General features: G+C 64.9%; 5 protein-coding genes, 1 long non-coding RNA gene and 1 pseudogene across 7 annotated transcripts; 6 read left to right on the forward strand and 1 right to left on the reverse strand.

The window, feature by feature from the left end:
• Nucleotides 1-1,304: 1,304 nt before the first annotated feature.
• Nucleotides 1,305-12,182, reverse strand: LOC118659615. The gene is made up of 3 exons (XR_004968645.1): nt 11,663-12,182; nt 8,084-8,278; nt 1,305-1,426 (listed from the first exon to the last, which is right to left on the reverse strand). It is a non-coding gene; the product is annotated as an uncharacterized LOC118659615 (long non-coding RNA).
• TH (tyrosine hydroxylase) lies at nt 10,771-17,426 on the forward strand. Its single transcript, XM_036315844.1, has 13 exons — nt 10,771-10,926; nt 12,189-12,401; nt 13,211-13,385; nt 13,619-13,707; nt 13,894-13,961; nt 14,260-14,310; nt 14,668-14,813; nt 15,073-15,208; nt 15,321-15,390; nt 15,723-15,779; nt 15,973-16,068; nt 16,198-16,331; nt 17,024-17,426. Exons 1-13 carry the CDS (start codon nt 10,837-10,839, stop codon nt 17,181-17,183), a joined length of 1,485 nt encoding a protein of 494 aa, XP_036171737.1. The 5' UTR covers nt 10,771-10,836; the 3' UTR covers nt 17,184-17,426.
• A 7,923-nt stretch (nt 17,427-25,349) lies between these two features.
• Nucleotides 25,350-26,083, forward strand: LOC118659612 (insulin-like). Its single transcript, XM_036315841.1, has 2 exons — nt 25,350-25,536; nt 25,950-26,083. The coding sequence occupies exons 1-2, from the start codon at nt 25,350-25,352 to the stop codon at nt 26,081-26,083; spliced, it is 321 nt and encodes a 106-aa protein (XP_036171734.1).
• A 2,674-nt stretch (nt 26,084-28,757) lies between these two features.
• LOC118659595 lies at nt 28,758-29,490 on the forward strand (annotated as a pseudogene).
• Nucleotides 29,491-32,184: 2,694 nt separating this feature from the next.
• On the forward strand, nt 32,185-32,876 carry LOC118659596 (insulin-like). Its single transcript, XM_036315813.1, has 2 exons — nt 32,185-32,356; nt 32,767-32,876. The coding sequence occupies exons 1-2, from the start codon at nt 32,185-32,187 to the stop codon at nt 32,874-32,876; spliced, it is 282 nt and encodes a 93-aa protein (XP_036171706.1).
• A 2,948-nt stretch (nt 32,877-35,824) lies between these two features.
• On the forward strand, nt 35,825-36,526 carry LOC118659608 (insulin-like). Its single transcript, XM_036315836.1, has 2 exons — nt 35,825-36,012; nt 36,400-36,526. The coding sequence occupies exons 1-2, from the start codon at nt 35,825-35,827 to the stop codon at nt 36,524-36,526; spliced, it is 315 nt and encodes a 104-aa protein (XP_036171729.1).
• An 18,056-nt stretch (nt 36,527-54,582) lies between these two features.
• On the forward strand, nt 54,583-60,580 carry IGF2 (insulin like growth factor 2). Of its 2 annotated transcripts, none has more exons than XM_036315842.1 (4): nt 54,583-54,934; nt 57,240-57,401; nt 58,683-58,840; nt 59,054-60,580. In XM_036315842.1, exons 2-4 carry the CDS (start codon nt 57,245-57,247, stop codon nt 59,291-59,293), a joined length of 555 nt encoding a protein of 184 aa, XP_036171735.1. In that variant the 5' UTR covers nt 54,583-54,934; nt 57,240-57,244; the 3' UTR covers nt 59,294-60,580. The 2 variants fall into 2 exon arrangements, with proteins under 2 accessions (XP_036171735.1, XP_036171736.1); XM_036315843.1 differs by lacking the exon at nt 54,583-54,934 and adding an exon at nt 55,837-55,932.
• The last annotated feature ends 5,737 nt before the right edge of the window (nt 60,581-66,317 follow it).

The raw sequence follows: 66,317 nt of genomic DNA on the forward strand, positions 1-66,317 counted from the left end.
CGTCCCTGCAGCGGACGGAGGAAGAGGACTGCCCGCCCCCCCCCCCCCCGGGCCCCTGCACCCCCTGCAGAGTCGTCTGCCCTGTGGGGGCCCCAGGGATGCTCCCCTGAAGGAAACTGCCCAGGTCCCCGAGGCTGCCAGGACACCCCTCCCACCCCACTCTGCGGCCAGTGGGGGTGACCCAGGCCTCCTGGGCAGGGCACCCCTCACCCCCTGCCATCCCCTGCGAGCACATGCTCACTGGGCTGGGCAGCTGCTCTGCTGACCGCTGGCCAGAGTGCCCTGGGCTGCAGCCACCGCCCTCTCCTCCCAGAGATGCAAACCACCTCCTCTGGGTGGGGAATGGGGGCCGGTGGCGGGCACCCTGGCCTGGGCTGGGCCGCGTGCTGCTGGGCCGTGGAGAACGGGGTCGGGTCCCTCCCCGGACAGGGTGGCCCGAGGGGTGCAGGTCCTATGCACCCTGACACATCACACCGCACCCACAAGAGGCCCTCTGTGGTTGGGGTGGTCACGGGCGTGCGGTGGGTGCTGGTGGCGTGGCCGTCTCTGGGAGCCAGACGCCCACACGTCCAGGCCCCAAACACGTCTGCTTGGCCCCGTCCCCACACAGCCGCCGCCTGGAGCCTGGCCCCGCCCCCTGGAGGGCTTCCTCCGCCCGGTACTCTGCCTCCACGGGCATCCGTACGGGCGTCCGTATGGGCATCGTGTGTCTGGGCCCTGCCACGTGGGTGGCGGTTAGAGGTGTGAGAGGGGACTTAGCTTCTCCTCCACGTGTTTCTGTAACGTTCCCGTTTTGCTATCGAGCAGGGATGACTGTTATGATCAGGAAACACTGTGTGTATTTTTTTCAGCTAAAACGGGTTCTTGCCCGGGCGGCGTGGCCAGGGGTTGAGTGTCGGCCTAGAAACCTGGAAGGCCACGGTTCGATTCCCGGTCGGGGCACAGGCCCGGGTTGCAGGCTCGATCCCTAGGGTGGGGCGTGCAGGGGCAGCGGGTCCAAGATGCTCTCTCATCAGTGATGTTTCTCTCTCACTCTCCCTTCCTCTCTGAAGTCAGTAAAAACCTAGGTGTTTAAAACAAGACAAAACAGTGGTCCTTTAATAACGAATATGAAGCCACAAACATGGCCCCTCCTTCAGAGTGCGGTGTGCCCGCCGAGTGTCCACAGGACTAGGGGACACGGCGTCAGCTCCTCCTGCTGTGGCCTGGCCCCTGGGCGCCGTTCCAGAAACAGTGCAGTCAGGCAGGTCCCTCCCCGGCCCCCCCGCCCGTCCCCCTCCTCCAACCCAGCCCCCAGAGCGCACTGCACCGGCCCCCAGGCCCCCCACCGCTGGCCTCCATGGGGTTCAGGGCTCCACGTTCCTGCGATTCCTCCCGTGCGTGCGAGACGTCAGCGTGCTGGCTGCGCAGGCCCCCGCGGCCGTGACTGTGGACAGACAAGGGGAGGTCAGGCTTCCCGGCCCATTAGCTGCAGCTGCTTCTGCAGATACGGGATCGTGGGGAGACCGGCGCCTCCCCTCCCGGCCAGCTCACCCTGCGCCTCCTGTGCCGGCCTCTCTCCCTTCCTTCCTTTAAATATGTTTTTACTGGTTTTATTTATTTTTTTTTAATTCTAAGCAGACTATTTTTGATTTTATCGATTTCAGAGAGGAAAGGAGAGAAAGAGAGAGAGAGAGAGAGAGAGAGAGAGATCGGCTGCCTCCTGCACGCCCCCCCCCCCCCCCCCACCAGGGATGAAGCCCAAAACCCGGGCATGTGCCCCGACAGGGAATCGAACCGTGACCTCTTGGTTCATAGGTCGATGCTCAGCCCCTGAGCCCCGCCGGCCGGGCCCTGGGCCCTTAATGGCGGGTGAGTTATGGGCACATGGCGAGCGGGAGAAACGGGAGCCGCCTGGAGCGTGTGCCTTGCTGACGGGGAGGGTGACGGGGAGGGTGACGGGGAGGGTGACGGGGCGGCCCCGACGCCCGTGCTGGCGGCCGCGTGGGAGCGGGCCAGCGCCTCTGCTTCCGTCTCGTCCACTTTGCTGCCGAATGGGAGACAGCGCGTCGGAACCAAACAGCCCGTGCGGCCGGTGCTGCTGATGGAGCGGGAACACACAGGCAGGAGCGGCCGTCTGCAGGGCCCGCCAGCGCCGTCTGCCCGCCCGGCCCGGGCTGTGCACCGTGGACGTGTAATCGGGTCAGTGGCGCTGTGTTCCGGAGGGTGGCAGCCCGCCCGTCCTCGGTGCCGGCTCCGTCCCTGAGCCTGGGTGGCGCGTCCTCCCCGCCCTGCCCCCACCTGGGCCCCAGGGAGCCCGAGCCATAGGGACCCCCACCTGGGCCCCCGGGGGCGGGTGGGGACAGGATGGTCACCGTCGGGCACAGGAACAGGCCCAGGTGGACAGTGGGCCCAGCCCTCCGGGGGTCAGGAGGCCAGAGGGGCTGGAGCCAAAGGAAAGAGATCCTCTTAGAGGGGTTCCTGCCCCCAGAACCCCAAACCCTGTCTTGCTGCCCCCTCGCAGGTCCTGGCCTGCTAGGCTCTCCAGGCCCCGCCCCTCCAGCCCTGACCTCCCGCTCAGGGGGGTGATGGCAGAGGGTTGAGTTTCCTGGGGACCGTGCTGGGAACCCGCTCTGACATCCTCAGGGAGCCCCGCTGGCCCCCCAGGCAGACCAGCCCCCCAACAGCTGGAGCTGCTCCCCAGTCCCGCTGACCCAGGCCTCGAGATGCCGCGGGCACAGGCACAGCTGACCCTCCACAGAAGGCGGTCACAAGCCCCCCCACTGCTTCTCGGGGGCACCTGGGGCCTCGCCACATGTGACCTGGCAGCGTCCTCCGTCTTTGTGGCCCCTGACCCTCCTGACAAATATCAAAACCTCAGCATCGCCCGGGAGGTCGCGGCCCTGCCCCAGGGGGTCCGCCCAGCCCTGCAGAGCCTGCAGTTCACGGGAGAAAGACAGGCTGCCCTGCGTGGTTCCATGAATTCGGGACCCTGGCCCCGCGCTGCCGGGAAGGGGCTGCACCCCACCCCCACTTCACCTCCCCCAAATCAGGGCACCACGGAAGGAGCCCATAGTGTGGACGGAGATCGGGGGCCCCCAGCCTGCAGACCCCGGCCGCCAAGGCCGGCCCATCTGCACACTCACCACCGCCACTCTGGGTCCAGCCCCCTCGCTCCCAGCCTGATTAGACGGGGTGAGGGGACCCCGTTTTTTTCTGGTTCTTGGGTGGTTAGGGTGCCTCCCCAGCCGCGGTCTCCCTGGGGCCACGGGTGGAACAGCAGGATCCTGGCTGCTTTTCCTCCCCAGGGAAGCAGCCGGACAGAGAGAGGAAGGCGGGACCGGGGCAGGGGGAGGTGGGGAGCACAGGGCTCCCCTGGCTCCAAAGCCGGGGACCTTGCAAGAATTCGGAACCCTCTCCCAGTAGCCTTGGGGTGCGGGAGGAGCACCCAGAGTGCCGTCCTCGCCCTCCTGCCGTCCCTGCACCCCAGGCTCCTGATGCGGGACTCGGCCTGGGGCTGGGCCCGGCGCCTCCGGGGGCCCCTCCATGAGTTTCCCCCACCAGGTACCAGACCCTCGAGGACCTGGCCCTGTCGCTTCCCGCGGGCGTCCTGGCCAATGGACGAAGGAGGGAAGCATCGGTGAGTGCGTGGAGCGGCCTCTCCTGACTCCACGGAGCCCTTCCCTGGGGGCCCTGGGTGATGAGAAGGAGCCACAGCCCAGCTCTCGGGGTCCCCGTGGGACCAGGCCCTGGTGTGGGAGCCCAGGGGAACCTGGGCTTAGCTTCGGGCTGGCCCGGGGTTGGGGGGGGGGTCTGGGGGCGGCTGGAGGGAGCGGCTCAGCCAGGACGAGTTTATTAAAAACCAGCTCAGGATCCGGCTGTCAGCTGCACTCTTTCCAGCCCCTAGTCATCTAACGTCATGCGGATGAGCCCTGTCTAAATGTCACGGCTCCGGGTGGCAGGCGCAGCCTGGAAATGTCAGCCCCTTCGGAGCCGGGGATTAGCTGCCAGCACCTGCAAGGATGCGCCCGCGCCCCTGCCCATGCGGCCCCCCCCTGCCCACTCGGCCCCCCCTGCCCGAGGCCCCCCCTGCCGGAGGCCGGGCAGCACCTGGGCTGAGGCTCTGAGCTTCCAGCTGGGGTTCGCGGGCTCCGGGGAAGGGCACCAGCTGCAGGGAGGCTGGTGGGGGGGTGGGGAGGGGAGGGGGTGCACACACCAGGGTCCAGACCAGGCGCCGGGGCGGGGGGCAGGCAGCCCTGGGGGGAGTTGCCCACAGAAGACCCGCAGGGAGGGGTTGCCATTTGGGGACCACAGGCTCCTCTCACATGATGGGGCACATCCGGTTCCTCTCGGCCTCCGTTTCCCACACGGGCACCACGGCCCGGCCCTGCAGGCGGTGTGAGCCCCGGGTCACCCCTCTCCGCCCTCACCTTCTCCCCAGGGGTCCCACTCCAGCCCTGGGGCTCCCGTGTCAGCGCTGGGCTTACAGAGCGGGCGGACAGACAGCAGGAGGAGACACTGACGGACACGCTGTCGGCCACTCGTCACCCGCAGGATCAGGGCGCTTCCTGGGGCCCCCTGTTCTGACTGGAAGGGAGTCAGCACCTCCGTGTTGTCCTGAAGACGTCGTGTGGGGCCGAGGTGGGACCCAGAGCAGCTCCCAGGCCCCACCGAGCCAGCAGCCCTGCCCCAGGAGGAAAGAGGGTGAGGGGCCAGGAGGGAACAGGACCCAGGGGGCGGGCGTCCCAGCCGGTGTGGGTGAGCGCCACGGAGGCTGTGCGTGGGCCCAGGGCCCAGGAGCCCAGAGAGGTGCTGGCCGCCCGGGACCGCAATGTGCAGCACAGCCTGGGGCCCCGAGGAACCCGCACTGGCCGCCGCGTGCTCCGTTGGCGTGGTCTGGCCCGCACTGTGCAGAGCAAGGCTGTGCCCTCCCGTATTCTGGCCACCAGACCTCTGCTAATGCAGCCCAGGGCCATGGAGTCCCACAGAGAGGGGGCTGGTCTGGTGCAGGAGGCGGGGCCCTGTAGGAAGGGAGTCTAGGGGTGCAGGGCACGGCAGCCCCTCACCACCAAGAGCCCCGGAGCCCAGGGCAGCAGGGTGCGGCATCGGGCAGGGAGGGCTCTGGTCCTGCAATTAGACCTGACGGCTGTCAGAACACAGCGGCCGTCGCCCGTGCGAGTGACTAATGGGAACTGAATGTCGTTTGCTGCTCTTCTCCCGGCTAATTTGTCAGACACGAGCGAGCCGGGAGGAGGTGCGGGGGGTGGGGGTGGGGGGGTCAGGCTGAGTCACTGCACCTGGGCGAGGGGGGTCTGGAGAGGGACCCCAGGAACCGAAAGCACCTGGCAGGAGCCGTGGCCGTGACCGTGACATTGTGCGAGGGAGAGAGGGGAAGCCGGAGGCCAGGCCCGCTACGCCCCTGCTGCGGACCACAGGCACGCACACGAACACGGACACACACACACACATGCACGGGCTCAAACACATTCATATGCACAAACATTCATGCACACACACACTCGCACACATGTCCACATGCTCACACGCACACACACTCATGTGCACGCACACGTCCACACGCGTGCACATTCGCACACAGAGAGACAGCAGTAACACCGCAGGGGGGCTCCCAGGCCAGCTGCACAGCCGGGGGTGGGCCTGGCCATCCGGCATCTCCAGCGGCTGCAGCCCACGTCCAGGTGGGGCCTCCAGGTGGGGATGGGCCTCCCTGAGCCTCCGCCCCCTTGGCCTGGTGAGAGGTCGGCACCCTGCCCCCCACAGGCGGGTGAGCAGTAAAGGAGGTGCAGTGAGCTTGGGGTGCTCTGAGGGTCTGCCCTTCCTCCCGGGTGAGTGGCTGGTGGTCAGGGGCTACGAGACCGCTCGCTGTCCAGGGGTCTGACCTGAGGCCCCGTATCCTGCCCTCCGTCCCGCCCCCTCCTGGGCCTCCCCAGCCCCTCCCTGTCGGGTCCCACGGGACCTCTGGCCACCTGGCTTCCCTCACCTGGAAAGGACAGCCTGACGGGTCCCCTTGGCCGTTTTGGAACCCGAAGACACGCCCCCTGCACAAAGGCAGCCGTCCTTGCAGCCTGGCCCGCCCGCCCTCCCATCGGGGCAGCAGAGCCCGGGAGGGGTGCCCGTGCCTCGTGCTGGGCAGGACAGACCCCCCTGAAAGGACCCAGGGTGGGGGCCCTTGAGGGGGTGCAGAGAGCTTCTCCAGAGGCCCGAGGGCGCCAACCCCTGGTGCCTGGAACCCCGGCGCCCCCACTCTGTGGATGGAAAAACTGAGTCTGGACACAAGGCGCTGCCCCCAAAGGCGGGGCTCCAGCACCGAGCAGGAGCCCGCCCCCCCCAAGGGCTGGCCCTGCCAGAGGGTTGGGTGCTGGCGGAAGGGAGACCAGGGAGGAGGAAAAAGGGGTGCAGCCTTCCTGGGGGTGGTCTTGGATTTGTCGGGGGAGGGAGCCAGGAGGCCCGTGTGAGGTGGGGTGGGTGCCCTCGGAGACGCGGCCTGCTCCTCGCACACGCCCTGCTGCCGGCCTGGCTTCCGACCGCCCCGTGATTGCTAAATGCACCCCATCGACCGCAGGCGGCCCAGGTCCGACTCGTCGATATTCTCGCCGCTGCTCTCTCCTCCGACGCCTCCGCGAGCTAATTGCCCTGACATTTCCACAGACAGCGCCTGTCGGGGGATCTCGGCCCTGTCCCTGCCGGGGGAGGCGGGCCATCCTCCTCTGCGCCCCCTCCACACTTGGGGGCCCCCAGACTGGGCGAGGGGGGAGGCGGGCAGCGTAGGCAAGGCCTGTGCCCCTAACCCTGCTCCCCAGCCTGGGGTGGGGGGGTGGGGGGGTGGGGGGTGCTCTCTGCAGATGCCCACACAGCTGGCCCAGGCTGGGAGGGGGTGGGGCAGGCCTCACCGTCCCTGGCATCGGCCAGAACCCCCAGGGCTCAGGGACAGCCCGGCCGGCATGATGCCCGAGTGCCCAGGTGTGTCCGTGTCCGGCAGGCCTGTCCCCTGTGAGCAGGGACACTGGTCCCAGGACTCAAGGGATGCCCACAGCGACCCCAAAGCCTCTGCCCCTCACACCCGGGAAGTGACCTTTGACCCCAGGTCACGGAGCGCACCTTTGCTGGTTCCCACTGGTTTTCTCTCTTTTTGTGTCACCCTCACCCAAGGACACGTTTCCATTGATTTTTGGAGAGAGCGGAAGAGAGAGGGAGGGACGGAGAGAGAGACACATCGACTGGCTGCGTCCCGCACGCCCTGACCAGGGCCGGGAGCCTGCCACCGAGGTACGTGGCCTTGACCGGAATCGAACCCGGGACCCTTCAGTCTGCGGGCTGACGCTCTATCCACTGGGCCGCACCGGCCAGGGCCCATGGGGTGTTCGGTGGGGGGGTCCCGCAGAGGCACGGGCTGGAGCCCCAGCGCTGCGCCCTCCGCCGCTCCCCTCTGCGGCTGTCTCTGCCCCCCCGCCCCCTCCCCCCACCCAGGGGGCCTGGACTATGGAAGGAGCGGGGGAGGGCGGGGGTTGCAGCTGGGGGTGGAGGGGAGCAGCCCCCAGGCCTGGGAAAGAGCCCCGAGGCCACAAAGCCCAGCAGCCACTGCTGGCCCTGCCCCTGCCCATGTAGGCGCCCCTCGCCCTCCCTCGTCGGGGGGGGGGGGCCCCGCTGTCATTATGGGCCATTAAGTCCCCGGGAGGCCGTCACCGGAAGAGGCTGTTGAGCTCAGCGCCTCCAGATTGCAGGCAGGAGCTGTGATTACTCAGCACAGCTGGGGCGGGGGCTGGGGGTGGACAGGGAGGTAGGGGCTGAGTAAGTGAGGGGACGGCTGCCGGAGCCCCGCCACGGCGACATCCGTCATCATCCCACCTCCTCCTCCTGCCCCCAAAGCCTACCCCTGGGCCTCAGTCCCGCCCTTCTCCTCTTCCTGCAAAGAGCACCTTCCAGCCCTGGGGTCCCTTTCGGGGTCTCTGCTCACCCAGGGGTGCTGGCAGCATCAGCCTGTTAGGCCATGCCCAGCCCCTGGGCACAGACACCACGGGGCCCTTGAAGAGGCCAAGGCAGGGAGCTGGGGACACTGGCTGCCTGACCCAGGGGGCTCACTCACCTCCGTCATCCCGGCTGCAGAATGGGTGCGTGCGAGGTGGACCGGTCAGTCGTGCGGATGTTTCTCAGTAGGTGGAGTTACACACATGTCGGTCTATATGCCACGTGACACGGGTGCTGTTTTATTGTGCTGCTCCCTCGGATGACCACGTGCTCCGATCGACGGCACCGCACTCTCTGAGCGGCGCTTCAACGCCTACGAAGACGTGGAAAATGGGGTCTCTGAATGGTCTCCTCAAAACAAGAAAAGTTCTATTGGGACGGCCTCCACAAACCACCTGAAAGATGGGGGATGTGTAATAGGCGACGGACGTTACTTTGAAAAAAGCACTTTCGATGTTTCTCTTGAAATTATCGTGTTTCCTTTGATTACAAAATCCGCACTATTAACCAGTAAAGGGTCAATCTGCATTTTTAACCAGTATCCGCGTTTCTAACCAGTAAAGGGTTAATTTGTATTTTTAACTGGTTAATAATTAATCCGCATCATTAACCGGTTAATAATTAATCCGCATCATTAACCGGTTAATAGTTAATCCGCATTATTAACTGGTTAATAGCTAATCCATATTATTAACCGGTTAATAGTTAATCTGCACTATTAAGTGGTTAATAATTAATCCGCATTATTAACCGGTTAATGGCTAATCCGCATTTTTAACCATAATAATGCGGATTTTGTAATCAAAGAAAACACGATAATTTCAAGAGGAACGTCCGAAGTGCTTTGTTCAAAGTGCTGTCCCATCACTAGCTACGCGTTCCCCCATCTCCCAGGCGGTTTGTGGATCCGTCCCAGTAGGACCTTCCAGGTGAAGGCCGTGGACGCTGATGCTGCCGTGCACCCTCCCAGGCGCCGGGACGGAGGCGGCCCTGAGGGTGGAAGGGGAGGCGAGAGGGGAGCCAGGGGAGGGGGCTGGAGGTGGCGCGGTGCCCTGGCCGCCGGGGTGGAGCCAGAGGACCGGGGAGCGCCTCTGAGCAGCCGCCTGAGCGTGTGGGAAAGGCTCCCCACGACCCAGGGGACACACGGACGGAGGGAGGGGACCGTGCCCCTTGCAGGGAGGCTGTGGCCCTGCCTCGGCCCTGGCTGGGTCACTGGGCCCAGGGGAGAATCGAGAAAGCTTAGCCCGGCCCAGCTCCCCGCCGGCGCAGGCAGACAGGAATTAAGAAACAATGTTTGTGTTGGCAGCAGACATTTGCCGAAAGGTTAAGTCCACGCCGGCAGGGCCGGCCCTTCTGCATGCTTGGCGGGTCGGTCGCCCGGCCCTGCACCCACGCTGAGCAAACAGGTGGGGCTGGCCCCGCGTCACTAGGGGTCCCCAGCAGCCCTCCTGGAGGGGGCACGCGAAAGCCTCGGGGTCCCAGGGCTGCCACCGGCCCGGAGGCGGGGCTGCCAGGGACATGGGGCTCAGGTGGGTAGGATGTGGCCTGGGCAGCGGAGGCCTTCAGACCCCATCAGCTCACACGGGGGGGGGGGGGCGCCCTAGAATCCACCCTCCATGCCGGGGTCAGGGCAGGTCCTGGCTGTGCCGCTGGGCGCGCATCCCCACTGAAGACCTCCTCTGGGCCAGGGCCCGGAGGCAGACGCCATGCAGAACTGTCCTCGAGTTGCCCCGAGTTCAGGAGAGGGGACAAGCCAGGGCCTGCACCGGGCACCGGGAGGCAGCTGTGAGCCAAGCTGGTGGGGTTCCTGCCCTCAGGGAGTTTGCCAAGCAGGGAAAGCCAGGAGCAGGGCAGAGGTGGGAGGTTCATATTGGGTGTGAGAAAGAGCGGGGTTCTGTGGAATGTGTAGGAGCTCACCAGGAGGACAGGGGTGAGGACCGGTTGTCATGGACTCCCAGCCCCTCCTGGAGGAGGAGGTGGGGTGTCAGGTGAAGGGGCTTGGCAGGAGCAGGTGTGGGAGGTGCTCCCCGTTGCACTGGCTGAGCACCCAGGCTACTTCCCGGGGCTGTGGGAGCCACAGAGGGCTGCGGAGCAAGGAGACGCTGTGCTCACAGCACCGTTAGTGCAGGTCCGGGAGGAGAGGGGCTGCGAGGAAGAGTGGGCGGCCCCCAAGTTTCTGGGAGGGGCCAGGGAGGTGAACAGGGGTCACAAGGTGACTAGCCGGGGTCGACCTGCGGGGCTGGGGCTGGAAACGGGCCTCGGGCTCCTGCTGTGTCCACTTGGTCCCCCTGGGCTGCGGACGCAGAGGGCCCATCTCCAGTGGCCGCACCCCAGGACCACCCCCGCTGGAGGGAGCAGCTGGTCGGCGGGTCCCCAGTTCACCGTCCACGCCCTCCCTGCTGCAGGCAGCCAGGGCCCAGGCACTGCGGGGCCCATGGGCTGCGGGGCCCTGTGGGGAGCTGGTGAAGCGAAGACTCATCTGGAAAGACAGGCTCCCCTCCGACCCCCACGGTGCAGCCTGGGTCGCCCCGCGTGGTGTCGGGCGCCTGCACCAGATGCAGGTTCTGTGCAGCGAGCCCCAGTGGGTGCCTGGGTAGCACCTCCCGGCTCCCCGCCTGTCCCTCCACAGTCCCCAGCCCCACGGATGATTCAGAGCCGCCAGGCCGCCCTCGGGTGGGTGACAGTGGCGGCAATTAGATTTAATGGGACAGAGCCCGTTCTCCCGCCTCCCTCAGGCGGCAGCAGGCGGGAGAGGGATGTGAGGGAGGTGGGAGGTGGGGGACCCGGGGGGACTCTGACGTCAGCTCAGCCTATAAGAGGCCGCCTGGCCCGGCCGAGGGCTGTGGAGAGAGCCCCGGACCACACGGTGCCATGCCCACGCCCAGTGCCACCGCGCCCCAGGCCAAGGGCTTCCGCAGGGCCGTCTCCGAGCTGGACGCCAAGCAGGCCGAGGCCATCATGGTAAGGGAGCCGGCGGGTGCCCACTGGCCGACACTGGCCAGGACCCTGGGTGTCCCCGGGCTCAGGGTCCAGCAGGCGGCTCAGACCCAGGCTCGGTGTGGCGTCCCGGCCACGGGCACTTCCTCTGCCCGGGCTGCCAGGGCGACCCCGTGCCTACGTGTTTGCATCTGGGCGGGTGGGTTGTCTGACCCAGCGAGGGTGTCCCAGGCCGCGGCACAGCTCACGATGGGGGGTGCTGGGCCCAAGGGGGTGCAGCCCCTGGGGATGGCGGTCTGAGCCCAGGGGTGAACTGGATTCTGGGGCGAATCCCACCATCACCACCCGTCCCCTGCCAGGCACCCGGGTCCCACAGCCCCTGCCCAACAGCCCTGGGACAGTCCCCCAACTGCTGCCACTTGGGAGCCCTGAGTTCAAGGGCGCCTGTGCCGGGCAGCCCCCCTCGGCTGGCCCCTCTGTGAGATGGGGGCGGGGAGGGGCTTGGCGGCCTGGAAGGGGGGCCTGCAGTTCGTCCCCAGGGACACCCGAAATGACAGGCCCGACGTTTAAATGGGCTTTGGCTTTAGACCCTGAGTGATAGTGTGGTCTGCGTTCCAGAGATTTAACGTGTAGGCACCTTCTCGGGGGCCGTGGGGAGAGCCCCCCGTGGAGGCCAGGACCCCGGCTCTGTCCACACCTGAGTCGCGTGGGGACCAGAGAGGGGGTCCCCTGTTCCAGACCCGAGGGCACCAGCACCTACTTGGAAGCTCAGCTCCAGGGGTGAGCCCTCCACGCAGCTCCTCCTCTGTCCATCCTGGGAGCTCTGTCAGGGGCATCAGACACGCTGGCCCGAGCGGCTGGCCGTCTCGGGGACGGGCTGTGGACAGGGGCACCTGTGTCCGGATGGAGGGGACGTGTGGCCAGGTGTCCCTGTGCTGCAGAAGGGCCGGAGGGACCGTGAGCAAAGGTCGCTCACAGGAGAGGCTGGGGGGCGCGTGGACGGGTGGGGGCCGCTCCCCGCCCCGCAGACACCGTGCTCGCCGCCCCTCCCGGCCCCCGGCTCTGGCCACCGTCCATCTGGGGCCAAGGGCAGCAGATGAACTCCCGAGCCGCTCCTTCCTGTCCCCTAATCCAGTTAGGGCCGGGCCTGGGGACAGGCGACGCGGCGTCTGGGCGCCGTGGTGACCCCCCCATGGGGCCAGGAGCCCGGCGGAGGCTCTGCCCGGCCAGGGGGCCTCTGGCGCACACAGCAGGCGCTCAGTGCAGCCGGCCGCCCTGTCCCGCAGTCGCCGCGGTTCATCGGACGGAGGCAGAGCCTCATCGAGGACGCACGCAAGGAGCGGGAGAAGGCGGAGGCTGCGGCGGCCGCCTCGGAGCCCGGGGAGCCGCTGGGGGCCGGCGCCTGCGTGGAGAGAGATGGGAAGGCACTGCTCAACCTGCTCTTCACCCTGCGGGGGGCCAAGACCGCCCCGCTCTCCCGCGCCCTGAAGGCCTTTGAGGTGAGGGCGGAGGGCGCTCATGCGGGCACTGGGGGGCCGGTGTGAGCGGGACTCAGGCGCTGCCCAGGCCACGAAGGGCACAAGGGGAGAGGGTGCGGGGAGCGTGGGGGGACCCCACAGCCCCCTCACACCTCCGGTTCTTGGGCTCCCCATGAGGCCACCAAGCCCTGCTGCCCCCAACCACTGGCCACGCCTGCCACCCTGCACGTGTGGACGAGTGGACGTGGCTCCCAGCAGGCAGCTGGGGGTCAGGGTCCCCCCCCCCCCCCCGCCTGCCCCTGATGGCTGAAGTGGCAGCTGGCTGCGTCGGCTGCTCTGGCCACACCGGGCAGGGTGGGCAGGAGACAGGCCCCCGGCACAGGCGCCCAAATGACATTATAGCCAGACAGCCATCCAGCTCTCGAGATGGCTGTGGCCGGAGGGCCCTGGACACCCAGCACCCTGGTTGCCAGGCAACAGGGGCTGGCGGTGGCAGACCCTCCTGCCAGCCCCGGGCTCAGTGTCACTCAGCCATCAGGGAGGCGGGACCTTCTGACAGTGGCCGGGGCGGCCAGCCGGTGGGAAGTCAGGCCGTTCGGGTGGAGCCAGGGAACACAGCTGGTGCCACCCCGAAAGCCGGGTCGAGGGGACCGCGGCATCAGCTGCCGTTGGACAAACGCAGCAACGCCCCGTTTCCCGCCACAGGCCCTGCCCGGGGCTGGGAAAGGGTCCGCGGTCCGGGCAGGGCGAGCGGACCCCACGCCCGCCTCCCTCGCCCCCTCAGCTCTCGCTCCCCCTCTCCCTCCCGCTCCCCGGCTTCGGCTCCTCAGACCTTCGAGGCCCAGATCCTGCACCTGGAGACGCGGCCAGCGCAGAGGCCGCGGGGGGGCGCCCCCCACCTGGAGTACTTCGTGCGCTGCGAGGTGCCCAGCGCCGACCTGCCCCACCTGCTCAGCTCGGTGCGCCGGGTGGCGGAGGACGTGCGCGGCCCCGGGGAGAGCAGAGGTGAGGCCACGAGAGCAACCCGTGACCCCGAGACACAGGGGTGCAGGGCTCCCCGAGGGAACCCTGACGTGACCAGGGGGTGCGGCCGGGGACTCGCTCCCTGCCTCTCTGTTCCCCAGCCGTGTCGCAGCCCCAGCCCCCCTGCCCCCGGCTGTCGGGGAAGGGCCACGCTCCCCAGGGCCCAAGGCTCACGGCCCCTCCTTCTGTCTGTCTGTCCGTCTGTCGCTGTGCAGTCCTGTGGTTCCCGAGGAAAGTGTCTGAGCTGGACAAGTGCCACCACCTGGTCACCAAGTTTGACCCTGACCTGGACCTGGACCACCCGGTGAGCGGGTGCCCTCCAGGCCCGCAGGCCCCGGCCATGTCGCCTGCACTTGGAGCCGGGAGGGTGGGCAGGACCCTGGGCTGACCCTGGGGGGTGGGGGTGCCCGGCTCCAAGCAGGTGTGGTCCCTGGGCACCCCCTGGGCGTGGGCAGGGCAGGCACTTCCTGAGGGGCCCCTCTGCCGCCAGGGCTTCTCGGACCAGGAGTACCGCCAGCGCCGGAGGCTGATCGCCGAGATAGCTTTCCAGTACCGCCAGTGAGAGCCGCCCGCCCCGCCCGACCCACCCCCAGGCCCATCCCACCCCCAGGGCCATCCCACCTCCAGGCCCCATCCCACCCCAGGCCCATCCCACCCACAGCCCACCCTAGACCTGCTGGGGCCGGAGGGAGGGGCGTCCTGGTCACCACCACCTCCCCCACTGCCCCTGGGGTCCCCAAGTCACAGCCAAGCCCACGAGGCACGGAGCAGAGGCCACTCAGCCTGCCGGACATCAGCCCAGACCTTCCCACCCCCACCCCCGAGGGCCCCTGACCGACTGCCAATCCCTTCACAGCGGCGACCCTATTCCCCATGTGGAGTACACGGCTGAGGAGATCGCCACCTGGTGAGACTTTACAGGCTAGGGAGGGGCAGGGACAGGGAGGGCCTGGGGGAGTCCCGGGTCCAAGGGCAGTGGCCCCAGGAGGGCAGACCCAGGCCAGTGCAGAGGGGCTGCCGAGGCCCCTATGGCCGCCTGAAGGGGTGGTGGCCTGAGGGGGTGTCCAGGGAGCTGAGGGCTGTCCACCCACCCCCATCCCGTGGAGCCTCTCAGACCAGGGGTGAGGGCCCCCCAGTGGCCAAAGAGTGAGGAGAGGCCAGTGGGGGCTGTTCAGTGTAGGGACAAGGGGCGCCGGGCCAGGCCTGAGTCCCTGCCAACCGCTTGCTGACCGCCCGCTGACCACCCGCCGACCGCCCGCTGCAGGAAGGCGGTGTACACCACCCTCAAGGGCCTGTACGCCACGCACGCCTGCCGGGAGCACCTGGAGGCCTTCGAGCTGCTGGAGCGCTTCTGTGGGTACCAGGAGGACAGCATCCCCCAGCTGGAGGCCGTCTCCCGCTTCCTCAAGGGTGCGCTGGGGGGAGGGTGCAGCGCGAGGGCCTGGGGGGCTGTGGGAGGGCCTGGGGGTGCAGCAGGGAGGGCCTGGTGTGCAGTGGGGAGGGTCTGGGTGCAGGGGGAGGGTCTGGGGTGCAGAGGGGAGGGTCTGGGGTGCAGCGGGAGGGTTTGGGGTGCAGAGGGGAGGGTCTGGGGTGCAGAGGGGAGGGCCTAAAACCACCAACCCCTCTTCCCCCACTCTCCTGGGCCCTGACCACCCGCGTGGCCGTGCAGAGCGGACCGGCTTCCAGCTGCGGCCGGTGGCCGGCCTGCTGTCCGCCCGGGACTTCCTGGCCAGCCTGGCCTTCCGCGTGTTCCAGTGCACCCAGTACATCCGGCACGCGTCCTCGCCCATGCACTCGCCTGAGCCGTGAGTGTCTCGGTGCCCGGAGCGGCCGGGGGGGGGGGGGGGTGGGAGCCTGCCTCCAGCAGGCAGACCCCAGCCCCAGCCCCACCGCCCCTCTCTCCCTGCCCCCCCTCAGGGACTGCTGCCATGAGCTGCTGGGGCACGTGCCCATGCTGGCCGACCGGACCTTTGCCCAGTTCTCCCAGGTGTGTCCTGCAGGCCTCGGCCAGAAGCCGGGTCAGCGGAGGGGCAGGCCTGGGGCTGGGGGCCGCTTGGGTCATCCTGACCCAGAGGTGCTCGCTGACCGATCCTGGAAGACCACCTCAGACGAACGATGAAATTCCCTTTGCCAATTGGCTCCTGGGTGGGGAGCCGGGGACCCGCTGGGGCGGATGCCCATGGCCTGTGCTGCCACCTGCTGGCTCTGCCGGGAACAGCAGGCAGCCGTCCTGGGACCTTGATGTTCCCAGAGTCAGGGCCCCCACCCACCTCGCCCAGGCACCCCCGCGCCCCCGTCAGCCTCCTGCCCCCTCCACAGGACATCGGCCTGGCATCCTTGGGCGCTTCGGACGAGGAGATCGAGAAGCTGTCCACGGTGGGTCCCTTCCCCGGCGGGGCCAGGGGTGGGCGCAGGACGCCCGGGTGCAGGCAGGCCGTCCGTCTGGACTGAGGTCTCTGTTCTGCTCCAGGAGCATCACCCTCACACGGGGCCGCCCTGACGGGCCTGGGTGGGTGGGGGGTCCCGAGCGGGCCGTCGGGGGCTGTCTCGCTGACCACACTGCCCGCAGCTGTACTGGTTCACGGTGGAGTTCGGGCTGTGCAAGCAGAACGGAGAGGTGAAGGCGTACGGCGCTGGGCTGCTGTCGTCCTACGGGGAGCTCCTGGTGAGACCCCCCTGGGCCGGCGCACAGTTGGGGTCCCTGCGGGAGGGCAGCCTCGGCCCAGCCTCCGGGAGGACCCCGGGGAGGAGGTGTCCGCCCCAGAGTCCGTGCCCTGTGACTGGCCTCCCGCAGCACGCCCTCTCCGAGGAGCCCGAGATCCGGGCCTTCGACCCCGACGCGGCCGCCCTGCAGCCCTACCAGGACCAGACCTACCAGTCGGTCTACTTCGTGTCGGAGAGCTTCAGCGACGCCAAGGACAAGCTCAGGTGGGCCGGCTCCCGGGGCCCCCGACGGGTGAGCCCGGCGCAGGCTCGGCCTGCAAACCCATTTCACAGAGGAGAAAACTGACCACCTCCGTTACAACACCCCTCCCACAGCAGCACCCCCAAAAGTCTGGGGAGTGGGAGACCTGAGGCTGGTGGCCCCGTCAAGGCCGGGTCAGGCCAGGCTCCTGGGAGGCGGAGTCTGATTTTGTGAGGAGGAGGTGCGATGCCCCCCAGCTCCGCCCTCTGAGCCGCTGGGGCCATGAGGAGGGTGGACACCAGGGCTGGGGGCCTGGAGGGCCTGGAGGGAGCAAGGAGTCCCCATGGCCTGGGGCTGGGGTTGCCAGTGGGAGCTGGGCTAAGTCTGCTGCACCCACTCCTTAATCCTGGGGAAGTGCCAGGCTCCTGCCGTCCCGGGAGAAGCCGAGGCCGGGAGCTGTGTGCCGGCGGGGGAGGGAGAGCAGACCCCACGCGCAGGCTTAAGGACAGAGACGTCACTGGGACCGTGCAGGGCACAGTCTGGGAGGGCTTTCTGGAGGAGGAGGACTGGCTGAGCTGGGCCGTGAGGAGCCGCAGGGAGGGATGGGGTGTCCTGGAGGCCCTGGACCCGGCCCCAGCCGCCCCAGCTCCTCCTTACGCGCCAAGGCCCTGAGTCCCCACCCGGAGACTGAGGGTGCGTGCCCGCCCATCCCCAGGAGCTACGCCGCCCGCATCCAGCGTCCCTTCTCCGTGAAGTTTGACCCGTACACGCAGGCCATCGACGTGCTGGACAGTCCCCGGGCCATCCGGAGCTCCCTGGAGGGCATCCAGGACGAGATGCACGCCCTCACCCACGCGCTCAGTGCCATCAGCTAAGGCCGCGGGCGCCACCCTGTGAGCCCTGGTGGCTGGTCTTGGCGTCTCCCCACCCTCGCCAGCCCCTGCCCCTGCCCCTGTGAGCTCGCCAGAGACCCTGCTGCCCCAGGGCACCTCGCCAGCCCCCACTGTGCCTCCCAGCTCAGCCTGTGATGTCCTTGTCCTGACTGGCTGCCCCCCACACTGTGTGCCCCCCTCGCTGTGTGCCCCCCTCACTGTGTGCCCCCCTGACTGTGTGCCCCCCACATTGTGTGCCCCGTTGCTGTGTGCCCCCCACACTGTGTGCCCCCCACACTGTGAGCCCCCGACACTGTGTGCCCCCCACACTGTGTGCCCCCCACGCTGTGTGCCCCCCTCGCTGTGTGCCCCCCACACTGTGTGCCCCCCACACTGTGTGCTGCCCATTCACAATCTTAATAAAAGAAAGAAGCCTGTGCCAACCCGTGTCCGAGTCTGTGTGCCCCCAGGCCCGGCTGCACCTCTCGGCCTCGCTCAGAGGCCGTCCTGCCTCCTCCTCCTGGGAGGCCTCCAGGGAAGCCCAGGCCAGCACCAGTGTCCCCTAGGCCCAGCCAGCCTGAGCCCACAGCAGCCCCAGAGGACGAGGGGGTCCTGGGTGAGCTGCCTGCCCAGGGGAGCCCCGCCTGGGCTGGCCGTTGGAGAGTCACAGCTGTGCCGATTGGGGGGTGTGGTCTCCAAGATCCACACAGAGGAGGAGGGGGCTCCAGGGGGCCAGCCCGGGGGAGCAGGTGGGCATGGCTGCCTCTGACCCCTGCACCCCACCACCCAGAGCAGGACCTGGGATGCTCCCCAAATATGACCTGGCTCCCAGGTGGCCTCTCCGGCCTTGGTCTCCCCAGCAAGTGGGTGAGGAGGTGGGTTCTGGGCTGTCAGATGCCCCCAAGCTCACCGAGGGGTCTAGACCCCGGCCTCCTCCAGGGCCTCCTTCCCCTGCCCTGAGGGGACTTCCTGCAGGGCAGCGAGGGCCCAGCACCCTGCCTACCAGCACCCCACCAGCGCAGCACCCAGCCTGCCAGCACCCCGCCTACCAGCACCCCGCCTACCAGCACCCCGCCTACCAGCACCCCACCTGCCCAGCACCCTGCCTGCCCAGCACCCTGCCTACCAGCACCCTGCCTGCCCAGCACCCCGCCTGCCCAGCACCCCGCCTGCCCAGCACCCAGCCTGCCAGCCTGTACGTGCCTCGCTCCAGCCCGGGAGGCCCTCACTCAGACAGCTCTGAGCCCAGAGACCCCTGGGAAGAGCTGGTGACCGGCCTCCCTCCCTCCAGCCTAACTGACCCCTGGGCTCAGCCCTCCCAGCTGGCCCTCCCCGTCCAGCGTCCGCCCTGCACACCCGTTCAGAGGCCTCAGTCTGCCCTGGCCGTGGTGGGGCAGTGGGCACGGTGATGTCCTGGAAGGTGGGGCTCCCTCCGTCCTCGGGAACCCAGATGGGAGCTGCTGGCCCCGTGAAGTGGGAGACGGGGCCAGCCTGAGGGCTCGTGGCTGCTGGTCCCACCTTCAGCCCTCTGCACAGCACTCAGGGTGCTGGGGGCCCCAGGGGAGCTGCTGTGGGGGCGGGGTGGGCACGGAGCACAGGTGTGGGGGTCCAGCCCCAGCAGGTCCAGGGGTTCCCAAAAGTGTGGACAGAGTCGGCGAAGATTCTCCACCCTCTTCCTACGGTGGAGTCCTATCCATCCCGAGAGTGGGGCTTACCTAGAGGAATGGGGGGCTTACCTAAGGGTCCCTGTTCGGGTGCCATATGTTGGGGTCCAGCCCCAGTAGGTCCAGGGGTTCCCAAAGGTGTGGACGGAGTCGGCGAAGAAGGAAGGACACGGAGGCAGCGTTCAGTTGATCAGCATAGCGAGGTTCTTTTTATTGTCCTGTTACATCTGTATTTATACCATTTGATCCCATAAGCATGCCTCTATAATCACATCATGGTATGTTTTGGGTAACGTTCTACAGTTCCTTGTTTCTTATCTGACCTTTGCCAAAAATCCTGTCTCTATCTAGTTCTGTTGATTTTAATCTTGTCTAGGTTAATCTCTGTGTTCCATCACAAGGGCTCTTCCAAGGTCACTGCTCTACTGATAGGTTACAAGGAAGTGACTGAAGGAGTTTATCCTACCCAGTAAAGGTTATGTCCTCCCGGTCTCGCTGCTTGCCTTCCCTGGGACTGCCCTGTGTCGGTGGGTCTCCAGGGGTATAGGCTTTGGTGCTTTCCCTGGTGGGCAGACCCCTGGGGATGTGGGCCCAACCAGTCCCAAATTTATTGCCAACAGTCTTGGTCCAAGTTCTTCATAAGTAGTACATGGTCTTTCTGTAACACTAGGGGGATTTACTGATTTATTCTCTTCCTTAGTCCTGTTAATCCCTAACCTGGGGGAACAACCTTTCTCGGGGAGGTGGTCCTGGTTAAAACACATAGTGCTAAGAGGGGGAGCACACATACACCATATACGCCAGGTCCCTTGAAACATAAGCTGTGCAGATGTTTCTTCCCTGCAGCGACTGTGTCAAGCAGCAAGGGTGGACCGGCTTCCAGCAAATTCCCCCATTTTTATTTTTTAAATGACAGCGCGTGTAAATCAGCGGCCACCTCTCGGATTGAGTTGTTTAAGACTCGGAAGACCTGCTTGTGACTTTGCCAACAGGTCAGTCCGAGGCTTAACCCTATATCGGCTCCCCACATCTCACCCTTCTTTTATATTTTAAGCTACTATAATGAAAGTTTTTAAGCATCAAGAACAAAAAGCTACCATAATGAAAGTAAAACTTAAGCATCAAGCACAAAACTCTGGCTATTAAAACAGTAACAAGACAATGCCAATGCAAAACCCAGAACATTTTAAAACTTAAACATAACATTTTTAAAACTAGTAAGGATAATAAAACAATGGCCATGCAAACAGCAGAGGTGAGTTTCTGCCCAATGAACGTTTCTTTGGCTGATTTAGCCTCAGCTGTTAACTCCGTCAGCTGACCCCATGTTGGCACCCCGGTCCCTTGCGTCGTAGCCTTCCTTTTCTTCTTTTTTCCGCTTCTCTGTCATCGGGGCAACTCTAAGTCTTTGGAACGATGGGACAGGAGCTTCTCTGGCTCCATTGTGGTGACGCTCGTAACGCTCTGGTACCAAACTGTCTGCACTGCTGCTCCTGGAAAGATACAAAACGCAGCCTTTTCCCCAAATCATTGCTGATCTGGTAGCACTCCTGTCTGGTTTGTGTATCCTTCTACCAGGCTGAGTCCGCAGAGGCTATTAGGAGGCCCGATGCCTTTTGGCTGCTGTACAACCCTCTGCATTGCATTTTTTTAAAAATTTAACATATAACATTCTTCTCCCCCTTCTTTGTTTTTATTTTATTTTAAATTAAATATTTATTGTTCAGATTACTACAGTTGTTCCTCTTTTTCCCCCCATAGCTCCCCTCCACCCAGTTCCCACCCCACCCTCTGCCCTTACCCCCTCCCCCCACTGTCCTCATCCATAGGTGTATGATTTTTGTCCTGTCTCTTCGCCCACCTCCACACCCCTTTCCCCCCGACAATAGTCAGTCCACTTCCTTTCTATGCCCCTGATTCTATTATATTCACCAATTTATTCTGATCATCAGATTATTTATTCACTTGATTTTTAGATTCACTTGTTGATAGATGTGTATTTGTTGTTCATAATTTGTATCTTTACCTTTTTCTTCTTCTCCCTCTTCTTAAAGGATACCTTTCAGCATTTCATATAATACTGGTTTGGTGGTGATGAACTCCTTTAGCTTTTCCTTATCTGTGAAGCTCTTTATCTGACCTTCACTTCTGAATGATAGCTTTGCTGGATAAAGTAATCTTGGTTGTAGGTTCTTGGTATTCATCACTTTGAATATTTCTTGCCACTCCCTTCTGGCCTGCAAAGTTTCTGTTGAGAAATCAGCTGACAGTCGTATGGGTGCTCCCTTGTAGGTAACTGGCTGTTTTTCTCTTGCTGCTTTTAAGATTCTCTCTTTGTCTTTTGCTCTTGTCATTTTAATTATGATGTGTCTTGGTGTGGTTCTCTTTGGATTCCTTTTGTTTGGGGTTCTCTGCACTTCCTGGACTTGTAAGTCTATTTCTTTCACCAGGTAGGGGAAGTTTTCTGTCATTATTTCTTCAAATAGGTTTTTAATATATTGCTCTCTCTCTTCTTCTGGCACCCCCATAATTCAGATGTTGGTACGCTTGAAGTTGTCCCAGAGGCTCCTTACACTATCTTCATATTTTTTTATTCTTTTTTCTTTTTGTTTTTCCGGTTGGGTGATTTTTGCTTCTTCGTATTTCAAATCTTTGACTTGATGCTTGCGATCCTCTAGCCTGCTGTTGGAATTCTGTATAATATTCTTTATTTCAGTCAGTGTATGCTTAATTTCTAGCTGGTCCTTTTTCATATCCTCAAGGGTCTCACTAGATTTCTTGAGGGTCTCACTAAATTTATCGGTGGTTTCTATAAAATTCTTGAAAAACCTTAGAACTGTGGTTTTGAACTCTATATCCAGTAGTTTGCTTTCCTTCATTTCTGTCATTTGTGACCTGTTTCTTTGTCTCCACATTTTTTTATGCTTCCCTGTGTTGGTAGAGTAGCTTTCTGTGCTTGGTGTCCTATAGGGCCCAGTGGCTCAGCCTCCCCAATTACCTGAGGTGGATACTCTTGGTGCACCCCTTGTGGGCTTTGTGCACAGTCTTGTTGTAGTTAAGCCTTGATTGTTGTAGGTATCACTGGGAGGAATTGACCTCCAGGCCAATTGGCTGTGAGAATCAGCTGTGTCTGCAGTGAGACACCCTGTGCTGGAGACACCCTTCTGGGGCAAGACTTGCTTCAGTGGGGCTTTTGTGCTCACTGAGTCTGCCCCCTGAGTGTGTCCCTTATGGATCTGAGGAGTTGTAATCTGGATGGTCCCACTCTGACCACTGGGTACACTGGCTCTTGGATCTCTAAGGAGGTGCTAATTTAGCCTCTGCCTGAGGCTACCCAGCAGGAGCTATGGAGAGATCTGCAGATTCCTCTTCTTTGTTTGGGGTTTGGAGGTGCCCAGATGAGGCCCAGCTGTGAAGCAATGCAAGCTGCTGTGGGGCCTTGGGCCTTCTTTTGGAAGTTCTGAGTCTCTCTGACCCAGCTGCAGTTTGTTAGGTAATTTTCAGATTGCAAAGGGCCAGGGCATTCATATGCAAAAGCCTCTGTGCACAGCTTGGGTGGGGCGGGGTCTCAGGGAATCAACAGGGCGGAGCAAACAGCTATGGCTTCTCCTCAGTCCTACCCTAAGAAGCCCTGTGTCTCAGTGTCCTGGTAATTGCTACAAGCACCTCTGAGAGAAAGTCGCCCTCTAGTTCTGCCTGATGCCAGACAGTCCAGTTTCTCCCTGTATGAGTCTGGGTCCCCAAAGACTTGCCCGGAACTAGAGTTCAGAGCAGTTGGGAGCTTGAGACTCCCTCCCAATTGAAAAAGACAACCGCATCCTCAGTTGCCAGCCCTTTCTGAGCGTGCCTCCGTACCTCTGCACTTTACTTTCACATCTCCTCTGAGTCTCAGTGTGCTTTTCTCTTTCCTTCTAGTTGTAGAATTTCCACTCAGTCAGCCTTCCTGTGGTTCTGGATGATGTCCATTTTGTCTTTTAGTTGTATTTTTGAAGTTGTTGTGGGAGGCAGCAATTTCGGTGTTTACCTATGCCGCCATCTTGGTTTCTCCCCTTTTTTTTATTTTTCTAGAAAAGGTTTATATTGATGGAATTGTCAGTTCTTCTCTTTGTGTCAAGAGCTAACTTTGATGTGTTAAAACTAAGTAAAATGCATTTACTCAATCCAAAGCAGGCAGTAAAAAGAAAAACCCCAAATGCTCTCTTGTATCCACTTTAAGAGTAGGATTGGCGCTTTCCGCTATTACCTGAGTCCTGATCTATCACCCCAGGGAGAGCTTGCCAATCCTCCACTTTCCCGGGGTGGAAAGGCTGCAGTGGGGTTAAGGATAAGGCTCCTTGGGCCTACCCTCTCCCATGCCTTTGCATTTACCTTTCCTTCCTCAGAAAAGCATGGACATACTTCTTGTATAAAACGTTCCGTCTGACTGGGAGTAACCTTAACTCCTCTGCTAGCAAGCATATGTGGTAAAAGATCAATATGGAGTCTTTTTTCTTTAGACTCAGTATGCAACATCTTCTTAATCCAAAGATCAATACAGAGTCTTCATTCTTTGGACTCAGTATGGCACATCTTCTCCATCCAAGTTCTGTACTATCCACCTTCTTACCCTACTTATCCTCTATAGGGGGGTCTGCAGCACCCTGGTGGAGTCCTATCCATCCCAGGTGTGGGGGTTCTCAATAGGGGGGGGCTTACCTAGGGGAATCCTGTTCCAGGGGTTCCCAAAGGTGTGGATGGAGTCGGCGAAGACTATCCACCCTCTTCCTACGGTGGAGTCCTATCCGTCCCGAGTGCAGGGGGAGCTTATGTAGGGGAATGGGGAACTTACCTAAGGGTCCCTGTTTGGGTGCCATATGTTGGGGTCCAGCCCCAGCAGGTCCAGGGGTTCCCAAAGGTGAGGACGGAGTCAGCGAAGAAGGAAGGACACGGCGGCAGCATTCAGGTGATCGTCATAGCTAGGTTCTCTCTTTATTGTCCTGTTACATCTGTATTTATACCATTTGATCCTATAAGCAGGCCTCTATAATCACATCATGGTATGTTTTGGGTAACGTTCTACAGTTCCTTGTTTCTTATCTGACCTTTGCCAAAAATCCTGTCTCTATCTAGTTCTGTTGATTTAAATGTCACCTAGGTTAATCTCTGTGTTCCATCACAAGGGCTCTTCCAAGGTCACTGCTCTACTGATAGGCTACAAGGAAGTGACTGAAGGAGATTCTCCTACCCAGTAAAGGTTATGTCCTCCCAGCCCCGCTGCTTGCCTTCCCTGGGACTGCCCTGTGTCGGTGGGTCTCCAGGGGTATAGGCTTTGGTGCTTTCCCTGGTGGGCAGACCCCTGGGGATGTGGGCCCAACAAGTCCCAAATTTATTGCCAACAGCCTTAGTCCAAGTTCTTAAGTAGTACATGGTATTTCTGTAACACTAGGGGGATTTACTGATTTATTCTCTTCCTTAGTCCTGTTAATCCCTAACCTGGGGGAACAACCTTTCTCGGGGAGGTGGTCCTGGTTAAAACACATAGTGCTAAGAGGGGGAGCACACATATGTCATATAGGCTAGGTCCCTTGAAACATAAGCTGTGCAGATGTTTCTTCCCTGCAGCGACTGCGTCAAGCAGCAAGGGTGGACCGGCTTCCAGCAAATTCCCCATTTTTATTTTTTAAAGGACCGTGCATGTAAATCGGCGGCCACCTCTCAGATTGGTATGTTTAAGACTCGGAAGACCTGCTTGTGACTTTGCCAACAGGTCAGTCCGAGGCTTAACCCTATATCGGCTTCCCACACACGGGAGAGGTCCCTCACGGTCCCAGCCCTGTGGCTGGACCACCCAGAGGCCTGGAGGGCAGACCAGAGGTGCGGGGTGTGGGCGGGGGGAGCCCAGGGCTGGGCAGGAAGAGCCCCTGCGCCCCCCAGCTCTCTGGGCTGATGTGGAAACATGGCCTGGTGTCGGGGAGACGGGGAGACGCTGGCCTCAGCTGAGTGGGGACAGCAGGGCCATCAGGCCCCTCATTAAGGTCCTAATGACCCCATGGCCCCAGAGGTGCTGACGGCCAAGGCGGGTTCCTGCGCACCCAGCACACTCCGCTCAGGGCAAATGGTCTGGAAAGTGCAGCCTCAGCCTTCGGGCCATCTGTCACCCCCTGGGGCGCCAACGGCCGGCCAGGTGGGGCTATAAAGCAGGCTGGACCCAGCAGCCCCCAGCCTAGCCCTCCGGACCCACTGCATCCACAGGCCGTCAGCAAGCAGGTGGGTCAGGGACGCTGCGCTGCTGGGTCCGGGATGCCCGCCTGGGTCTAGGCTGCACGTCTGGGTCCCGGCTGCACGTCTGGGTCGGGACTGCCCATCTGGGAAGGGGCTGTCTCCCAGGCCCAGGGTTCCGGGCTGTCCAGGATGCGGGCTCTTCCCTCAAAGCACTGGAGGGTGAGCACTGGGTGGGGGGTCCCCGCCGGGCACAGGCCCCTCACTGCCATGGACCCCACCCGTCCCCAGTTCTCGACGCCCGGCCATGGCCCTGTGGACGCGCCTCCTGCCCCTGCTTGCCCTGCTGGCCCTCTGGGCACCCGCTCCCTCCCAGGCCTTCGTGAACCAGCACCTGTGCGGCTCGCACCTGGTGGAGGCTCTGTACCTGGTGTGCGGGGAGCGCGGCTTCTTCTACACACCCAAGGACCGCCGGGAGCTGCCCGACCCGCAGGGTGAGCCACCACCCCTCACCCCTCGGTCACATCCTAAAGGGACTGGCTACCTGGCCAACGTCGGCTCCAGGGGGAGAGAGTGGGTGACCCCCGAAGGCGGGCGTGTCCCCTCCCTTCCTTCCAGGCCCCCTCAGACAAGCACCCGCCTGCTCCCTCAGCCTCTGATGGCAGCTGCCCGGCAGTGTCGTCTTGGGGTCCGGTCCTGGCCATGGGGGTGCCCCCCTCTCCTGCCCGAATGCCTGTGGGGACCAGGAGCAAGGCAGGCTGTGTGGGGTGGCCCGGGGCCCGATGGCAAAATGCAGCGACCACCCTGGGCGACAGGGCCCACTCTCCCCAGGTCGACTCGGGGCTGGGCTGGGGTGAGGATCCCTGGGCAGCCCTGATGGCGGATCCCTGTCTCTCCTCCTGGTCAGGGGGGGAGGCGGAGATGGGCGCGGGCGGCCCGCAGGCCCTGGCCCTGGAGGGGATCCTGCAGAAGCGCGGCATCGTGGACCAGTGCTGCACCAGCATCTGCTCGCTCTACCAGCTGGAGAACTACTGCAACTAGGCCCCCCGCGCCCAGCCACCCTGGGCCTGGCCGCTCCCTGCTCCCGAGATCCAATAAACCCCTGAACTAGCCATGCTTGAGTGGTCTGTGCGGTGTGTGGGGGAGGCACAGGGGCCGCCACCTTGGCCATGGCTGCCATGGGGCACCCCCAAGTCCCCACTCTCTTTCTCCTGAATTTGCCCCTCTGAGTCTCCTCCACACTCACCAGGTGCCCTGGGCAGGCGATACTGTCCCCAGGTGGCCAGCTCCTTCAGCGCCCGCGGTCCCCTGCCTGGTCCCTGGTGGACTCCCGGCCGGGCCGCTTCAGAAGAGGACAGAGAAGGGGGGGTCTCGGGAAGCTGGGGCCGGGGCTGACAGGGAGCTGAGCCTTCACTCAGCCCCGAGCGCTCGGGCCCCGGGGGTTGTTGGGGGAACAGAATGGGGCTGTTCAGGAGGTTGCACCACTTTAGGCAGAGAAGCCTGCTGCTGGGGTGCTCCTGAGGGGGGCCCTTGGAGGGGAGAGGCTGGGCCGAGAGGGAGGAGGGAGGGGATGAGATGCTGCCCAGCTCAGGGTGGGCTCGGCAGCCCGGGACCCCAGCCCGGACCCGGCAGGAGGAGCCCCGGGGCCCTGGGGGACACAGGACAGGACAGGAAGCACCCCTGGCACCCCGTGCTGGGCCTCCGGGCTGTGTCCCCCACAGGCTACAGCCCACAGCCCAGGGTTGAGGCCTGGACCCCGCCTCCTCCGCCCTCTCCTCCCCCGACAGCCAACTCCCTCCACCCCACACCGGCGGTCACCCCCAGACATGCCCCCAGGACCCTCGAGGTCCAGGTCTTCACCCTCCTCAGCACCCATGGCAGCCCAGGTGGCTCCTCTGGGCACTCCCTCAGGCCACCGCCTGGCATGCCAGGGAGCCAGGGAAGTCAGCGGGTGACCTGACCGCACCAAGGCCTGGCCAGCCTGCCAGCCACTGGGCCAAGCCAATGGGCCAAGCCAATCTGTACCTAACTCCTGTGCTAGCAGCATATGTGTTAAAAGATCAATACGGAGTGTTTTTTCTTTAGACTCAGTATGGCACATCTTCTCAATCTAAGGTCTGTACTATCCACCTTCTTACCCTACTTATTCTCTATAGGGGGGTCTGCAGCACCCAGGTGGAGTCCTACCCATCCCGAGTGTGGGGTTCTCAATGGAGTGGGGAGGGGCTTACCTAGGGGAATCCTGTTGCAGGGGTTCCCAAAGGTGTGGACGGAGTCGGCGAAAACTATCCACCCACTTCCTACGGTGGAGTCCTATCCGTCCCGACAGTGGGGCTTACCTAGAGGAATGGGGGGCTTACCTAAGGGTCCCTGTTCGGGCGCCATACGTTGGGGTCCAGGCCCAGCAGTCCAGGGGTTCCCAAAGGTGTGGACGGAGTCGGCGAAGAAGGAAAGACAGGGAGGCAGCGTTCAGTTGATCAGCATAGCGAGGTTCTTTTTATTGTCCTGTTACATCTGTATTTATACCATTTGATCCCATAAGCAGGCCTCTATAATCACATCATGGTATGTTTTGGGTAAGGTTCTACAGTTCCTTGTTTCTTATCTGACCTTTGCCAAATATCCGGTCTCTATCTAGTTCTGTTGATTTAAATGTCATCTAGGTTAATCTTTGTGTTCAATCACAAGGGCTCTTCCAAGGTCACTGCTGTACTAATAGGTTAAGGAAGTACTGAAGGAGTTTATCCTACCCAGTAAAGGTTATGTCCTCCCAGCCCCGCTGCTTGCCTTCCCTGGGACTGCCCTGTGTCGGTGGGTCTCCAGGGGGATAGGCTTTGGTGCTTTCCCTGGTGGGCAGACCCCTGGGGATGTGGGCCCAACCAGTCCCAAATTTATTGCCAACAGTCTTGGTCCAAGTTCTTCATAAGTAGTACATGGTATTTCTGTAACACTAGGGGGATTTACTGATTTCTTCTCTTCCTTAGTGCTGTTAATCCCTAAACTGGGAACAACCTTTCTCGGGGAGGTGGTCCTGGTTAAAACACATAGCGCTAAGAGGGGGAGCACACATATTCATATACGCCAGGTCCCCACACACAGGCGATGTCCCTCACGGTCCCAGTCCCACGGCCAGACCACCAGGGCCTGGAGGGCAGACCAGAGGTGCGGGGTGTGGGCGGGGGAGCCCAGGGCTGGGCAGGAAGAGCCCCCCCGCCCCCCAGCTCTCTGGGATGATGTGGAAACATGGCCTGGTGCCGGGGAGACGGGGAGACGTTGGCCTCAGGTTAGTGGGGACAGCAGGGCCATCAGGCCCCTTGTTAAAGTCCTAATGACCCTGCGGCCCCAGCGGTGCTGACGACCAAGGCGGGTTCCTGGGCACCCAGCACACTCATCTCTGGGCAAATGGTCCGGAACGTGTAGCCTCAGCCCCGGGCCATTGGCCACCCCCTGGGGTGCCAACCAGCCCGGCAGGTGGGGCTATAAAGGAGGCCGGGCCCGGCAGCCCCCAGCCCTCCGCCCTCCGCTGGACCACCACACCCACAGGCCGTCAGCAAGCAGGTGGGTCAGGGATGCTGTGGAGCTGGGTCGGTGCTCTCCAGGATGCAGGCTCTTCCGTTAAAGTGCTGGAGGGTGAGCACTGGGTGGGGGGTCCCCTCCGGGCACGGGCCCCTGACTGGCATCGACCCCACCCGTCCCCAGTCCTCGACGCCCGTCCATGGCCCTGTGGACGCGCCTCCTGCCCCTGCTCGCCCTGCTGGCCCTCTGGGAGCCCGCCCCCACCCCTGCTCAGGATGGGGACAAGCACCTGTGCGGCGAGGATCTGGTGGATACGCTGTCTGCAGTGTGCGGAGATCGGGGCTTCTACAATCCCACGGAACGCCGGGAGCTTCCCGACCCATAGGGTGAGCCACCACCCCTCACCCCTCGGTCACATCCTAAAGGAACCGGCTACCTGGCCAGTGTCGGCTCCAGGGGCAGAGAGTGGTTGAACCCGAGGGCGGGCCTGTCCCCTCCCTGCTTTTCATCCCCCCTCAACAAGCCCCCACCTGCTCCCTCTGCCTCTGACGGCAGCTGCTCGGCAGTGTCATCTTGGGGTCCGGTCCTGGCCATAGGGGTGCCCTCCTCTCCTGCCTGAATGCCTGTGGGGCCCAGCTTCAGGGCAGGCTGTGTGAGGTTGCCCAGGGGGCAGATGGCAAAAAGCAGGGACCACCCAGGGTGGCAGGGCCCGCTCTCCCCAGGACTGCTTGGGGCGGGGCCGGGGTGGGGGTCCTCTGGCGGCCCTGATGGCGGATCCCCATCTCTCCTCCTGGGCAGCGGGGGAGGTGGAGATGGGCGCGGGCGGCCCGCAGGCCCTGGCCCTGGAGGAGCTCCTGCAGAAGCGCGGCATCGTGGAGGAGTGCTGCTACGGCATCTGCTCGCTCTACCAGCTGGAGAGATACTGCAAATAGGCCCCCCGCGCCCAGCCACCCTGAGCCTGACCGCTCCCTGACCCCCGAGACCCAATAAACCCCTGAACCAGCCTTGCTTGTGTGGTCTGTGCGGTGTGGGCGGGGCGTGTGGGGGAGTCAAAGGGGCCACCGCCTTGGCCATGGCTGCTGCGGAGCACCCCCGAGTCCCCCCTCTCTTTCTCTCTGCACTGGCCCCTCTGAGCTTCCTCCACACTCACCAGGTGCCCTGGGCAGGCGGTACTGTCCCCAGGTGGCCAGCTCCTTCAGCGCCCGCGGTCCCCTGCCTGGTCCCTGGTGGACTCCCGGCCTGGCTGCTTCAGGACCCTTCTCTTCAGGACAGAGAAGGGGGGGTCTCAGGAGGCTGGGGTCGGGCTGGCAGGGAGCTAGGCCTTCACTCAGCCCGGAGCACTCGGGCCCCTGGGGCTGTTGGGGGAACAGAATGGGGCTGTTCAGGAGGTTGCTCCACTTTAGGCCTGAGAAGCCCGCTGCTGGGGCGCTCCTGAGGGGGGCCCTGGGAGGGGAGAGGCTGGGCCGGGAGGGAGGAGGGAGGGCATGAGATGCTGCCCAGCTCGGGTGGACTCGGCAGCCCGGGACCCCAGCCCCGACCCTTCAGGAGGAGGCCCGGGGCCCTGGGGGACACAAGACAGGATAGGCAGCACCACTGGCACCCCGTGCTGGGCCTCCGGGCTGTGTCCCCCACAGGCTACAGCCCACAGCCCAGGGATGAGGCCTGGACCCCGCCCCCTCTGCCCTCTCCTCCTCCAAACAGCCACGTCCCCCCGCCACCGCCAGCGGTCACCCCCCGACCTTCCCCCAGGTCCCTCGAGGTCCAGGTCTTCACCCTCCTCAGCACCCATGGCAGCCCAGGTGGCTCCTCTGGGCACTCCCTCAGGCCACCGCCTGGCATGCCAGGGAGCCAGGGAAGTCAGCGGGTGACCTGACCGCACCAAGGCCTGGCCAGCCTGCCAGCCACTGGGCCAAGCCAATCTGTACCTAACTCCTGTGCTAGCAGCATATGTGTTAAAAGATCAATACGGAGTGTTTTTTCTTTGGACTCAGTATGGCACATCTTCTCAATCTAAGGTCTGTACTATCCACCTTCTTACCCTACTTATCCTCTATAGGGGGGTCTGCAGCACCCCGGTGGAGTCCTACCCGTCCCGAGTGTGGGGTTCTCAATGGAGGGGGGAGGGGCTTACCTAGGGGAATCCTGTTCCGGGGTTCCCAAAGGTGTGGACGGAGTCGGCGAAGACTATCCACCCTCTTCCTACGGTGGAGTCCTATCCGTCCTGAGAGTGGGGCTTACCTAGAGGAATGGGGGGCTTACCTAAGGGTCCCTGTTCGGGCTCCATATGTTGGGGTCCAGCCCCAGCAGGTCCAGGGGTTCCCAGAGGTGTGGACGGAGTCGGCGAAGAAGGAAGGACTCGGTGGCAGCGTTCAGGTGATCATCATAGCTAGGTTCTCTCTTTATTGTCCTGTTACATCTGTATTTATACCATTTGATCCTATAAGCAGGCCTCTATAATCACATCATGGTATGTTTTGGGTAACGTTCTACAGTTCCTTGTTTCTTATCTGACCTTTGCCAAAAATCCTGTCTCTATCTAGTTCTATTGATTTAAATGTCACCTAGGTTAATCTCTGTGTTCCATCACAAGGGCTCTTCCAAGGTCACTGCTCTACTGATAGGCTACAAGGAAGTGACTGAAGGAGTTTATCCTACCCAGTAAAGGTTATGTCCTCCCAGCCCCGCTGCTTGCCTTCCCTGGGACTGCCCTGTGTCGGTGGGTCTCCAGGGGGATAGGCTTTGGTGCTTTCCCTGGTGGGCAGACCCCTGGGGATGTGGGCCCAACCAGTCCCAAATTTATTGCCAACAGTCTTGGTCCAAGTTCTTCATAAGTAGTACATGGTCTTTCTGTAACACTAGGGGGATTTACTGATTTATTCTCTTCCTTAGTGCTGTTAATCCCTAACCTGGGGGAACAACCTTTATCGAAGAGATGATCCTGTTTAAAACACATAGTGCTAAGAGGGGGAGCACACATATTCATATACGCCAGGTCCCCACACACAGGTGATGTCCCTCATGGTCTCAGCCCTGCAGTTGTATCACCCGGGGCCTGGAGGGGATACCAGAGGTGCAGGGGGGGGGGCGCGGTGGGGGGCCAGGGCTGGGCAGGAAGAGTCCCCACACACCCACCTCCCTGGGCTGATGTGGAAACATGGCCTTGTGCCGGGGAGACAGGGAGACGTTGGCCTCAGGTTAGTGGGGACAGCAGGGCCATCAGGCCCCTTGTCAAGGTTCTAATGACCCTGAGGCCCCAGCGGTGCTGACGGCCAAGGCGGGTTCCTGGGCACCCAGCACACTCCGCTCTGGACAAATGATCCGGAACGTGTAGCCTCAGCCTCGGGCCATGTGCCACCCCCTGGTGTGCCAACCAGCCCGGCAGGTGGGGCTATAAAGGAGGCCGGGCCCGGCAGCCCCCAGCCCTCCGCCCTCCGCTGGACCGCCACACCCACAGGCCGTCAGCAAGCAGGTGGGTCAGGGACACTGCGGAGCTGGGTTGGGGCTCTCCAGGATGCGGGCTCTTCCCTCAAAGCGCCGGAGGGTGAGCACTGGGTGGGGGGTCCCCGCCGGCCATGGGCCCCTGACTGGCATCGACCCCACCCGTCCCCAGTCCTCGACGCCCGTCCATGGCCCTATGGACGCGCCTCCTGCCCCTGCTGGCCCTCTGGGCGCCCGCCCCCGCGCAGTCTGAGGACCAGCACCTGTGCGGCGAGTATCTGGAGGATGTGATGACCATAACATGCGGAGATCGGGGCTTCAAGAATCCCATGGCCCCCCTGGAGCTGCCCGACCCACAGGGTGAGCAACCACCCCTCGCCCCTCGGTCACATCCTAAAGGGACCGGCTACCTGGCCAGCGTCAGCTCCAGGGGCAGAGAGTGGGTGAACCCAAGGGCGGGCCTGTTCCCTCCCTCCCTTCCATCCCCCCTCAACAAGCACCCGCCTGCTCCCTCTGCCTCTGATGGCAGCTGCCCGGCAGTGTCGTCTTGGGGTCCGGTCCTGGCCATGGGGGTACCCCCTCTCCTTCCCGAATGCCTGTTGGGCCCAGGAGCGGGGTGTGGGTGGCCCTGGGGGCTGATGGCAAAACACAGGGACCACCCCGGGCGGCAGGGCCCGCTCTTCCCGGGCTGCTCAGGGCAGGGCCGTGGTGGGGGTCCTGGGGAGGCCCTGATGGCGGATCCCCGTCTCTCCTTGTGCGGTGTGGCGCAGGCGTCCTGAACCGCATCTCCCTGGAGGAGCTCCTGCAGAATAGCGGCATCGTGGAGGAGTGCTGCATCAACGTCTGCTCATTGTATGAGTTGGAGAGATACTGCAACTAGGCCACCCCGTGCCCAGCCACCCTGGGCCTGGCCGCTCCCTGCCCCCCAAGACCCAATAAACCCCTGAACCAGCCTTGCTTGAGTGGTCTGTGCGGTGTGGGCGGGGCGTGTGGGGGAGGCACAGGAGCCACCGCCTTGGCCATGGCTGCCGCGGAGCACCCTCGAGTCCCCCCCTCTTTCTCCCTGCACTGGCCCCTCTGAGCTTCCTCCACACTCACCGGGTGCCCTGGGCAGGCGGTACTGTCCCCAGGTGGCCAGCTCCTTCAGCGCCCGTGGTCCCCTGCCTGGTCCCTGGTGGACTCCCGGCCCGGCTGCTTCAGGACGGGACAGAGAAGGGGGGGTCTCTGGAGGCTGGGGCCGGGACGGGCAGGGAGCTGAGCCTTCACTCAGCCCCGAGCATTCGGGCCCCTGGGGCTGTTGGGGGAACAGAATGGGGCTGTTCAGGAGGTTGCCCCACTTTAGGCAGAGAAGCCTGCTGCTGGGGCTCTCCTGAGGGTGGACCTTGGAGGGGAGAGGCTGGGCCGGGAGGGAGGAGGGAGGGCATGAGATGCTGCCCAGCTCGGGGTGGGCTCGGCAGCCCGGGACCCCAGCCCGGATCCTGCAGGAGGAGCGCCGGGGCCCCGGGGGACACAAGACAGGACAGGCAGCACCCCTCGGACCCCGAGCTGGGCCTCCGGTCTGTGTCCGCCACAGGCTACAGCCCACAGCCCAGGGCTGAGGCTGGGACCCCGTCCCCTCCGCCCTCTCCTCCACCCCGATAGCCACGTCCGTGCGCCCCACACCGGCGGTCACCCCCAGACCTGCCCCCAGGTCCCTCGAGGTCCAGGTCTTCACCCTCCTCAGCACCCATGGCAGCCCAGGTGGCTCCTCTGGGCACTCCCTCAGGCCACCGCCTGGCATGCCAGGGAGCCAGGGAAGTCAGCGGGTGACCTGACCGCACCAAGGCCTGGCCAGCCTGCCAGCCACTGGGCCAAGCCAATGGGCCAAGCCAATCTGTACCTAACTCCTGTGCTAGCAGCATATGTGTTAAAAGATCAATACGGAGTGTTTTTTCTTTAGACTCAGTATGGCACATCTTCTCAATCTAAGGTCTGTACTATCCACCTTCTTACCCTACTTATCCTCTATAGGGGGGTCTGCAGCACCCAGGTGGAGTCCTACCCATCCCGAGTGTGGGGTTCTCAATGGAGTGGGGAAGGGCTTACCTATGGGAATCCTGTTGCAGGGGTTCCCAAAGGTGTGGACGGAGTCGGCGAAGACTCTCCACCCTCTTCCTACGGTGGAGTCCTATCCATCTCGAGAGTGGGGCTTACCTAGAGGAATGGGGGGCTTACCTAAGGGTCCCTGTTCGGGCTCCATATGTTGGGGTCCAGCCCCAGCAGGTTCAGGGGTTCCCAAAGGTGTGGACGGAGTCGGCGAAGAAGGAAGGACCTGGAGAAGTGTTCAGTTGATCAGCATAGGGAGGTTCTCTTTTTTGTCCTGTTACATCTGTATTTATACCATTTGATCCTATAAGCATGCCTCTATAATCACATCATGGTATGTTTTTGTTTTTTTTTTTAATATATTTTATTGATTTTTTACAGAGAGGAAGGGAGAGAGATAGAGAGCCAGAAACATCGATGGGAGAGAAACATCGATCAGCCGCCTCCTGCACATCCCCCACTGGGGATGTGCCCGCAGCCCAGGTACATGCCCCTGACCAGAATCGAACCCGGGACCCCTCAGTCCGCAGGCCGACGCTCTATCCACTGAGCCAAACCGGTTTCGGCCACATCATGGTATGTTCTGGGTAAGGTTCTACAGTTCCTTGTTTCTTATCTGACCTATGCCAAATATCCGGTCTCTATCTAGTTCTATTGATTTAAATGTCATCTAGGTTAATCTCTGTGTTCCATCACAAGGGCTCTTCCAAGGTCACTGCTGTACTAATAGGTTAAGGAAGTACTGAAGGAGTTTATCCTACCCAGTAAAGGTTATGTCCTCCCGGTCTCGCTGCTTGCCTTCCCTGGGACTGCCCTGTGTCGGTGGGTCTCCAGGTGGATAGGCTTTGGTGCTTTCCCTGGTGGGCAGACCCCTGGGGATGTGGGCCCAACCAGTCCCAAATTTATTGCCAACAGTCTTGGTCCAAGTTCTTCATAAGTAGTACATGGTCTTTCTGTAACACTAGGGGGATTTACTGATTTATTCTCTTCCTTAGTGCTGTTAATCCCTAACCTGGGGGAACAACCTTTCTCGGGGAGGTGGTCCTGTTTAAAACACATAGTGCTAAGAGGGGGAGCACACATATTCTTATACGCCAGGTCCCCACACACAGGTGATGTCCCTCACGGTCTCAGCCCTGCAGTTGGACCACCCGGTGTCTGGAGGGGAGACCAGAGGTGCGAGGTGGGGGCGGGGGGAGCCCAGGGCTGGGCAGGAAGAGTCCCCACACACCCACCTCCCTGGGCTGATGTGGAAACATGGCCTTGTGCCGGGGAGACGGGGAGACGTTGGCCTCAGCTGAGTGAGGACAGCGGGGCCTCAGGCCCCTTGTCAAGGTTCTAATGACCCTGCAGCCCCAGCGGTGCTGACGGCCAAGGTGGGTTCCTGGGCACCCAGCACACTCCGCTCTGGACAAATGGTCCGGAACATGTAGCCTCAGCCTCGGGCCATGTGCCACCCCCTGGTGTGCCAACCGGCCTCGCAGGTCGGGCTATAAAGGAGGCCGGGCTTGGCAGCCCTCCTTCCTCCACCCTCCGCCCTCCGCCCTCCACTGGACCCGCCACACCCACAGGCCGTCAGCAAGCAGGTGGGTCAGGGATGCTGTGGAGCTGGGTCGGGGCTCTCCAGGATGCGGGCTCTTCCCTCAAAGTGCTGGAGGGTGAGCACTGGGTGGGGGGTCCCCGCCGGGCACGGGCCCCTGACTGGCATCGACCCCACCCGTCCCCAGTCCTCGACGCCCGGCCATGGCCCTGTGGACGCGCCTCCTGCCCCTGCTCGCCCTGCTGGCCCTTTGGGCGCCCGCCCCCGCCCAGTCTGAGGTCGAGCACCTGTGCGGGGAGGATCTGGTGGCTATGGTGACCATGATGTGCGGAGATCGGGGCTTCAGCAATCCCACGGTCCCCCTGGAGCTGCCCGACCCACAGGGTGAGCCACCACCCCTCGCCCCTCGATCACATCCTAAAGGGACCGGCTACCTGGCCAGCGTCAGCTCCAGGGGCAGAGAGTGGGTGAACCCAAGGGCGGGCCTGTCCCCTCCCTCCCTTGCATCCCCCCTCAACAAGCACCCGCCTGCTCCCTCTGCCTCTGACGGCAGCTGCCCGGCAGTGTCGTCTTGGGGTCCGGTCCTGGCCATGGGGGTACCCCCTCTCCTTCCCGAATGCCTGTTGGGCCCAGGAGCGGGGTGTGGGTGGCCCTGGGGGCTGATGGCAAAACACAGGGACCACCCCGGGCGGCAGGGCCCGCTCTTCCCCGGGCTGCTCAGGGCGGGGCCTGGGTGGGGGTCCTCGGGGGGCCCTGATGGCGGATCCCCATCTCTCCTTGTGCGGTGTGGCGCAGGCGTCCTGAACCGCATCTCCCTGGAGGAGCTCCTGCAGAATAGCGGCATCGTGGAGGAGTGCTGCATCAACGTCTGCTCATTGTATGAGTTGGAGAGATACTGCAACTAGGCCACCCCGTGCCCAGCCACCCTGGGCCTGGCCGCTCCCTGCCCCCCAAGACCCAATAAACCCCTGAACCAGCCTTGCTTGAGTGGTCTGTGCGGTGTGGGCGGGGCGTGTGGGGGAGGCACAGGAGCCACCGCCTTGGCCATGGCTGCCGCGGAGCACCCCCGAGTCCCCCCCTCTTTCTCCCTGCACTGGCCCCTCTGAGCTTCCTCCACACTCACCGGGTGCCCTGGGCAGGCGGTACTGTCCCCAGGTGGCCAGCTCCTTCAGCGCCCGTGGTCCCCTGCCTGGTCCCTGGTGGACTCCCGGCCCGGCCGCTTCAGGACGGGACAGAGAAGGGGGGGTCTCGGGAGGCTGGGGCCGGGGCTGGCAGGGAGCTGAGCCTTCACTCAGCCCCGAGCACTCGGGCCCCTGGGGCTGTTGGGGGAACAGAATGGGGCTGTTCAGGAGGTTGCACCACTTTAGGCCCGAGATCCCGCTGCTGAGGCGCTCCTGAGGGGGGCCCTTGGAGGGGAGAGGCTGGGCCTGGAGGGAGGAGGGAGGGCATGAGATGCTGCCCAGCTCGGGGTGGGCTCGGCAGCCCGGGACCCCAGCCCGGACCCGGCAGGAGGAGCCCCGGGGCCCTGGGGGACACAGGACAGGATAGGAAGCACCCCTGGGACGCCGTGCTGGGCCTCCGGGCTACGTCCCCCACAGGCTACAGCCCACAGCCCAGGGTTGAGGCCTGGACCCCGCCCCCTCCGCCCTCTCCTCCCCCGACAGCCACGTCCCCCCGCCCCCCGCCGGCGGTCTCCCCCAGACCTGCCACCAGGTCCCTCGAGGTACAGGTCTTCACCCTCCTCAGCACCCATGGCAGCCCAGGTGGCTCCACTGGGCACTCCCTCAGGCCACCGCCTGGCTTGCCAGAGAGCCAAGGTGCCCGGGCTGGCGTGTCCTGGGAGGTCAGCGGGTGACCTGACCGCACCAAGGCCTGGCCAGCCTGCCTGCCACTGGGCCAAGCCAATCTGTACCCTCCCCGGAGACCCCGCCCCGGTTGGCCTGCTGGCTGTGGGCTCTGGGAGGCCTGGCCGCACCAGCCCCTCTTGGTGGGGCCCAGTGCCCTCTCCCCACAGCCGTCCCTCAGCCCCAAGGCTCCCTCCAGGCCTCCCCTCCCCTCGAGCACCTGGACACCCCCCGAGGGGATGGCACTGGCCCCCAGCTGGCCCCGCCCGGCAGGGGGGCTGGGGCTGGGCCGGTGGGTGGCCGGCGGACACTGGACAGGGAAGAAGAAGAGGCCGGGGCTGGGATGAGCAGGGATTCTCATGGGAACACCCAGGTGTCTCCAGTCGCCCCGGGAGAGGCCGGGGTGTCCCAAGGGAGCTGAGGTACGTGATCCCTGGCCGGCGGAGCTGGGCGCAGCGGGTGGGAAGGGGCCGCCGGGGGTCAAGCCTGTGTCCTGTCTGGCCCTGCTGGTGCCGGGGACCCTGAGGATAGGGAGCAGGAGCCCTTTGGGGTCCAGGGCACATGGGCCGGGCCAGCGGGCGGGACTCTGAGCAGATGGGCCGGGGGCCGCTGGTGTCACTCAGGGCTGCCCTCCGGGGCCTCAGGAGCCGGGTCACCCCTCAGGGTGCGGGGCCGACACCCAAGAATCTGGGTCGTGCTGTGCCGTGGCCCTTGATCCCCAGCCTGGGCTGGCCCTGCCCTCCTCCCGCTCCGGACCCTCCATCCTGGCCTCTTGCTCCAGTCCCTGGGCCCCCGGGACTGTTCTTGAAAATATGGGGTGGGGTGTCCCCGTGTTCCCGGCAAGGACGCGATCCTGGCGGCAGAGGTGGCATCAGACCCTGGGGTCCAAGCCCCAGGGGCCCAGCTTCATGGAGCCACCAGGCCGCCCCCCAGAGGCCAGGCCCACAGGCCTTGGCCCTGCCATCCACCCAGGCCTGTGCCCTCCCCTTCTGGGAATTGGAGGACAGGCCTCCTGTGTCCTCAGGCCCCGCCTCCCTGGCCGGTGGGGCTGGCCTTGGGTCAAGGCCTCCGGCCACATGTCACCTGGGGGGGGGGGGGGAGCAGGGGAGCAGCTGGTCCTGGAGGCCCCCTGACCGTGGGCCCCCCGGCTCCCTCACGGGAGGGCTGGGTTTCCCAGGGTCCTCACCCAACACGGGTCCCACTCTGCTCACACCTGTCCCGTGTCCCCCCGTCCCATGGGCCATGTGGGGAGAGCTCCCAGTGGGGAGACTGAAGCCAGGGCCAGGACGTCTGTCGCTCTGGTGCCCACACACCAAGGACAGTCTGCCAGTGCGGCCGCCTCCAGGCAGGCCCCCCGGATTGTGCCTGCTCCTGGCAGGCGTGACCTGGCCCCTGCACCTGGCCCCCGTGCAGTGTTTGCCTTCTCCTGTTGGCGGTGAATATTTACCATCCTCACCGCTCCCCGGGCCTGAACAGCCCTGAGGGGCACGATGCCAAGCGGGGTCCCTGTCCTGGAGGGCCCGCCCAGTGCCTGGTGGGCGCTGCCCGGGAGAGGGCGTGGGACCAGGAACCAGGGGCCTGAGCTGCTGGAGAAGGGCCCTGGCAGAGCCCAGCTGCTCCCCGGCCGCCACCCGTGCCCAGCGAGGCGTCCCCACTGGGGGGTCTGGCCCTGGACTCACGAGGTGGGCACTGCACACTGGACAAGGCAGCCAGAGCGGCCATTTGCATGTGTGACCAGCAGAGGGCGCCAGAGCCCCACGTTTGCGGGGCTTCCTGTGGGCTGGGCTGGCCATCCTGGGGACAGTCCTCTGGGGGGTCCACGGCCCACCTGCCGCCACTCACAGGGGCCCCCGACGCCCGGGGGAGGGGCGGCTCCCGGCCCTGCCTTCCGGAGGCCTGAGGTTTGGGGGGGACAGGGTGGCCATGTCTCCGCCGCCCATCCCGCCTCTCAGGGGCCCAGGCCTCCAGGGAAGAAGCCGACAACCGTGCTGGGTCCCCAATGTCCTGGGAAAGTACCCGGTGAGCGTCTGAGCCCCAGGACCCCCAGAACCAGAAAGTCCTTAGGGGTGACTTCCTCCAGCAACCCCAAGTTACAGCTGAGAAACTGAGGCAGGAGGGGGGCCAGGAACCCAGGCCCCGAGGGGGCCTTTGCTGAGTGTCCCCAGGGCCCGGGGAGACTGAGGCCAGGCTGAGGGGTGGCTGTCGCTGTCCGCCAGGCTGCCCCCCGCTCTGTGGGGGCTCATGTGCAGGCGTGGGGGGAGGGGGGCTTTGGGGACAGAGACCCCAGGCCAGGAGGCCGAAGGCAGGGCCAGCGATCTGGGTTAGCTCTTTCCCACGTCCACCCTCGCCCCTGCCTCCTGCTCAGCGTGGGGAGGTCAGAGGTCGGTTCCAGAAAGAATGTGGGGGTGGAGTCCAGCGGGTAGGGGCCCCCTCCTCGTCCTGTTGTTTCTGGCTGCCCCCCAGGAACAGCCAGGCAGGGGCCCCAGGAGAGGGGGCCTGGGCCGGGGCCTCCCCACTGTCCCCTGCGCCCGCTCCGCCCCCACCCCTCGGGTCCAGCATACCTCAGCTCAGACCCCCCTCGTCAGGCCTTGCCTTTGGGGGACCCCCGGCCTGACCCCCGAAGCTGGGCTTGGGACTGGTCCCACGTGCCCTGGCGGCTGCTGAGCTGTCAGAACCTGGGCCCACATTCCGCCGGCCTCGTGCCAGCCCACCCCCTCCTGGCCCATCTGTGTTTTTGGAAAACAGAGCCGGCACCCCGCAACCCGCCAGCTGCAGCCCCGGGCGTTTGTTCTTCCAGCCCCGCCGCCTGCAAGCTGGGCCCCTGCCAGCCCCTCCCGCACCCACAGCCACTCCGGGACCTCGCACAGCCCTTCCCTCTGGGCTCGGGTTCGGGCTGGGGGCCCGTCCACACGGCCGCAGGACACGGCTGAAAGGAGAACCTGGGGCCCTGTGGCTCCTCCCCACGGTCCCCTGGGGCCCTCAGGCTGCGCCGGCGCCCGCTCTGCCCCCACCCCCTCGGGTCCTCGGCTGCCTTCTGCCCAGGTGGTGTCACTATCCCTCCCTGCCCTCCCTTCTGGGGTCTGACTCGGTCTGTCAAGGGCAGGGGCGAGGAGGGAGGGAGGTAGGCTTCATCCCCAAGCCTGGAGAGTGGGTCTGTCCTGTGCCCGCTGGGGGTGCATCCCTGGCCCTGGCCCGCTGTGGGCAAGGGGGGGCGCACAGGCTGGGCTCCAGGTGGGCCCGAGGCCCAAGCAGGCGGCCAGGGGTCTTCCCCGAGGAGGCGCCTGAGCTCTCCCCCACCCACCCCCTCCCCGTGCCCGGACCTGAGAATGAGTCCGCGTGGGGCTCACTGTTCGGGGCACGTGCCCAGCAGGGGAGGCTGTGGGTCCCCTGTGCTCCCCCGGAGTCGCAGTGGCCTCAGGCATCCCCCAGGCCTTTCCCGTGGCTGGACAGGTTGGGGTCTGGACACATGGGCTGCCTCCTGTGGGCCCTCATCTCTTGGCCTGGCCTCAGCAGGTAGGGCCGCTGGAGTGTCCACCCCACGCCCGTGCAGGGCCGGAGGGAGTGCCCGTGGGCCCGGCTCTCCAGGGCACACCTCCCGGCCCTGCCCCCCAGCTTCCTCGTCTACGGAAAGGGAATCAGAGGAGACCCCCCCACACCCATAGGGCTGCGGGGGGGGGGTCCCAGGCTGGACATGGGAGGGGCACCTCTCCAGGGTGAAGTCCCCGGGCGAGCAGGTGTGGCCGTGGGCAGGTGTGGCCACCAGCTCCTCAGGGCAGGAGGTGGGCTGGGCCATGGAGGGCTCATGGCGTGGAAAGGACGGGAAAGGGAATGAGGCCCACAGAGCCGCTCGGGGAACGGGGCTCCCTGTGCCGGAGCCGCCCCAGCTCACCAGCAAGGGAGCCGGGCATCGAGAGACCCTGCCTGGCCGGCCTCCTGCTCCCCAAGTTCCGAGGCCTCTTTCTTTTTTTGTTTTAATTGATGTAAGAGAGGAAGGGAGAGGGCGAGAGAGAAACATCCATGATGAGAGAGAATCATGGATCAGCTGCCTCCTGCACGCCCCATACTGGGGATAGAACCCGAAACTCAGGCCTGTGCCCTTGATTGGAATTGAACCCAGGACCCTTCAGTCTGCAGGCCGACGCTGTATCCACTGAGCCAAACTGGCCAGGGCGCTCTGAGTCCTCTTGGTGGGCACTTAACCCAGGAGATGCAGGGGACGGAGGGTCCCAGGGCGGCAGGGCCTGCTGCGGAGGTGCTGGCCCCCTGGCTGCATTTCCATACGACCCGGGAGGGACCGCTTAGGGGCAAATGCGCCTTCACCTCAGGGTGTTGAGCAGCGAGTGGATTAGCACTTCCTGGGCCAGACCCCGATCGCGGGCTGCTGGGCACCAGCACGTGGGACTCTCGAGGCCACGGGGACACGGAGCCCCCGGTGCCCTGGCCTCGCCGGCCTGCTGCAGAGCCGGGATTTGGACGGGCTCCCAAAAAACAGAGCCGGCACCCCGCAACCCGCCAGCTGCACCCCCGAAGCTGGCTGTCCCCTCAGGCCTCCTCTGCCCCAGCCTGGCCCCATCTGAGCACCCCTGAGCCACCTGCACAGACACCGCGGGCCCAGGGCCGTGTGCAACCTGCGGCGGCCTCACTCCGGCCCGCTGGTGGCCCCCACGAAAGCGGCTGAGCCCTCGGTGACCTGACAGCACGGGGCCCTCGGGGTGGGGGTTCTGTGTTACCTCCTCCCCCTGGACCCCCGAGTTTGGCCAAGGGGCCCAGGCGTCACCCTAAGGGCAGTATTGACGCAGAGGAAAGCCAGGCGCTTTCAGAGGCTGTGGCTGCACTTCCTCAGGTGGCCACAAGGTGTCAGGCTCAGGCCAGATTTGAAAGCCTTGGGGGTGTGTGTGTGTGTGTGTGTGTGTGTGTGTGTGTGTGTGTTGGAGGGGGTGTGGGGGACAGAAACTGTGTCCGGTGCAGGACTACTCCCCCCTTCAGTCTCCGGGTCCCTGCCTGTCTGGAAGGGGGGGTCCCCCAACATTCTGCCTCCCAGTAGCTCTCATTTTACTCTGACACAAACGTAACACAGCTTCCTGTAAGTCTCAGAACACAGCGGGAGCTTCCGGAGTGTCCCAGGGGGCACGTTTGGCTTTGGGCATCCGCCTTTCCGCACCCCCTGGGGAGGGCGCACCCCCCCCCCCCTCCGGGAGCCGGAGACCCTGGCGGGGGGCGTCCCCTTAGGCCTCACTGACCGCTCGGTCATGCCAGGATGGGGGCAGACCAGAGACTCCCACCCGAGTGCAAAGGTGCAGAACTCCCCGTACCCCGACCCTGCAGCGGGGCTCCCTTTGTTGGGAGAAATGGGGTGGCTTTGCCCCCACCCACTCCTCTCCTTAGGGGGCCCCCCAATGTGTAATACCTTCGGGCGGTGACGCTGTAATTCTAGAAGTGACCACCAGGTGTCAGCACGAGGCCACTTAAAGAGCCAAGTGGAGGAAACTTGAGATGGGATTTCTGGGGTTCTCGGTTCTCTCCTGCACCAGGAGGGCCCTTTTGTGCTCCCTCCGCTGCCCTGCGTCCCCCAGGGGCGTTGCTGAGAGTCAGTGCCTCTAGCCCTGCCTCAGTGGTACCAGGGCTAAGTGCCCCGGGGGCCCTCCCAGCCTTGCCTCTCCTGCTCTCCCCTTCCCTCGCTTAAAGACGCCGGGCTGCAAGATTCTGGTGGAATAAAGTAAGCCTGCCGTGGAGGGAGCCCTTTGGGGGGTAGAGCTCAGGTTCAAGACACCCCCGGGGAGCGGTAAGGTCCCCACTGTGCAGGGGTCTGATCTCTGGGCTTCAACAGCTGCTCCCTTTCTGCCCCTCGGCTGCCCACCCTCTCCCCCTGGGGACACCCCCTTCCGTGGGCCTCTGGCCTGGGTCAGCCCCGCCCCCTCCCCAGCCCCACCTGCAGCTGGGAGTCCCAGCCAGGTCTCCCAGTAGGGGCCAGGCCCCAGCTCCTGGCCACACCTGGGCATCTTGCAGGGGACACTCGGGGACCAAGGCCGTGATGCCTGCAAGCCACAGAGCCCTAAGCAGAGCCACAGCCGACAGAGCCGGCGACAGCCGCACGCCAGGCGCTTCACGCTGACGGCCCTCCGTGTGCCTTGAACCTGCTTGGAGTCTGGAGCATCCCTCGTCCCTCCCTACCCAGAGCCCCACCTGTCCTCTGCCCGGGCTGGTGTGGACCTGGGCTGTCTGTGTCCTGTTTGGCCCACCCTAGCCAATTCGAGTCTCCCTCAAGGCGGACTGCCTCTCCTACGTCCTCCCAATGCACTATCCCTCCGGCTAAGGAAGGGGGTTCAGGTGAAGGTCTCCAAGGAAAAGGGAGATTAAACCCTGACACAGGCTGTGACCCGTCAGGTGCACACTGGGTGCAGGAACGGGGGAAGGGTGGGGACGGGTGCTTGTGTGCTGAGTGCATGCCTTTGCCTCTTGGTGCACCTTTGCCTGCTCCTGCCTCCCCACAGGCTTGGAGAAGAAGTTTCAAGTCCCTATGAGTGAGATTTGATCCAGTCAGGTGGCACTTTTGTCTGCCCTGCTCTCCCCCACCTGGTGAGATCTCGGGGGGGCTGTGCCTTCCCTGGGGGTTCATCCGGGTCCCAAAGTCTGTGACCCCATCATCCCACTTGGGAACAGGACCCCCCGGCTCCCCAGGCTGCTGCCACTTGCGGCAGTGCCCTGAGTGCCTGGCACACACCCGTTGTGTACTGGGCTGTGTCAGGGGTGACTGGGGAAGCGAGAAAGCTCCCCCGTGAGTGTCCTGCCTCTCAAAGGAGGAAGGACAGGACCGTACTGTGTGGCAGCTGTGTGGGGACCACCTAAAGGGTGACTTTGCTGACCTCTCTCTTTAAATCTGCTGCTTCCCCCTTGCGCCCCACCCCCATTTTACCCGTGCCAAGCCCACCCGCATTCCAGGGTGTCAAGTGACTGCCAAGTGTCAATCTTGTGAAGTTCGCAACCTCCCCCGCCCCCCCCCCAGTCCTGCCAGCTGGCTAGCAGGCGTGCTTCTGGCTTGTGCGCAGGCTCACAAACCCCCTTCTATGGGGTCAGAGGCGGGCCAAACCTCCACCCCCCTACCCCCACCCTCCCCCACCCACCCACCCACCCTCCCCCCCGCACTGTGCCCAAGCTTGGGACAGTGCCACGGCCAGCTGCCCCAGAGGCCCTGGCCACACTGAGTTGGTGCAAAGCTACCCAAATTTGGAGGGGCTGGAGGGACGGCGTGGGGGGGCCGGGGAGACCAGGGGCCCAGCTATAAACGCCACTGGCATGTGGCAGGTGTCTGCTCAGTGGTGGGAGCCATCCCTCTGCTGAGGACCCGCTGTCATGCGAGCCCTGAAGCTGCCTTTCACCGTCTCTCCAGCCTCAGCCTCACCCCCCTCCTCTCCCACTGCGGGCGCCCCGGCCAGAGCAGCCCCTGCTTTGGTGGCAGCTGCTAATATTAGCCCAGCGGGCGGCTCGTCGGCTGGGCCGCTGGGGCAGAAAGCCTGGGGCACCGGTGACTCCCCGGTCCTCTTTATCCACCGCCCGGGAACGTCGGGGGTCACCCAGCAACTAGAGCACAGGTAACGGGGCTCCCTCCTTCGTGCAGCACCTTGGGGTGCCGTTCACGCATGGGGGCTGGGGGCTCAGGGTGGCTAACGGGATTGCTGTTTCTGCTGGAGCGGACGGAAAAGACAGGTGGCCGGGGGGCTGCCTGGAGCCCGGGGCTCCAGCGAGGAAAATCCGTTTTCCCTCCCTGATCTGCTGGCAGCGTGGGCGCGGGCGGGGCTGCCCTTGGGGGGGGGGGGGGGGGGTGCAGCTGTGCTGGCAAGTGCAAGGGGCAGGTTTTTGCTGTCAGGAGCTCCCCCCCCCCCCATCCCAACCGAAGACAAATGACAGTACAGAGGCTCCAGGCTGAGATTTTGAAGTTTTTTATATATTTTTTTTAAAAAATCCGGCTCCCCTGCCTTCCAGCCCCTGCACCTCCCGACCACCCCAGAGCCCTGTTCTGAGGACCCTACGGTCACCGCCCCACAGTGGGGCCGAGGGTCAGGCTTCTGCCCCGTGTGCCCAGCGGTCCGGTGGCTGAGCTGAGTGCTGGTGCAGGCGGTTTCTCTTCCTCCGCCCCGTGCGGGCTCCGCTGCCCTGTCCGCTGGGTGAGGGTGAGGGGGCGGGCGGGGGGCCTTCCCCAGAGGAGCTCACTCCCCACCCTCAGCTGCCTCGCCACTCTCGGTGGGTTTGCTGGGTGGGGAAGGCTTCCCATTTTGTGCTGTGATCCCCCAAGACAGGCCCTGTGTGTGCAGCCCCCAGCCCAGGCCCAGGCAGGGTCTTTCAGCCACAGGGCGTCTCCCGCCCGCTGTGGGCCTCTCCTCAGGCCTGGCTCCGAAAGCCCAGCTCCGGGTGCCCCGTGGGCCTCTCCCCCTGCCCTCCAACTTGGCAAAGGGACCACCACCCAACCCCCAACACGATGACCTGTGGACCCACAGGCCTCTCCCCTTCCAACAGCCAGGGAGAGACAGGGCTGGGGGCTGGGGGCTCTGGCTTGCGGGCCATGTGTTTTAAAGCGACCACCTCCATGTCTTCCCAGGGGCCGAAGGGTCACTGCTGAGCTCCCGGCGGCAGAGGAGGAGGAGGCGGACTCCAGCCCGCAGCCCCAGGACGCTGCCGCCCAGCCGGCTCAGCCCCCGGCCCGGCCAGCACGCCAGCCCAGGCAGAGGCCCAGGCAGAAGCCGCCCAGAGCGGGCCGCGCGCACAGCCCCCAGGCCGGCTGCTGCAGCCTGTGCCCCTGGCGCTCCCGGCAGCCCCCACGGTCCCCGCGGCTCCCAAGCGCTCAGCACTGAGGCGCCACCGACCACCGGCCCCAGCCCAGGAGGGTGAGTGTCTCCAGAGCCCCAGGCAGGGCCCAGGTGTCCCCTCTCCACGTGGCAGACTCGGTGCCTTCCATGCCAGGAGCCCCCCTGCGGCTCTAGTCCGCACCCCCATTTACAAGGCAGCGAGGCTGGGGGTGCTCGGTCACAGAGCTGGGGTCTGGGGTTCAGGGGGCCGCTCCGGAGTCTCTGCCTCCTGGGGGGCTCAGGTGTGGGCAGCAGCGAGGTCCTGCAGGGCACTCCTGGGAAAAGGTCAGAGGGCAGCCAGGGGAGCAGCCCAGGGGGGAGGCAGGGGTCAAAGTGCAGACCGAGCCACAAGAGGATGGAAGAGGAGGGAGAGGGGAGTGAGGAGAGCGGGCTCAGCCGGGGCACTGGACACCTGGGTGTCCCCTCTCTGGTCCCCCTTCGTCAGCATGGGAATTCGGAGGAATCGTGAGGGGCACGTGAGGCACCGCCCAAAGGGAGAAGCCTCCTGAGCCCGGGGAGTGCCGTGCGGGTGAGGGGATGGGGATGGGGGTGGGGGTGGGGGTGGGGGTGGGAGCCGTTGTCTGAGGTGGCAGGACTCCCTGTGAGGGAGTGGAGGTGGGGTGATGGGAAAGGAGAGGCTGGGCCCTGCTGGGCAGGCTGGGTAGGGAGGCCAAGGTTGCCGACTGGGTACCTGTAGGGGCACCGCTGAGCTGCCTGGAGGGATGCTCAGCTCCAGGGTCCCGGGTGGCTGTGGGCGTGTGGGCTGGCTCCGTGTCCTTGTGCCCGACACAGAAGCCACAGGGGCCACCTTCAGAGCCTGCAGGGACCAACTCACCCAGCAGGCGACCCCCTTCCAGGCTGGCCTGCCCGTCCCAGAGGAGCCCAGAGCCTGCTTTCAGGGGTGTCTCTAGTTCACTCACAGCCAAGGGTACAATGGGGCCACCCGGGGCTCCTTCTCCCTGCGGCTCTGCCGCCCCCTCCCCCACCCAACCCTTACGTACTTTTGGTTTTTGGTTTATCGGCTGGTGGTGCCTGAGCCTGGGGTGGCTGGTGCTGTTGGGTCCCCTTGGTTCTGGTTCCGGCCTGGGCATCTGTCCCCTGCTTCCCGTCGGGGGTCGGGGCTGACCTGCGTGGGCGTCCCTCCCAGAGCCAAGCACAGTCCGAGCCCTGCAGAGGGGGGTGAGGGAGGGGCGCTCGGGGACCCTCAGAGATGGAGCCGGGTTTGCAAACGCTGGGCTTGGGCCCAGGGAGGGGGAGCAGCCAGGTCGAAGCCAGAGCCGGGGGAGGAAGCTGGGAGCGAGAGGCAGACGGCAGGCGGGCGGCTGCGAGGAGCTAGGAAGGCCGTGAGCGGAGCTGGTGGGGGGCGCAGGGCAGTCTGAAGGGGTGAGTCCGATCCTGTAGGGCTGATGCCTGTCTTCCGAGTCTGGGTCTGTGGATCCAGAGGGGAGGTCAGTGCCGGTGCCGGTGCCGGGGCAGGGCTGGGGAGGGTGGCGCAGGGCTGGGGTCCCTGCCAGCCAAGCTCTGCCGAGGAGACCCCAGCCCCGTGACGAGCTGGGGGAGGGGGCGGCTAGCAGGTCCCTTCCTGCCTGGGGGGCTGGAAGTCGGGGACTTGGGAAGGGTGGGTCCTGGCTGGGGGTGGCCAGTGCCCTTTTTGAGCCCTAGGGTGACCCGGATCCGCTCCCCCGCGCCTGCCCCTTCAGCCACACTTTTGACTAAATAAGGAGAGGGTTCTGGGGCAGCACCCAGGAAGGCCGTGTGCCCCCCGCCCCGCCCGCCCTGACCCCGGCCGGGCACCGGGTGGCTTCCTTCCTACCTGTGGGGTCCTGCGCGTCTCCCAGCACCAGCTTCTCCAGATGAGCGCCTGTGGGGAGCAGGACACGGGGGAGCCCCGAACGGGCCATGGGCGTGAAGGCCCCAGGCACCCGGGGAGGGGAAGCCCCGAGGGCTAACGGGTTTTCCCCGGCGGCAAGCTCCAGGGCCTGGGAAGCAGCGGGCAGAGGCGGGTGCAGGACCCAGCAGGGCCAGGGAGCCTGTGTCCCTCCGTTTGTCCTGAGCAGACGCCCCTCTAGGATTTGGAATCTGCTCTGGGCTCTCGGGGACCCCGGCCCACAGACAGGCCTTATTTTAACGCTCCCCACCCCACAATTCACAAGTCGCGTGGAGCGGGGAGCAGGGCTCCGGGCTGTCCCTCCCTCTGTAGGCACAGGCCCGAGTGCCGGCCTGGGGCTGAGGAGGGGGCTGTCCTGGGGGGGGGGGGGCGACCAGATGTTGCTGGGACGGGGCGAGGGGGTGATTGATGTGGGCTGGAATTTGACGGGGGACATTCCCCGAATGCCTTGGGCTCTGGGGTGAAGTGGCTGCTTGTCCTGGGGGCAGGGGGCCTTCCCTCCACACCTGTCCCTCGGCATTAACCCCTGCCTTCCCCTGGCCCCTTCCAGCCGGGGTCCCTCCGTGGGGTGACCCTGGGGACAAGCAGTGCCCTGTGACCTGGTCCCAGGCCCCAAACCATTGTGCCACACGGCCCAGCAGCGCCTCCTCGCTGACATCCCCTCCCCCCACAGATCCCCGGGGAAGGGGGTCCCTGCCCCACACCCCCAACCCTGCCGGGTGCTGAGGGGCGACCCTGCCCCCCCTCCCCGCAGCAGCAGCAGCAGCGCCTAGCCTAGTTGGTTCCGCATCTGCCTCCCCTGCTCCCCTCAGTCCCCAGCCCGGGGGAGGAGGCCTTCGGTGAACATTTGCACAAAACGAAAGGAGACTCCCGGCCCCCAGCTCCCGGCCCCCAGCTCCCGGGCAGGCCTGCCCCCCACCTCTGCCCCACATCGTCCCCCCCCCCCCCCCCCGCCGTCCCACTTCCGCCGCTTTCTCGCCTCACGCACACGAGCTGGTTTCCCGGCAGTTTGGTGCCTGGGCGAGACCCGGGAGGCGCTCGAGGCGTGCGGGGGCGGCCGGCGGGGGTGCGCCCGGGCCCCCCAGCCGAGCCGGGGATGAGCCTGCCCGCGGCGGCGTCCGGGCCGCGGCTTCGCCTAGGCTCGCGGCGCGGGAGCGCGTGGGGCGCGGTGGCGGGGAGCCCGCGGGACTCCTCGGAGATGCCCGCCCGCGCGCGCGGAGCAGCGGCCCGAGGCGCCGGGATCAGCCGCCGGGTTTCTGCCTCGAGGCTCTCGGTTCCGCCCTCCGCCCGGGGCCCGCGGAGCCTCGGCCACGGAGACCTGGGGGGCGCGGGGGGGGGCGGAGCGGTAAAGCGAAGGGAAGCGGAGATCCTGCCCTGGGCGCCCCGGGAGCCCCGCGCTCCCCGCCGCCGCCGCCTGAGCCGCGTCCCCCGGAGGGCGCCCCTGCTCCGCGCGCGCCCTGGACGCACGTTGGTTTCTCGGCCAGGCGCCGGCCTCTCCTGCAGACCCGGCTCTGGGGTCCCGACCCACTCAGCCACTCGCCCGCTCCCCCCAAAGACAGGCGAGGCTTTTTTCTGGGGTCACAGTCCTGCTCCCGAGGTCCCCACACACACTCAGCATCTCCCCAGCTCCTAGGCGTTTTTTGAGACATGAATTTCCAGGGACCCGCACACAGAGGAGTCCCCCTCCGCTTCCCCAAATGTACACGCGTGGCCTGGGCGCTCCAGCCTCGCTGTCCCTCGGCGCTTCACGGAGCCTCGCGCCCCCTCGGGGTCCTGCAGACCCGTGGGCCACCCACCCGTGCTCCCCGCGGTGTCCGCGTCCACCCGCCTTGCCCTGCGGCCACGCGGCCAGCTGGCCCGGCTCCCCAGGGTGGACAGGGTTCGTCTGGCCCTTAGGTCTGTGTCCCCAAACAAGTGGCATTTTTTTTTTCTTGTGTCCCCAACATGTTGGAGGCTAACGACAAGGTCTCTCCAGCTTCCTGTCCCTGCTGACACCCCCGCACGGGTTCCCCACAGCCTGGGGTGATACCTGCGGGGGTCCCCCAAAATTACTGGCACCAACCCCGGGCTCCCTAAATTTTACACTGAGAGCCCCAGGTCCCCCAACGCAGGAAGCAAATTACCCCCAAACCCCAGAAGGCTGCTCGGCCGCCTGCACAGGATTTAGGAGGCTCCCCAGAGCCCCCAGCCCTTTTCTGAGTCCTGACGGTCCGGCTCCATGGCCTCTGTCCCCCCAACCCCCTGAGCATTTTCCCGTGGGCCGTGGAGATGGGGGCACGCGTTTTCTCCGAGCTTCCCGGCCCGCTCGGTTCCTGCCCATGAGACCCTTCACCCAGGTCCAAAGCACCCGGAGCAGTCACCCCTGCCTGTGACCCCCGGCTATGCAGGTTCCCCAGAATCTCACGGGGTCCCCCAGGCGCCTGGGCCACAGCACCCAGCGCAATACAAGGCTGTGCCTGGGACGCCCGGTCCTGTGAGTGCCGGCCACCAAACAGCCTGGACATTTTCTCCGCGTGGTAACGTTTTGCGTCTTTTAAAATCCCCCGGCCCCTTGCTCACGGACAGGAACCCGGGTTTTCTAAAATGCAGACGCTGATCGGAAATTCTGGCCCTCACAGCGTCTCCTGGCCCCCGCGGGTCCGGGTTTGCTTCCTTCTCTCAAATATTAGGCATTGCCCTCCAGATCATCTCCCCCACCCCCGCCAGGGTTACAAGGGGGTCACAAAGGCACTGGTTTCTTGGGCTCCAATGCATCCAGGACCCCATGGGGGGCAGCCCGAATTTAATCAACATTTCCTGCCCCCTCCCCACCCAGCTCACTCCCAGGGATTTCGGACACCGGTTCTCCAGGTCCCAGGGTTTAGGAACTCTTCAGCCTTTCCCCCCAAAGTTAGATGCCAGCCTCCAGTTCTCCTGAGGACCTGGCCACTTCCCTGGAGCCTCGATTCCAAAATGGCTTTGGGGGGCTCTGAGCTGAGGCGCTACCCCCAGCCCTCCAAAGCCAAGTGCGATTTTTATTTCCCCCCACAAAACTACTGAGCTTTCCGAACATTGAATTATGGGTCCCCTGGCTTCACGACCCTTTCCCTGAGCCCCCCCCTAAGTTTAGGCAATTTTTCCCCACGGGTCCCCCAAAATGAAAGTGCCCGGGGATGAAGAACACCCGCAGGCCCCAGAAAGCGCAGGCAGCGGGGGGCCTGTACCTGGAGCTTAGCTGCCAGTCGCCACCGGGCAGTTTCCAGTGACCCCCATATTCGGGCCATGCCTCAACAAGGACCCCCGAACACAGTGCGCGGGGGGGAAAAAAGGACATTTTCTCTTGTTCGCCCAAAACAGACCTCCAGCAAATGAAACGATTTAAAAACAAAATAGACGCGCTCGATTTTCTGCACTCCCCCAAAGCACTGCTCACACCCCGGGTTCCCCCAACTTTAGACCGCGGCGCTGGAGTCCCTGCAGGGCTCTGAGAACGCGCCGGAGCCACCACGCGTGGAAGCGGCTTCCCCAGCCCCGGCCGCCCGGCCCGCGGCCCGAATCGCGGGAACGAACCTCCGCTTCCCTCCGCGCCGGGTTTGCCGAGATCCCCCCAGTGTGGTCCCTGTTCTCTTCTTTCAGTTTTAGACCCTGCGCCTCTGGGGCCCCCCGAATTCCATGGAGAGAATTTTTCTGGAATCATCGAGAAATCTACCTCCCCACCCATCCTGCGGGTGCCCCCAAGCCCGCCGACCAGGCACTGGGCGCCCCACGCGCGGCGCCTCCCCCAGTGCACGGAGCCGTTTCCAGGGGTCCCCACACTTGGCCGCGATTTTTCTGGAGCCTCTGATGTAGTCGCTCCTCGAAGCTCCCACGGCGGGAAGCCTCCGCGCCCCGGCTCCGGGACACACACTCGTTCCGCCTGCAAGTCAGACCGAGCCCGGTCCCCGTCCCCCATGTGGGCACGGCTCCCGGCCCCGCGCGCCACGGCGGGTCTCGGCGGCTCGGCGTTGCCAGCGAAGCCCTACGTTTAAGAATGTCTGTTCCCCTAAAGCCCTGGGCCTGGCAGCGTGTCCGCCGGGACGTGGGCACAACTCCCGCGTCCAGGAAAACGACTGGGCAGAGCCCCCAGTTCCCCCCAAATTTGGGCATGATCCCCGGGTCTTCCAACGGGCTGGGCGTCGCCCCGGGACCTCGGGGACTAGCGCGGGGTCCCGCTCACCTTCTGCACGTCCGCCGCCGGCGCAGAGCCCTCGCTCCTGCCTCGCTCCCGGCGCGCCCGCCCGCGGACCGACCGCCTTCCAGCCTCGCGGTGAGCTCCTGCCGCTTCCGCGCTCCGGCGGGGCTTCCGCCCGCACCCGCCGCCCCGGTTCCCGGTCCCGCTCCCGCCCGGGCTGGCCGGCGCTCGCCTCGGCGGCCGCTGGGGAAACCGGCGCGGTGCGCGGGAGCCTGCGGCGGGCGGGCCTCCTGGCGGCCGCACTGCCTGGGGCCAGCGCCCCGACCCTGGCGCCTTTGCAGAGATCGTGGTGGGGGCGCGGGCAGGGCGCTGGGTCGGAGTGACGCCGAGAGAGGCGCCTCCAGCCCCGGCCCGGGGCCCGGGGCAGCGCGCGCGGCGCGGGCGGGCGAGGTGATTGATGGCGGCGTCCGGCGACCCCGCGCGGTCTCCCGCCGGCAGCCCCGTCCCCAGCGGAGGCGCGGGCGGCAGGGGCTGCCGGCGCAGGCGGCGCGCGGGGGCCTGTGCGTGGGTTTGACTTGGGAAAAGACACGAGTCTTTACGTCTGCAAACTCTCGGATGGTGCCCGGGGCGAGGTGGCCCCGGGGCTGAACCCGGGTCTACGTGAGTCCCGCGGCCTGAGGCCGGGGAAACCATGACCGGGACATTTCGGGGGGCCCTGGGGCGGGCCGCTTAGGGCGCCCCGTGAGCTCGGCCACGCAGGTAGGACTTGAACAGTGTTTCCCGCCTCGGCCCTCTCGCCCGGGCCCTGCGCCCGCCCCACGTTCAGGCCTGGCCGGGCGCGCTTTCCGCACCGACCGCACCTGGCGGCGGCCTCGGCCAAGACCAGGCCCGCGCGGCACCGGGGGGCGCTCGGGGTCTGGCGGCGGCTGGAGGCGCCGCGCCTGCACGGGCAGGTGGCGGCTGCGCGCTCTGCGCGCGCCCAGCGCCGACCCCTCCTCCCCCTACGCCGCTCCCAGCGGGACTCGGGGACCCCGGGCCACACGGAGCCACACGGAGCCACCTGCGCCCTCACTCACGCCGACGGGGCGCCCCTCGTCGGGCAGCGGGGACCCTACCACTGCGGGGGCCCGGAACACCGCCCACCCCGCTCCCTCTGTGACCCCCGCGCACCAGCGCAGGAAACCCGGGACCCCGGGACCCGAGACGGGGGCCCCTTCACACGGTAGAATTGTGATTTCGTGCACACTTAGCCGCTCCCTGCCCCCAACCCCAGCTCGTCCCGCACACCCCACGTTCCCCCGCCCCCACCCTCCAGGCTCCCGCGCCCCGGAGCCCGCGCCCCCCTCCCCTGGCTCGAGTTGCGGAGGCGGTCCGGGGGCGGGGCGAGGGCCGGCCGGGCGCCCATTGGCGCGGGCTCAAGGCCAGCGGGGCCCGAGCGGGCGCTGCACCGCGGGGTGGCGCGGCTATAAGAGCCGGGCGTTGGCGCCCGGAGTTCGCCTGCTCTCCGGCGGAGCTGCGTGAGGCCCAGCGGGCCCCCGGCCCCCCCTTCCGGCCGCCCCCGCCTCTTGGCCCACGCCCGCCCTGCTCCATCGGGCTGACGGCCCCGCCTCGACGTCCGTGCGCTGCTGATCCCATCGCGGGCGCCGTCGGCGGGGGCGCGCTCCGCCGGGCCTGCGGATCCCTCGCCGCCTCCTCGTCTATCTACCTCAACGCCCGTCCCGCTTCGCCCGAGGAGGCGGTCCCCCCCGCAGGCAGTCCGGCTCGCAGGCCGCCGGCGTTGTCATCTCCCCGCGCTCCCCCTCCCAGCCCTCCCCGGTGCGCCGCCTGGCCGCTCCCACTCCTCGCGGCGTCCCGAGCGGCTCCAGCGCGGCCACCACCGCCCCCCCGAGGCCCGGGCTCGCGACGGCCGAGGGCTCCGTCGGCCCAAACCGAGCTGGGCGCCCGCGGCTCGGGTGACGCCTCCACTCCGCCCCCCCTCGCACCGCCCCCGGCCCCCGACGTGGCGACCTTCCCTTGCTTCTCTGTGCTCCCCTCTCCACCTCTCTCGCCTCTGGCCCCGGCCCCGCGCACTCGTTTCTCCCGCAGCCTTCCCTCGGCTCCCTCCCGTCCCCCCCGGACCCGCGCCTCCACGCCCGCCCCCCCTCCCCGCCCGCCCCCGGACCCTGGACAGACTTTCTGTTTCTCTTGACTGTTCTCCCCCGCTGTGCGCCTGCCCGCCTCTCGCTGTCCCCTCTCCCTCTCGCCCGCCCTTCGGCCCCCCCCCTTTCACGTTCACTCTGTCTCTCTCTCTATCTCTGCCCCCCTCTGTCCTGGATACAACAGCTGACCTCATTTCCCGATACCCTTCCCCCCCTAAAGTACAACATCTGGCCCGCCCCAGCCCACAGAAGGCCCGTCCTCCCCAAACGATCAGCGGATACTCCCCCCCCCAAAAAAAGCCATCCCCCCGTTCTGACCCGTCGCACATTCGGCCCCGGCGACTCGGCCAGAGCGGCGCTGGCAGAGGAGTGTCCGGCAGGAGGGCCTTCGCCCGCTGCCCGGTTCGCATATCACGCAGCAGGGAGGTGTGCGGCAGCTGTGCCGGCTTCAAGGTAAGCGCCGTGCGGGCCGCGGGGCTGGCGGGCCGCGGGGCCGGGGGCGCGGGGGGGGGGGCGCCCGGGCGGGTGCGGGGCGCGGGCGGCGGGGCCCCTTCCCCAAGGCGAACCCCGCGCTCTTCCCTGCGCCGCGGAGGGGGCGGGGTAGGGGCCGCGGAAAATGCCCGGAGAGGTGAGAGCGTCTGCAAAAGCGACTTCCTGGTGGTTTTGGGGGTGCGGGGGGTGTTGGTGAAAGTTTGGGGTTTGCGCCGTGCGGGGGGAGGGCCGTCCCCCCAGGGTGCTGGGCAAAGAGGGGGGGCGCGGGTCTCAGAAACCCACCCTGGTATGCGCACTCGGGCCAGCAAAAGAGAGAGAGAGAGAGAGAGAGAGAGAGAGAGAGAGAGAGAGAGAGAGAGAGAGAAACGGGTGGGCGGGGCCAGGAGGGAGCGAGGGGGGCTGAGTTGGCAAAAGCGTCCTGCCAGGCGCCACACTTGCAGGATCCCCCCGCCCCCCTCCCCCTCCCTGCCCCCAACATTTCTAAGTAGGAATCTGGGGAGAGGGGCTGCTCGGGGGCTCCCAGGGGAGTGTCCAGCCCCCGCGCCGCGCGCAGATGGAAGTTTCCATACAAGGAGGGGAAGCTGCCCCCCTCCCGCCCCCACTGCCCGGTGCGGACTTGGGCTGGGGGTTCAGAAGGCGCTCCCCCCCTTCCACATGGTCCTCTGCTCATGGATGGAGCTGGCGGGGAGGGGAGGGGAGGAGGGCGGGGGGCGTGCGGAGGAGAGAGGGGACTGGCTGGAAGCCGCGAGGGGGCGGGGGCAAAGGGGCGGGGGGAGTGGTCAGCGGGGCCGGGGGGTGGGGGCCGGGGTGGAGCCGGGGCTGGGAGGAGTCGGCTCGCACATAAAAAGCCGAGGCACTGACCAGGCGGCGAGCTGGACATTGGCTTCTCCTGAGAAGCAGCCTTCAGCTTCCTCCTCCTCCTCCTCTTGCTCCAGCCCAGGACTCCTGCCCAGCTGCAGGTAACCAGCTGTGGAGCGGGGGGCTCCGCTCCAGCCCGCCTGCCTGCACCCCGGCTCCGGCTCAGCCTCGGCTTCTGCCCGCTGCCTCCAGCGAGGGCACCCCCTCTCCTCCCGCGCTGCCCTCCGCGGGCATGCCCTCTGCTGGGCTCCGGCCGGACCCCACACCGCAGGGGCCGGGCTTGCGGAGGGATGGAGCGGCGGGGCAGCTGGGAGGCATGAGGTCCAGGCTAGGGCAGCACCAGGGGATGGAGGTGGCCGTGCAGGTCCCTCCGTGGAGCTGCGGCTCTTCGGGGAGCTTAGGCAACGCGGCTGCCTTCCCGCCCCGGCTCCTGGGCTACTGCCTCGAGGCTCCATCGGGGCTGGGGGCCACGCTGCTCGCTGCCCTGTGCCCACGGGCTGTGGAGCCTGGGAGGGGCACAGCTCCGGCAGCCTGCCCCGCCCTTGCCCGGGGAGCCTCGGGGTGCCAGTGGACTCAGAGCCACTGGCTGCCCCCGAAAGGGCTCGTACCTGGGGGTGCAGGGACAGGCTGGGGCCGCCCGCCTGAGGGGCTCCCACCTTCGGACCCGGCTGCCGAGAAGCCGAGGGCCCCTCCCAAGCCGCCCACTCCTTAGGGGCGCTCAGCCTGTGCAGGGGGGTGTGTCCTAGGACCGCCACTCCTTCCACCCTGGACCCTGAGGAACTTGGTCTGGCCTCCAGGCGGCTTCGCCTGCTCTCTCTTGCTCCCCTGGAGGGGGGGGGGGTCCCGAAGGCACCCTGAGGCTTTGACTTTTCTGTGGCTGTTGGGTGCCCAGCGCAGGCTGGAGTTAGGGGACTGGGTGAGTCAGGAGAACGGCGCCCCCCAGAGTCATGCTGGTCATCGGACCCTTGGCCTGAGCTCTGCTCAGCGACAGCCCTGGAGGGGGCCGGCCGCGGACCCCGAGACTTGGTCCTCTGGGATGCTTGGCCGCCGCGCCGTGGGGTGGGGCCGTCTGCCATCTTGGCTGGCGCTGGGAGACCCAGGAGTGGCCGCTGCCTGGTGCTGGCCCCGCCCTCATGACATCATAGGATGGAGGCCAGGTCCCGCGTCCAGCACTGGCCCCTGCGGCTCTGGGCATGGCCGAGCCCCTGCAGCAGTGACAATGGGGACCACCTCCCCACGGGAAACCACTGACCAGCACCTGCTGCCAATCAAAGGCGCCTCCCAGACGGGGCCCATCTCCGTCTCCCTTAGCGCAGCCGGCTTGGGAGAGAGCCCTGCTGCCAAGTGGCCGCTGAACTTTCTGAGTGAGGCCGGCCTGGCTGGCGGCTCAGACCCCTCTCTCCCGCAGATACCATGGCGCTTCCAGTGGGGAAGTCGATGCTGGTGCTGCTTACCTTCTTGGCCTTCGCCTCGTGCTGCTATGCTGCTTACCGCCCCAGTGAGACCTTGTGCGGCGGGGAGCTGGTGGACACCCTCCAGTTCGTCTGTGGGGACCGCGGCTTCTACTTCAGTAAGTGGCTCCGGGGCAGTGGGCGGGGGCGGGGCGCACACAGCAGGTGCTAACAAGTGCTGGGTCCTCTGAGGGGGTGGCGGGAAGGGGGGGCGGGGGGGGGGGCAGGGGGAGGACTAGCCACGGAGGGTGGGCTGGGCTTTGGAGAGTGCATTCATCAGGCACCTTCAGTGTGCGGGGCGGGCGGCACTCATCCCCGGGGATTCTCCTGCAATAAAGACTCAAAATGGAGGGTCGCTGGTCTCCCTGGGGAGGAGGGGCGGGGAGCTGGTGAGCAGGGAGGGGGGCGTGGCTTGGTGCCTGACATTTTGACAATGGCCACATATTCAGGGATGTGCCCATTGTGAAAATTTTATCAAATTGGAGATTTGGTAAAAGGGGTAGGAAACCAATGGGAACCAAAGCACCCGTTGCTGGTGGGTGTGAGCGTGCACGGCCCGCGGCCTGGGGCGCTGCTCCACCTGGGGGTGCAGGAGCGGGGAGCCCCTGGTGTCACAGCGCTCAGGGGGCTGGGCGTTGCAGGGCTGATCCCCCACAGGGCAGGGCCCGGCTGCTCCCAGGCCTGTCACACCTGGTCCTGGCACTCCCCGTAGGCATTCTCTTCAGCAGCCACCACGGACCCACCCTGAGAAATGGGCCCCCAAGGGCCAGGCTTGGAAAAGCATTCCTGAGTCTTACATCCGAAGCCCCTGCCGCCTGCCTCGCCTGTGCCCGCCCTCTGTCCCCTGCCTCCTTTGGGGCGGGAAGGGGCACCGTAGGGTCTGGCAGCAGTTGGCCCTCACCCAGGGAGTGGCTCCTGAAGGGGTGCTGGGCCCAGCCCCACCCATGGGACCCATGACGGACCCCTTACTAGGGGCTCCTCCCCCTCCCCCACCCGGGCCCCCAGGCTGAAGTGCTGGGCGCTTTCCCTGGTGGCTGAGACTTGGAGCCTGGGGGAGCGAGGGGAGGACGGGAGGAGAGGAGGGTGCGGTGTTTGCAGGTCCTCACTCCTCTCCTCCCGTCTTCTTCTTCCTCCTCCCATTCCCACCTGTCTCAGTGTCTGGCTCAGGGAGGCACTCCTGTCCCGGGACCTGTGGTCCTGGAATGTGGGGGTTGGACCCCTCGCCGGGCGGCCCCTGAACCCATTTCCCAAGCCACCCTGGGTCTGGGGACCCTGAGGCTGTGCCCGTGTTCAGTCCAGGAGGGAGGCACTGGGGCGGGCCCCCCTCAGCCCCCCCCCCCCCCCGGCGGGCGCCCTGCCCCCTTTCTGCGGGGCGCAGCTGACCACCCCTCCCCCCGCAGGCAGACCAGCCGGCCGAGCGAGCCGTCGCAGCAGCCGGGGCAGTGGCATTGTGGAGGAGTGCTGCTTCCGCAGCTGCGACCTGGCCCTTTTGGAGACCTACTGTGCCACCCCCGCCAAGTCCGAGAGGGATGTGTCGACTCTCCCGACCGTGCTTCCGGTGAGACGCCCTCCCCACGGAATCGGGCCTCCTCCCCGAGGGGGCTCTTGGGGGGAGGACACCGCCAGCTCCCCGGGGGGGCAGGGCAGCCCGGGGAAGCCCCCGCCTGTCAGCTGGGGGTGCCAGAGTGCCAGCCCCTTGGGCGGGGGCCCGGCTGGCTGGGGGCTGCAGCGGGGGAAGCCGGCCCCCCTTGACTGGCCCTTCCCCTCCCAGGACAACTTCCCCAAGTACCCCGTGGGCAAGTACTTCAACTCCGGGGCCTGGATGCAGTCCTCCCAACGCCTGCGCCGGGGCCTGCCCGCCCTCCTGCGGGTCCGTCGCGGTCACATGCTGGCCAGGGAGTTGGAAGCCTTCAAGGAGGCCAAGCGTCAACGGCCCTTGAATGCCCTGGCCACGCACGACGCTGCTGCCCACGGGGCCGCCTCGGCCGAGGCGCCCAGCGATCGGAAGTGAGCCAACCTGAGTGATTCTGCGGAGCGGCCCCACCCTCCTCCTGCCTCCTGACTGGACTTACCACCAGGTCCCGGGACTTCCCATCAGGTCCCCCGAGCCTCTCTGCGCCGTCCTCCTCCCAGCGCGCCCCCCCGCCCCCTGCCCCAACCTCCCCATGTCAGGCTACACCCCTCGGCCCCCTCCATCGGCCTGAGGGCGTCACCCCGACAGCCTAAAACATGTGCAAACCCAATTGGCTTAAAAAATCCCCCCAAATTAACCCCTAAAATATCCCCCCAATAACCCCCCCAAATTATTCAACAGCCTCAAAATGTACAAACCCAATTGGCTTTGAATATCCCCCCCAAATTACCCCCTCAGGGATATTCAACAGCCTAAAAAAAGTACCAAACCAATTGGCTTTAAATACCCCTCCCCAAAATCCCCCCCAAATTATTCAACAGCCTCAAAATGTACAAAACAAATTGGCTTTAAATATCCCCCCAAATTATTCAACGGACTGAAAATGTACAAAACCAATTGGCTTCAAATATCCCCCCAAATTATTAAACCAAATTATTCAAGAAAATTATCTGCCCAAATTATTCAGTAAAACTATTCGGCCAAACTATTCAACCAAATTATTCAACCAAACCATCACTCCAAATTATACAATAAAATTTAAACCTCATACACACACACACACACACACACACACACACACACACATACACACACACACACACACACACACACACACACCAAGCCCCTAAAACTAGTGGGCTTTTTACAAACACCACAAACTCCAATTGGCCTAAAAAAAAACCCCAAAAAACAAAAAATCCCTAAAAAACTCAATTGGCTGCAAACACACTAAAAAACTAATTGGCTTAAAAACAATTGGCAAGTAAAAGAATTCGGCCCCCCCCCCCCTCCGTCTCCTCCCCTAGGACCTCGGGTCAAATTGGCCTTGGGCTCGAGTCCTTGACCGTCCAGGAGACAGGAGGGACCCAATTCCCAGGTGGGCATGTCCTTGCTCCAGCGCCTCCTGCCCCAGACCGGGCACTCTCAGCGCCAACTGGCCTCCCCCCAGCCCCAGCCTGGCCTCGGCTCGGCTCTCACCGTCACCCACCACCGCCACCTGAGACCAGAGGAGGGAAGGGACATGAAAACCTAAATTGGCAGCAATGACATTTAATTGGCACGAACCCCAAAGTCCATCCTGTAAAAACCCCCACACCCCCAAATCTTAACATCAATCCCCACATAAAACACACACACACACAAACACACACACACACACACACACACATACACACAAACACACACACAAACACATACACACAACACACACACAAACACACACACAAACACATACACACACACAAACACATACACACACACAAACACATACACACAAACACATACACACACACAAACACACACACAAACACATACACACACAAACACATACACACAAACACACACACACACAAACACACACACACACACAAACACCCACAAACACATACACAAACACACACACAAACACATACACACACACACAAACACATACACACACACACATACAAACACAAACACACACACAAACACACACAAACACCCACAAACACATACACAAACACACACACATACAAACACAAACACCCACACACACACAAACACCCACACACACACAAACACCCACAAAAACACACACAAACACCCACAAACACACACACACAAACACCCACAAACACATACACAAACACTCACAACACACACATACACACACACACACACACATACACATACAAACACACACACACAAATACCCACACACAAACACACAAACACCCACACTCACACACACACATCCTCATACACACACACACACACACACACACTCACACTCACAGGATGGACTTAAAAATGAGAAAGACTAAGCCCCCCACGTGCCAATCTGACTGAGTTCCATCCCAAATTCTCTTGCTGAGGTTTTCATGTCTCCAGCTGCCCTCCTAGCCCCTGCGACAGCCCCTGTGGGGAGGGGCATGTCCCAGGCCCGAGTTGGCGGTTCCATCTGTTTGAGATGAAGGAGGGGCCCCTTGCTTGTCACCACGGCCCCACAGTGTGAGCCTGACGCGCACCCCGCCATCGCGTGTGCCAGCGAGGACAGGATGAGGCCAGACTTGGAGGTGCTGTAGCCAAGCGAGGCATGCCCCCTCGCCCCGTAGCCTGACCCCCAGGTGTGCCCGAGAAAGACCTGGGCCTCGGCCCCGCACACCTGGGCCCACCTCTGCCGGCCTCCCGGGCAGCCTCTCAGAAATGAAGGTCCCGGGCGGCCGGCAGAGGTGATGGGGAGTGTGGGAAGTCTGGCGGTTGGAGGGGTGGGTGGGGGGCAGTGGGGGCTGGGTGGGGTTGCTCTGGGGTAGGAAGTGGCCCAGTGAGGTTTGGCCCAAAGTCGGAGGAAGTGTCGAGGAGACCTGCAGAATCAGACACCAATCAGAACCCCAAATTGACGCCAATTGATCTATCTCCCCCCTTTAATTCGATGCTCCTGGGGCATGTTTCCGTGTTTTTTTTTTGACCCTCCTTAGCTTTCTTGCGCTCACATCAGTATAACCTCCCGCCCGTAACAGGGGAGCAGTGACCGAAGTCACGCGCAAGCCGCCATCGTCACCACCGCCGTCCTGCTCCCCGCCATTTATCGCCCTGCGTTTTTTGTTTTTTTTAAATCTGTCTCTGTCGCTTGGGTTGAATTGAGAGTGGAGCCTCTGTGGGGTGCTAGCCACAACACCCACGGAGAAGTCCAAGGGGAATGGAGAGGGCCACTGCCCGGCCTGGCTCCCAGGGACGGTGGCTGGTCCCTGGGGGTCCTGAGGGGCGGAGGAGGGGGGGACGGCGTCTCCCCGGGTGTCAGGAAGGTGCTCGGAGGCCATCAGGAGGGGCCCCCGGCGGCAGCCGGGGGGGAAGGGGCCGCGGACGTGAGAAGAGGGGCTCCATCGGGCTGGAGCAGGTGGCCGCCTTCCGCGCACTTGGGGAGCTCTCCCCCCACCCCTCGGTGACACCGTGCCCGCCTCCTCAGCACCCTGCCTGGTCCCCGGGAGGCTCTAGCTCCGCGGGGCCTCCTTGGGGTGGGCGGGGCGAGGCCGGGCAGTCGGGGGGGCTCAGGAGGGAGCCCAGCAGAGCAAGAGAGCTGCGAGGTTGACTTGTCAACCGGGGTTGCTTGGGCCCCGAGGCCCACGGGTCGGGCACCGACCAGCCACCACTCCTCTCGGTGCCTAGGGCTGCCGCAGGGACCCGGGCGGCTGGGGGTTTACCTCCCCCCACTCCTGCCTCCAGCGCAGCCCCCCTGCGGGCGGCCCGACTAGCAGTCTAGAGGCCCGAGGCTTTGGGGCCCTGGCACAGGGCTGGCGTGACCCAGGGGGCGGTCATGCCAGCCTGCCCTTGGCACAGAGGGGCCTCGGCAGGTGCCCGGGGAACGGGCCATTCGGAACATTGGAGGAACCCAAACAGCCAAATTGTTCTAATTGGAAAACCCAGAGATTGGCCAGAGAGCCAAAAAGACTTCGAGGCACCCCAAATCGCCCGCCCGTTCGGCCGGACCCCATCCCACCCGTGTGACCCTCCTCGCCTCGCGGGGATGGGCGCCCGGGGCATCTGCCGACCCTCCTCTGTGCCCCCCGCTCAGCAGCTCTCCGAGGGTCTCAGCCATCGACCCCGGCTCCCCACTCGCCCCCCGTGCTCATGGTTGTGGCCGTCCATCTTGTCTCTTCCCCGAGTCCTCCCCCCAACAGTCTCCAGCGGGACCCCTCTCGGTCCCTCCCTGCGCCACCAGCTGGAGACCCCCACGTGCAGAACACCCATGTCACCGTGCCATCGCCGCCGCCCTGCCTTCGCGGCGGCCGTGTTCGCCTCAGCTCAGCCCCTTAACTCGCGGTCTCCGGCGAGGCCAGTGCCCGGGCTTCGTCTCTAACCTCATGCTCGCAATCCCAATAAAGTTTTCAAATGCATTTTCTTCTGAGTCCTCTGCTCTTTCCCGGGGTGCGGGGCCGCGGGAGGGAGGGGGCCCTGGGGAGGTGAACGCGCCCTGCCCCTCACAGCTCGGGGAGAGGACAGCGCTGGGGTCTGCACCCCATGGCGGGGCCCGGGAACCACATCCTCAAACAGAGGGTGCAGGGGCGGGGCCCGTGGGGGGCTCTCCGGGAGGCACCCTAGCCGCAGCTCCATTCTGCTGTGGGTGATGGCTCTGGGCAGGTTCTGAAGGTTCCAGAAACTGTAGCTGTTGCTGGAAATGGGGGCTCAGCTGCTCCACCTGGGACGCATGTCGCCTGCCCCGGCGGACACTTGCCCTCGCCCCCCAAGACAGACGAAGCCGATGCCACTGGGAGCCCCTCCCCTGCCCACTGTTCTGGCTTTTGGGGGGGTCCTGACTGTGGGGCTGGTTCCCCTGCTGCATGCACCCCTACAGCGAGGCTGGCATCCAGGGTGCTGGAGGCCTGACCTGCCCCTTCCCACCTCCTGCCTTAGCGGTGTTCCCACTGTGGGGAGAGGGGCAGCGGGGGCGGGGCCAAGGCAGTGGAGGCTGTACCGGGGTCCCGGCAGCTTTGGGGGGCTGTGCCCCTTTTCAAGCCAGTCCTCTGGGGTCTGGGGTGACATCCACAGGGGCCGCCACGTTGCTGCCTGGAGGCGGTGACGTCAGCCTTCAAGATGAGGGGCTGGAAGGGGGCAGAGAGAGTGGGGGGCTTGTGCAGCTCTTGGGGCAGGCAGGGGCCTGACAGGCGAGGTCTGGGGGCCGGGTGGGCGAAGGGCCCTGGACCCTGAAATATTGGACCCCCCAACCCCCCCCCGTGAGAGGATCTGAGGCACTTCAGGGGGGTGGGCCCAGCTCAGGACCCTCTGTCCAGCCCTTGGACCAGAGTGGAGCTTCTCTCCCACACGCCTCATGCAGGACCTGCCCTCGAAGGCCCACCGCGGCCCTGCCCCCTCCCAGGACCCCCCGATGCTGGGCTCGGGGTCTCCCTTCCTCTCAGCTCTGTGCCAACCACGCCCTCTCCAGCACCAGCACCTGGCCCGCTTCACCCAGGGCCTCCCCTCACCCAGGGCCTCCCCGGGCAGCCTCCGCACCTCGCTGCAGCCCCCACCACACCCTGCTTCCCCAGACCCCCCAATCTCCACTGGTCCCCAGCAGCCCTGGGCATCGCCGTCCCCTCGCCAGCCCTCCTGCATGAGCCTGGGTCCCCGTCAGGCCGCTGCTGCCCCACCCCCACTCTGCTTGGCCCAACCGTGTCCCCGTTATTCTTCCTCCTCCTCCCTGCCCAGCTCACCCCGAGCTCCAGCCAGCCACCCACATGCAGGACGGGCACCCCCACGTGCAGGGCGCCGCAGGCTCAGTGTCATGGAGGGAAATCTTGGGGTGCTCCTCTTGTTTGAATCCTCACCCAAGGATACATGTTCATTGATTTTAGAGAGAGACAAAGGGCGAGGGAGAGAGAGAGAAACATCCGTCAGTGGCCTCCCGCATGCACCCCTGCTGGGGATCGAACCCTCAACCTGGGCCTGTGCCCGGACTGGGAATCAAACCCAGGACCTTTTGGTGCACAGGACGAGGCTCCACCAACTGAGCCGCTCCGGCCAGGGCAGGGGTGCTCTTCTTAGGGGCGGGGCTTCAGGGAGAGAGTGGCGTTGGGGTGCAGGCTGGAGGGGGTGAGGGCCGTGAGCTCTCTTGGAGGGGGGATGACAGGTCCCGGGGACCCTGGGCAGAGGCTGCAGCCAGGGGAAGGGGGCCAGTGTGGGAGACGAGGCCAGAGTTGTAACGGGGGGCCCCGCAGGCCATGGTGGAGAGCTGAATGGAGGCTCCCCACAAAGACGTGCCCCGTCCTACCCCTGGGACCTGCGGCTGTGATTTTATTTGGGAAAAGGGTCTTTGCAGATGTGACCAGCTGAAGGACCTCAAGATGTCATTCTGGGCTTGGGGGGGGGGGGCGGTGGTGGTGGTTAAACCCAGGGACGGGTGTCCCGATAAGAAGGGAGTAGCGCCCGGCCGGCGAGGCTCAGGGGTTGAACGTCCACCTATGAACCAGAGGGCACGGTTCGATTCCGGGTTGAACGTCCACCTATGAACCAGAGGGCACGGTTCGATTCCGGTCGGGGCACAGGCCCGGGTCGCAGGCTGGATCCCCAGTGCGGGGTGTGCAGGAGGCAGCCGGTCCATGATTCTCTCTCATCATGGATGTTTCTAGCTCTCTCTCCCTCTCCCTTCTTCTCTGAAATCAATAAAAATATATTTAGAAAAAAGAAAAAGAAAGAAAAGAGAGGAGTGAGGCACACAGGCAGGACCCACCAGCCCGGGGTGGACCCTGGAGCCCCGGAGGGTAGCGGGGTGGCGGGACCTGCCTGGCACCTGCAGCCTGGGCACCTGGATCTCAGGCACGCGCCTCCGGACGGGGAGACAGCGAGCTTCTGTTGCTTAAAGCTGCCAGGCCCTGCCCGTTGGGAAACGAGCTACAGGAGGATGCAGCCGCTCGGCCGGCCCTGCTCCAGGTGCCGAGCGGCCTGCAGTGCGCTGAGCAGGAGGCCACACCTGGTCCGAACCCGCCATCCGGCCTCTCCCAGCGCCTCCCGCCCGGGAGGGTCTTGTCTGCTTGCGCTGCTGACCTCCACGGCAAGCCAGGCGGGCCTTTAAGACCTCAGGCCAGGTCCGGCCTCTGCCCTTCGTCCTCCTGGAGACAAGTGAAGTCCTTCGACGGCCCGGAAGCCACCCTGGCCTGCGCGGCCCCGGGTCCGGGCGACACACTTGCGCGGTCCTGCCCCAGGGCCTTTGCACGGCTGCCCCTGCCCAGGTCACACTTGCCCTGCAGGCTGCCTGGGTCGCGCCCTCGTCGCCTGAGCGCTTTGCTGAATTGCGGCACCCCAGGGAAGTCTGCCCTGAGCACCGCCCACAGGACGGCCCACGTTTGCGTGTCCCCAGCGGCGGGCTGAATGGCCAGGTCCGGGGAGGGCAGAGGGTGGCACTGAGGCTCTGGCCATGAGCGACCGGCAG

This window comes from Myotis myotis, unplaced genomic scaffold (genome assembly GCF_014108235.1).
Source record: "Myotis myotis isolate mMyoMyo1 unplaced genomic scaffold, mMyoMyo1.p scaffold_m19_p_61, whole genome shotgun sequence".
Taxonomy (NCBI): Eukaryota; Metazoa; Chordata; class Mammalia; order Chiroptera; family Vespertilionidae; genus Myotis; species Myotis myotis.

What these genes read in the sequence shown, in the direction of transcription:
- TH (XM_036315844.1), top strand. Translation starts at nt 10,837, where the DNA reads ATGCCCACGCCCAGTGCCACCGCGCCCCAGGCCAAGGGCTTCCGCAGG. An exon ending in ACCTGGACCTGGACCACCCG is followed by an intron (nt 13,708 to 13,893) that starts GTGAGCGGGTGC and finishes CTCTGCCGCCAG; the next exon opens with GGCTTCTCGGACCAGGAGTA. An exon ending in CGTCTCCCGCTTCCTCAAGG is followed by an intron (nt 14,814 to 15,072) that starts GTGCGCTGGGGG and finishes GTGGCCGTGCAG; the next exon opens with AGCGGACCGGCTTCCAGCTG.
- LOC118659596 (XM_036315813.1), top strand. Translation starts at nt 32,185, where the DNA reads ATGGCCCTATGGACGCGCCTCCTGCCCCTGCTGGCCCTCTGGGCGCCC. An exon ending in GGAGCTGCCCGACCCACAGG is followed by an intron (nt 32,357 to 32,766) that starts GTGAGCAACCAC and finishes GGTGTGGCGCAG; the next exon opens with GCGTCCTGAACCGCATCTCC.
- LOC118659612 (XM_036315841.1), top strand. Translation starts at nt 25,350, where the DNA reads ATGGCCCTGTGGACGCGCCTCCTGCCCCTGCTTGCCCTGCTGGCCCTC. An exon ending in GGAGCTGCCCGACCCGCAGG is followed by an intron (nt 25,537 to 25,949) that starts GTGAGCCACCAC and finishes CCTCCTGGTCAG; the next exon opens with GGGGGGAGGCGGAGATGGGC.
- LOC118659608 (XM_036315836.1), top strand. Translation starts at nt 35,825, where the DNA reads ATGGCCCTGTGGACGCGCCTCCTGCCCCTGCTCGCCCTGCTGGCCCTT. An exon ending in CCCGACCCACAGGGTGAGCC is followed by an intron (nt 36,013 to 36,399) that starts ACCACCCCTCGC and finishes CCCATCTCTCCT; the next exon opens with TGTGCGGTGTGGCGCAGGCG.
- IGF2 (XM_036315842.1), top strand. Translation starts at nt 57,245, where the DNA reads ATGGCGCTTCCAGTGGGGAAGTCGATGCTGGTGCTGCTTACCTTCTTG. An exon ending in GGACCGCGGCTTCTACTTCA is followed by an intron (nt 57,402 to 58,682) that starts GTAAGTGGCTCC and finishes CTCCCCCCGCAG; the next exon opens with GCAGACCAGCCGGCCGAGCG. An exon ending in CTCTCCCGACCGTGCTTCCG is followed by an intron (nt 58,841 to 59,053) that starts GTGAGACGCCCT and finishes TTCCCCTCCCAG; the next exon opens with GACAACTTCCCCAAGTACCC.